Source organism: Centroberyx gerrardi, chromosome 1, assembly GCF_048128805.1.
Source record: "Centroberyx gerrardi isolate f3 chromosome 1, fCenGer3.hap1.cur.20231027, whole genome shotgun sequence".
In the NCBI taxonomy this organism is placed as follows: Eukaryota; Metazoa; Chordata; class Actinopteri; order Beryciformes; family Berycidae; genus Centroberyx; species Centroberyx gerrardi.
In genome coordinates this window covers 3,531,357-3,582,026 of record NC_135997.1, presented here as the reverse complement: position 1 = coordinate 3,582,026, position 50,670 = coordinate 3,531,357, and the positions used below count along the sequence as shown (strand labels likewise).

Sequence of the window (50,670 nt, the reverse complement as noted above, 5' to 3'; positions counted from 1 at the left end):
ACATCAGAAACAAAACTTCAAGGTTCAAAACATTCGTGGCAAATCGGGTGTCAGAGATACTCACATTGTCCAACTCATCTCAATGGAGATATGTAAATACGTCAAATAATCCTGCAGACTTGGCTTCCAGAGGAACTACGGTTGAATCTTTCTTGAAAGCTGACACTTGGGTATTAGGACCTAACTTTCTTGTTGAGTCTGAAATGAAGTGGCCAGCAAACCCTGAAGTCTTCGGAAAGGTTTCCCCTGAAGATCCTGAGATCAAGACAATTGTGTCTGTGAATGCAGTCCAAGCTGATGAGCAGATGGACTCAGTTATGCGTTTCATCAGTCACTTCTCCTCTTGGATCCGTTTGAAAAGGATGGTTGGTTGGCTTCTCAGGTTCAAGAGTTTATTATTGGATCTTGGCCAAAAGAGAAAGCAACTGAAAGCAATTCTCGCTCAGTCTGGTCTGGATGAAGAGCAGCTTGAAGAAAGGCTACAGGAAGGAATGCAGAGTGTCAAGGCTCAGGCTGCAAGAGGTTCTCTTTCAGTTGAAGAGTTTGACAAGGCAGAAACTGCTGTTGTCTGCTTTTGTCAAGGGAAGAGGTTTCCAGATGAGATAACCAGTCTGCAGAAAGGGGAAGGTGTGAAGAGGACTAGTCACCTCTACAAGCTTGACCCCATACTTGAAGAAGGCATTCTAAGAGTTGGGGGTAGGCTTAGTAGAACATCTATGCCAGATGAGGCTAGACATCCTGCTATATTGGCCAAGGATCTTCACGTTTCTGAACTTGTCCTTCATCATATACATCAAGCCACAGGACATGGTGGACGTAATCACATGCTTTCAAAGCTACGCCAGAGATATTGGATTCCAGGTGCCAGCGTTGCTATAAGGAAAACTTTGTCAAAGTGTGTTGTCTGTCGTAGACTACATGCAGCACCGGGACATCAACGGATGGCAGATCTTCCTCGGGACAGAGTTTCTCCTGATGAGCCTCCATTCACCCGAGTTGGAGTGGATTGCTTTGGGCCTTTTGAGGTTAAGCGAGGAAGGGGCACAGTAAAAAGGTATGGAGTTATCTTTACATGTCTGGCAGTAAGAGCTGTACATCTTGAAGTAGTGTCATCTCTAGACACTGATTCCTTTGTTAACGCCCTTAGACGCTTTGTGGCAAGACGTGGTCAGGTGTTGGAGTTGCGTTCAGACAACGGTACGAACTTTGTCAGAGCTGAACGTGAATTGAGGGAGGCAATAGGAAGATGGAATCATGCTCAGATCAATGACACACTCCTTCAGAAGGGAGTCAAGTGGATTTTCAATCCCCCCTCTGGGTCACATCATGGCGGAGTGTGGGAGCGGTTGATAAGGTCTGTACGAAAAGTGATGAACTCCATCCTGAAAACACAGAATCTTGATGAAGATGGTCTCCATACAGTCTTGTGTGAAGCTGAGGCTATCATCAACAGCCGCCCCATAACTAAAGCATCCACCGATCCAAATGACTTAGAAGCATTGACTCCTAACCATCTTCTGCTTCTTAAGTCCAAGCCATCGTTACCACCAGGAGTGTTTCAAAGAGAGGACATATATGCTCGTCGTCGATGGAGACAAGTACAGTATATGTCCGACTTGTTCTGGAAGCGCTGGGTCAAGGAGTACTTGCCTCAACTTCAGGAGCGCCAGAAGTGGCAGAGCACCAGACGGAACTTCGTTCCTGGAGATGTTGTTATCATCGTGGATGACTCTGCACCTCGCAACTCGTGGCTCACTGGAAGGGTTGTGCAAGCAGTTCCTGATAAAAGAGGACTTGTACGTCAGATTCGCATCAAGACGAGGACCAGCTACCTGGACAGGCCCATCACCAAGGTGTGCCTTCTTCAAGAAGCAGAGGAGCCATGAAGACCTGCGTTGATCTCTCGACCCTTTTGCAGATATGGACGTTTTGTATTGACATGGACACTTATACATGTAAACGGACTTGGACTAAAATTTTCCAGGTATGAATGACCCATTTAGGCTAAGTGGCTGAGAGACATTCTTGGGTTATGGGTAGAGAATATTTGAATGTAATGTTGCTATTTTGCTAATATTTTAACTTTTGTCTCCTACATGTTAGCGGTTGTGTAATTATTGCTTTAGAATAATTACAGGCCGGAATGTAGGAGCCATATATGTAAGTCTTTTGCATATTCATGTGCTTGGTTTGTGTGCGCACACTGCATTGGCACCTGGGTGGTGGGAGTGTCATTATGGGTGTGTACTCGGTGGTTACTAGTAATTGCACTCACCTGTTCACCTTTTTTCTGGTTTTGGGCATGGGGTAGGGTGAGCATTGGGAGTGAAATTTTCTGTTGACCGCAACACAGGCACTGGATTGCGTATTGTGAGTTTTACCTGTGTCTTGGCCTCTCTTTTCTTTGCACTGGCGCATGTAAGCAGCTGTTAGGTGGAATCGGTTGTGCAGCGTGGTGATATGGAAATAAAGAGTGGTAAACAGAACCTCAGAAGTGGACGTGAATCTTTTGGTGTGCGCATCATCAGTTTTCTCCCGTGCTTAGCCTCCTGCGGCTTATTGTTTTTATTTTTGGTGTTCACCAGTTAGCCGCAACAAAATGTATAGATTGTGTGTGTTTGTTTTGACTTACCGCGGTCCTTCTGTCCCAAATGCATCAAACCAGCCAGTAAAAACTCCGCAATAAGGCTGCGTTCACACATAGCGTTTTTTCCCCAACCGCCAGCGCCCTTTTCTCAATAAAAGTAATGGCAAGCGGCCGCAAGGCGCACAAAAGGCGGCCGCTCCCGAAAAGCGCGGCAGCGGCGTTTTTTTCGTCAGAGCGGAGCGCTTTCAAAAGTTGAGAAATGTTTAACTTTTCAGAAAAGCGCCGGGTGACGTGAACCGCTTTTTCCAGCCGACCAATTGCAATCACAGAGACGCTGGCCGTTTCCCATAGCAACAACAAATATGGAGAAAGTGAAAGTGCCGGTGGAGAAATTGGACGTTGTAATAAGTGAATTTCCGTTACCGCAACAGCGATCATAAAGGCAGTATAGATTATACTGGACATGTATTGGAAATATCTGGCAAGCCTTTGCTTGTTGCACAACACTGTTCTGTCTGCTAGAAGTGAACCAGCTGATAGTGAGCTAGCAGCTGCTCAGCTAACGTCAGGTGACGTTGCCGTGATCCGCTTCTTATTTCTCCTCGCAAAAAGCGCTCCAGGCAGCGCTTTTTCCACATCAAAAAACGCTATGTGTGAACGCACCTAACAGTCCATACATCCATACTGATCTCGGTTCCAGGGCGAAGAAGCACTTCCAGAAGAAGGTGGTTAGTAAAGGTTTGTAAAATACTCTTTCCTTTGCTTTGTTGACCCTGGAGGACTGAACACAGTTGTTGAACAACCAATTGGTCTGCCTTAATCTCACATTGCTCCGCTTTGAAAGATGATTTCACAGCTGAGAAACATTCAAACAAACTGATACGTAACCATATCAGTGATTTATTGTACCCAATACAGTGCGTTCTAATAGAAACTCTATTTCTCAGATATATTCAAAGTCAGCTGTAAAGAAACCAAAGAAATACACTTTAAATACTTAACACCGACCCATCTAGTTAACTTTGGAGAAGGAGATGTAACAATTGAATGCGTGTGTGTTTCTTTAAGGATGAAATTAAAACGACAGATCATTTGTTTTTCTTCTGTATTTACTTCAGAGTATTCTGGAGTGCATGTATGATGAGTTGGAGACCAAAATATTTCCCCTTGCCTCATTTAATAGAGACAAAGTAATCTTCCGTGTGATGTTAGATGACAGGAAGGCAGAGTGTGTAATGAATAATTTATTACTGTTAGGGAAATTCTTTCCTCTAAAATCTAAATGTATAAAAACCAAACCCCTGTTCTCTGTTTCACAATGAATTACTGTCTAAACATTTCAGATCCTTGAAATCTAGACTGCTTTACCACTCTTTTTTAACTTTTTTTTTTTTACTTTTTCTGTATCCTTATTTACTCACATTTTATGTTGGAATGATATGTTTTGTCATATTGTGCCTTGGTCATTAATATAAATTTGCTCCTTCTGCTTCCTGAGACTGTCCTCCATCTGTTTTGGCATTATCCTTAGAATATATTATGGCAAGACATCTCCATATTCATAATTGTTTAGAAATACTTTCCCCAATTTTGGCAGAAGGCAGTGTTTGTGTTCGCAGATTTTGACAGAGAAAGCGGGGAAACAATTCTATGTGATGAATTTAATTTGATTCTCTCAGCCACATTTTTGAGATTTATGGGACTATTTACATTTATGTATGTGGATACATAAATGTAAATAGTCCCATAAATCTCCTCTATTTATTGTGTTTGTTGAGGAATATGAACAGTACATACAATTGGTTCAAACATCAAAGAACAACAAAGTTGTGAAAACTAGAAATATGCAAACTTTTTAAGGCTTCATAACATTGATTTAGTGTTTATTTGTTGCATGTAGTTGTATACCTCCTGGCATCTCTTTTTGTTTCTTTTCCCTCTCTGCTTTGGTGTTCAGGTTTGATATTGATTTTTTTGTCTTTTGTGCAGCAAAACTGTCAGTGTTAATTTAACTCAGTGTGTAAAAATCAACACCATGCCAGTGTTTCTATCAGTCCACACGCAGCAGAGTTAATTTAATACTTTAGTTTTGAACAGCCGACCCAGAGCCAGATCAGCTCTATGAATGCAAACAACTCCAAGTAACTGTCACTGAAAATACAACACTTATTAACACTGGAAAACTTGCTGCGTGTACATACTGGATATGTATACTTGCTGTAAACTGCTTTTTTGTTTTAATTAAAAAACAAACAAAAAACATGTTGTCCCCCACGAATGATGAATGAATGAACTTTATCTATACAGCACCTTTCATGCACAAAATGCAGCTCAAAGTGCTTTACAATTCAGCAGCAAGTTTAAAAACACACACATACACAAGGAAAAGGAAGAAAATAAAAACAATGGGTGTTAGTTTAATAATATAGCATTTAAAACAATTTTGGTTTTGGAAAGAAAGACAGTGCATACAAAATAGAATCATAAATAAAAAACTCAATCAATGAAATATTAGTTAGAGAAAATAATTAAAAGATTTAAACAGACAACTGCTAGTTATAGGCAATGATGCCGACACCCCTGGGGCCAATCAGTGACAAGATGCATCATGCGTCCAAGTTTCATCAAAATCGGACCAATGGTGTTTGAGTTTAAAATTTTGATATTTCATCAGGTCATTTTGCCAATCAATCTGTAATTTAAAACACTGTGAACACTGCGAAGATTCATCGTCCATCCAAGTTTTGTCAAAATCGTAGCAGCGGTGTCAGAGATATTATGTTATATTATGTAAACAGCAAAGCACAGTGACAAAGTGCATCATCCCTCCAACTTCAGTCAAAATCGAACCACACCTGACTTTTTTCTGTATTATTTTGTATTTTGTATGTATTTGTACTTTTCTTCTGTCTTTATTATACAGTTTATTGTATATTGTGCTCAGCAAACATTATTCACGTTTAACTGTTTATACTGTAGGTAAATGATTGCCTTCTGATTGTATTTACAAAAAAAATAAAAAAAACTCCTTGCTCTAGCCATAGTCCCGCCCCCCGTACACGTCATTACGCAGCGGAGCGTCACGCACGGCGTAGCACGTCATATCTTCCAACTCAACCGCCGCTTCCTGGCCGGCGCAGCGCAGCCAGGCCCCCAGGCCCCGCACCGCCGCACCGCTATCCGCACATTATCACCAGCCACCGGAAAAACCTCCGCCGCTCAGTCAGTGTGGAGTTGTAGCCGTCATGACTGAAAGAAAAGCTTGAATTTACAAATCCAACCAAAAGCCCCGGGACACGCTGCCAGGTAAGTAAATGTTTTCGTTGTTGAGAAATTGAGACTTAAAAAGAAAACAACGGTTCTCTTCACGGGAACCACTTTCGGCGCCGCTGTTGGTTTAGCCGACAGATTTGTGTTTTTTCCCCCTGTGGAATGAATCAGTATGAACTCGTGTCAGTCATTTAATTCTGGTGTCTACATGAAGGAATTATAAATAAAATGGGTAGTTTTCATTATAAGTAAAGACTAGCCCACTTAATGAACGCTCACTTGTGACGGGACCTTTGTTCTGGATGGAGCTGTAGGCTACAGCATTATAAAGCCGCCTAGTTTCATGTCCGTCCACTGCAGCTCCACCTAAAACCCTGACTGCCACTTCCACTGGCATGCTGCTGACCGGCGGCCATTCATTTCCCCAACTCTAATCTTGTTAAAGCTGTGTCAGTGAGTGACATCATTCATTCTTTCTCTCTCTCTCATTCTCTCTCTCTCTCATTCTCTCTCTCTCTTTCATTCTCTCTATCTCTCTCACACACACCACCATCACCAATAACAACAACAACAACCAAACAAACATCTTGTTCTCTGTCCACAGCGTCGGGGCGGGAGCGAGGCGGAGCTGGAGGCGGAGTTGCTGTGGTGATGGTTTTGGACCCAGGTGGAGCCTGTATGGATCGGGTTGAGGGTGAAGGTGCTGGGCGGAGCAGCAGGAACCTGTCGGAGCCAGAACGCAGAGCAGATCCCCCCAAAACTACCGCCGACTCCAGCACGACCCCCCGCCCTCGGCCCAGGAAGAGCAGCGTCGCCAAGAGGGAGCAGGTATCCCACAATGGACTCCCGGTTCAGGCCGAGCCCCCGGACTCCGGCCGGGTGCAGGCGGCGGACAGGAGGTCGTCGAGAGGCGGGGCCACCCCCAGGCCACCGCTCCGCCGGCCCCTCAGCCTGGAGATGACCCCCCAGCGCCTGCGGGGGTCTCAGGATCAGCTGGCGGACAGGCGGATCGTGCAGCCTCCCTGGCGCAGCGGGGCGGCGGCGCCCTCGCCCCCGGCCCGCAGCCTGACCAGCCCCAGCCTGGGCGCCGGCGGCTGGATGCGGCGCAGCGAGAGCACCTGCTCCGTCAACTACTCCCTGGGGTTCCGGGCCAGCAGGGGGCAGATGCGACCCGCCACCTCCCTGCCGCACATCGCCAAGGGGGCGGGGGGCGGGCCGCTGGCGGCGCCCTCCAGGCCCTGTCTGCTGGTGGCCCTCAGGCCGCTCAACCTGGAGCAGGAGAAGCAGGCTTTCTTCCAGTCGGACTACAAGTACGAGCCTCAGTTTGAGTACGCACAGCCTGAGCCAAGCAGCGTGCTGGAGAAATACAAGGAGGGGTCAGGACTCTTCCTCGAACAGGTATGGATGCATCACACTCTCTCTCTCTGTCTCTCTCTCTCTTCTTCTTCGTCCCTTCTCTCTCTCTTTCTCTCTCCTCTCTGCTGTCTTTCCTTTTGTCTCTATCTCCTCTCTGCTGTCTTTCCTTTTGTCTCTCTCTCTCTCTCCTCTTGGCTGTCTTTCCTTTTGTCTCTCTCTCTCTCTCCTCTTGGCTGTCTTTCCTTTTGTCGCTCTCTCCTCTCTCTCTCTCTCCCTCTTTCCCTTCCCAACTGTCCCCTCCTTCCATCTCCTTCTCTCTCTCTGTCTCTCTCTCCTCCTCTCCTCTCTTCCTGTTTTGCAGCTGTCTTGGCCAGGTGTTCCCTTGAAAAACAGATTTCAAATCAAGATGTCAAAAAAAGAAAAGATTTCATTATGCTTTCTGAATCTCAAACCAATGCTTAAACCTACGAGTTAGTCAACCTAATCATGGGTAACGTGTGTCTCTGTCTACTTGCAGGCGGTTGGGATCATGGAGTGCGTCCTGAGGAAGTTTGCCTCCTATGAGAACTTCGAGGAGGTGACGGGCGGCAGCGTTCTCCCAAAGAGTCGAGTCTGGGCATCTGTGCGCAAATACCTGCAGAAAGAGGGCTGTGTAGGAGAGGTGAGTGCAGCGAGTAACATACAGCGAGTAAACGTACAGTGAGTAACATACAGCGAGTAACATACAGCGAGTAACATACAGTGAGTAACGTACAGTGAGTAACATACAGTGAGTAACATACAGTGAGTAACGTACAGTGAGTAACATACAGTGAGTAACATACAGTGAGTAACATATAGTGAGTAACATACAGCATGTATGAAGGTGAGTCACTAGTAAAACAATTCTGAACCTGTGGCATCAGTTTCAAGCATAGGAAGTCTGTCATAACGTGTTTGAAAATTCATTTTCATGAAAATTTGTGTTTATTTTATGTGAATATAAATTCCATAACAGAATTTCTAATTGAACTATCGGCATTCAGGTGATTTGCTATTGATTTACTTTACTAAGATGTATAGATGTTTGTTAGTGTGGTAGTAACCTGGTAATAACCTTGCGAGCCATCTGAATTTTACATACGGTCCTAATTTCGTAAAAAAAAAAGTATCCGGCCAAGGCTCCCATGGATTATTTTGTGATGCAGTATTGTAATTTACTGTTCTGGTGTATCCACTTTTCCTCAACTTGCCCCGTCTACTTCTCCTTAGTGATTTCCTACATTTCCCAGAATGCCTTTTGACAACCTCCAGAGAGGGAGCATGAACTTGTTGCAGTGGCAGTGGTTGAGTTAATAAAGCTGCTGAACTGTCATGGAGAGTACAGCATCTCTAATTTCAGGACATGGCTGACATGTCACTGGTTTACTGCTGGTGGTGATGATGATGATGGTGATGATGTGTGTGTTCGTATGGCTGTGTGTGTTACACGGTTGGGTCCATTCATGAATTGAATTGAGAATGCATGGTAAATTCCAACTCAGTTCCTGGAATTGGAGTTGGGATGTCACCCAGCTCTAAGGAAACAGAACTGGAATTGAATTGGAATGACAGAAAATAGAATTGAATTCCATTAAATTCCATGAAACATTATAAATCAAACATTATGAATCGAATAAAAGACAGTTAAACAAATCAAATACATTCAATCATGATTTTCGTATTACGATTACATGTTCTGCATCAAATACCACCTGAAAGGTTCCTTTATCATTTTATGGTATTCAATATTGATAACATATAACACTATGTGTAATCTCAGATATGTGGGAAGAAAGAACAAAACAAAAAACAGGGAATTTTTACAGAATTAAAATCAACTTCCTGAAATTCCAATTCAATTCTTTAAATTCCAATCCCAATTCCTCAGTTGAATTGTAACTGATGAGTTCACTCAAGCACTGACCCCCACCCTGGTGTGTTTCTGTCCCAGGTGGTGGTGTGTCTGTCTGAAGAGCTGCTGTCCCAGGCGGTGATGATGGTGGAGAGCTGTCGTCCCACTCTGACTATAAACCTGGCTGGAGCTCGACAACACTGGCTGGAGGGGATGCTGAGACATGAGATCGGTACAGACTCTACACCTCACACATTAGTATTCTTACACACTTTGATGTAGGGTAGATCAGATGTTCACACTGTCTCAAAACATCAAATAAGGAAAAATCCACCCTCTGATACTCTTCCACTGTTATATATCATCATTCTGTGATGGTCAACGCATTCCAGGAGTCATTTTGTGATGAAGTGTTGTAATTTACTTTTTTGGTGAACCCGCTTTCCCTCAACCTGCCTCGTCTACTTCTACTTCAGTTAGTGATTTCCTACATTTCCCAGAATGCCTTCTGACAACCCAGAGAGAAGAGGTGTGAACTTGGGTTTTACATGTAGGTGGAGCGACAATGATAGAGCAAGTGAGAGGTTTTCCTGTCCTGAAAAGGCGAGACTCGTGCCCCTTACTCAAAACACAACATGTCTTGATGCTGCATTGCATGGTCTCTCTCCTGCTCCTGTGGGTGGAGAAATTGGTCTCTCTCCTCTTCTAGAGACCAATCCCTATATGATTGAGGAACGTCTCTTGGTGCAAAATGGCGGCTCTAGAAAGAAGCCCTCGCTCTTTGATTCTGAGGGACTGACACCAAAACCTGACGTTTACCGCTGATGTTTTAGATCCTGAAACATTTTCTCATATCAAACTCCATTGTAGCTGCTGGAAATATCTCAATGTAATGTTGTCTACATTTGGAAGGAGAAAGAGGAAGAAGAAAAATAAGGAAGAAAAATTTTGACCCAGAAATGCAAAGTACATTGCCAATAGCTGTTTGTAACAGTGTTTTAGAGTGGATTTTTCCTTCAACTTTTGACTGAATTGGTTCTAAATATTATTCTAGATGTCATGTCAATAACGTTAGCAACGCTCTTCTGTCTTGTCCCCTTTGTCTCCTCAGGCACACACTATCTGCGAGGGGTGAACAACAATCTGCAGCCGTGGGCCACCGCGGCGGGCAGGAAGCAGTTTGGCCTCAAACCGGCCAATCCCACGGAGGAGGGCCTGGCCAGCCTGCATAGCGTGTTGCTACGGAAACAGCCCTACCTTTGGCGCGCAGCTCTGCTCTACTACACAGTGTATCACGCCGCCAGCATGAGCTTCAGCCAGCTCTTCAGTCATATCGCCCGCTTTGTCCAAGACCCGGCCGTGCGCTGGGAGTACTGCCTGCGTGCCAAGCGGGGACAGACGGACACCGCCAAGCCAGGTGACCATGAGCAATGATACAGGATTATACTCAATATGACAGAAATATGAAATCCAATGCAAATGTGAAATATTCATTTGGTCTGTTGTTTATTTTTATTCCTCATATATATTGTGTTGTTCAGGTTGCTTCAGTAAAGATCAGGTTTATCTGGATGGGATCCTCAGGATTCTTCGGTATCGGAGGACCATTGATTTCAAGATGTTGACCTCTTTGGGCAAGGTTGGTCTCAGTGCTTTCATATGAAAACCCCAGTTAGCACTACAATGGCTACGTTTACATGTACTGAAAATCCACTTCTTAAACCGGTAACTCAGGTAACCTGGGGTCAGACTCACAAAGGTGCTCTCAAAGATCTGAAGAAGTTGCCAAAGAATACATTTTAGGAAGTCCTTAAGAAGGCTCTTCCCCCAATTCCCCCCAAATTTACTTCAGATTAGTCTCATCTCTTATGAAATTCTCTTAGTTTCTTACTTATTAACTTCTCAAACAGGGCCGACCTGGCAACCGCAATGTAAACAAGCTTAAAAGGGGGATTTTCCTCCCAAGCTGCAGCCCATAGTGCTTCCATCTAGAAAACAATTTTGAACAATTATTTAGGGCGTATATGCTTATGGTTTACTTAAATCACTAGTTAAATTACTTAAATTTACTTGAGTCACTTTAAGTGCAGGAAAAGGTTCAGACATCGATTACTGTCTTTTGGCTCAAGGCCTATTGAGTGTAACTGACTTTTCATGAGACACGATACATACACCAAATAAAAATAGTGACAAGAGACAGCAAGTGAAACTATTAATACTTCGAAATACCTACTTAATTATTTACAATGTGTGTAAGCTTACCTGTGGAAGGATCTAACCCATTTATTAGCAAGTTTTTTTCTTAGAAAGCAAAATAAAAAGTAAGTTAAGAAAATACTTCAGAACTATTTTGATGAATATGAACCTCTCCTAAGTTTTTTTCTTACTACTAAAGATATGAAAAAATAGCACGTATGACTTTTCTTCCTAAGAAGGTTTTGTGGATCTGGCCCCTGGTATCAAAGGTTTATAAAAATATCTTAGCCTGAGGAAGACCTTAACCGGACTGTGGCCAATAGCCGGCTTACTCACTGATGTCTCTGACCTTCTCCTCGGCCTCCTCAGGTGTCGTACGAAGACGTGGAGAGGCTCCGGCATCTGGCGGTGCTCCGCAAGACCAGAATCCCTCACTTCATGCAGGACCAGGAGCGGTACCTGCAGCACCTCGACCACATCGTCTCCGTCAACGAACTGGACGACGCGCAGCTGCAACACCTGCTGCCCTGAACCCTGCCGACCCCCCCCCCCCCCCCCGCCCGCCTGAGGCCGAACACGAGTAAACCACCTGAAGCTGTGGAAGACGTTGGTGTCTGGATCGTATCGAGCTCATGTATCATTTGGCGCCCTGAATAAGCAACATATAACATATATAACCAATGCTTTATTTGGACAATTTTTAAAACTTGAATAACACGGACTATGGGACATATACACTATCACCTCTATCTACATTTTCACCCGTGTCTGATGCATGTCTCTGTGGCTTTTTCACCGGGCCAAGTACTGTACAAAGGCTCCCCAGTCCCCCTCGCCTTTACTCTCACTATGAAGTTACCTCAATACTGCAACTCTAGGATGTAACCAACATTATATATGTAGACATTTTCGTGCACATACATAATCTCACTGCGTCAAATGCCTGTACAGGGCAATGCTAATGTGTCCCGTACAGTTTTAAACATTCATAATCATATGCTTTATTTATGCAATTATTTATTTGTAAGGTTTTTTGTTGTTTTCTGTCAGAAAACAAACTGAATGTCTATGGTATTAGCTTTATACCTGCCCTTTGTAGAGTACATTGTTTTATGCCTTAGATTGTTCGCATTTGGAAAAGGACACCAAGGACACATCACTTCAAAAAACCCTGGGAAAGTTTCAACTGAGGCCAAGAATCTTTAAAATATCAAGTGCCAATGGACTCAGTCAAGTATTAAAATGTCCCTGGGAAGATTTCACAATGTCTCTCAGTGTTACTAAGAAGATAATCAACCATGTTGTTACTGTCTTAAGAGCGTCCTTGGTGGTCTTTGGATATCAATGCTACTGTGATGTGACCCGTCCCCAGGCTCCCCCTCGCGTGGCAACCAAACTTTCTTTTTGTAACGCTAACATGACAGACGGCTGAAGATAATGTGCCACCACGGCATCTTTAATACGCTGTTGGCCTGTACAACAGACAGCCACACTGGCCAGTCACCATAGCTTCCTCATTCCAACTTGTCAGACATGAGGGTTTATTGGCTGAGGAGAAAGCAGGGGTGTTGTGGGCGTGCCTTTGATGGGTGTACAACTCATCTGCTGTAGCTAGCCATGTATTTGTAGGCTGCTTTTTAATGTGTTTATCACTTATACGTCAGTGAGGGCATTCGTTTAGTGGCTCGGGCCAAGCCGTCTGTGAACAGACTGGAAACCCAGCTCACAGCAAAAAGACGTGGGCGAAGCATAGTGATCCAGTTTTTAACTAAATGAACATTTGTCCAAAATGTGAACTCTACTTCTGTGATATATTTTGAATACTCACATTTGAAATAATTAACATGTAACTGCAAAGTATTTATTCTGCTGTGTTTACAATTTAGCCATTTGGTAAGCAGATATATTTTCAATTTGAGCAGGTTGCCGTCTGCTGACCTCATTGGCTTTGACCAGACAGGTGAAGCCTCAGCCCGGTTTTGCCTAAACGAATGCACCTATTTGTATTGCACGAATGTTGCACAATGTTTTATGTTCTGGAAATCCAGTGTTTCCAGTTTATTTATTAAAAACAAAAGTGCACACTTGATGTAACGACCACGCTGATCTGTTGTCATGATGCACAAAAATCAAGGTAGATGGCCCTTCTATCTCTGCGGAGGTGGACAACCTTCAGTCACTTTGGTAAAACGTTTTTGCTTCACAGCGGACACACTTCCATGTAAATTCAGGTCAGGTGCAGTCAAGCTGCAGCATTAGCTGCCTGGGGATCTACTGTCACCAGCAGCGTTCAGCCTTTTCTCCCTTGCTCTCAATATCAATACTTGGAAAATTACTCCTGGACACAGAATGAAATCTTCTTTTTCCTTGTTTGCAGATGTCAGAATTATTATTTGTTTAGACCAGGTTTTCACAATCAAGTGGTGATGACTAATGCTACATCAGTCCAGCATATCAAAGAGATTAGTGGCAAACATCAGAATGACAACCTTTGATTAACTTGTGGACTGTTAAAACATTTTAGTACAAGTCGTGACAGTGAGCACTCCTTAAAGTGGTAATCTACAACATCCCTGTTTTTTTTATTTAAAGTCGAGATGAAACGGCATTTCGAGAGTATCTAACTTCCGTATCGTGACGTATTTCCGAGTGAAACAGGAAAGACAGGCGGGACATAACGTTGGGAGGAATTTGATTTGAACGTTGAAAAGTGGGCGTGTCATAACACCCGAAGACACACCGAAGTACCATGCTGTTGCTAGCTAGCTAACTAATGAATCTTAGCCTCTTAGCTCTGTGCGCTAAAAGTTGAAGATTGATTGATGGGTGGATGTCATGATATTATTGGTTGAAATTAGTTACGGGCATGCTTACGTAAGCACACGGCATATTTTGTTTTACAGGAAGAAAACATGATTGAATTTTGATATAAGAATACAATGAAATTGATTTTTGGTATTTTTTTTGGCATATATTGTTAAATAGGTGCACAGTATGACCGGGGATGTGATCTAAAAGGGTTAAAAAGGCATTTTTCATTTCATCTCGTCTTTAAAGGCAATCATAAGAACAGGGGAAGATGAATCTAAACCCAAACCCATCCAGAAACCTTTGTTATATTTAAGTTTCCACCATTTCAGAAGTGATAAACAAGTATTTTGATCTTGCTAATTTTTCCAATCTAGAAAGTTAGGCAGCAGTAACTCTACTGCTGAAGTGACGCTTTGCATCTTCAGGTACAGTGAAAGGAAGGCTGACCTGCAGTTGTGATGCTAAACTGCATTTAGGGCTTTTAGACGTTGAAACAAATGACATCGCAGCATAAAAGTTTTGTGATCAAACACCAAGTTTCTAAAATTTGGCCTATCTGACCTGTCACTGAGAGAACTGATCCATCACTGGGGCAAGTCCCAGACTGAGGGTAACTAACGGAGAAACGGTTGAGAGATTTTGAAGTTACTGTACTTGCAGTGACGCAACATGGCTGATTTGACCAGTGGACTAACTGGTTTTATCCTGAAACTCATCTTGAACCATTTGTTGAGTGAAATAAAAGAATTAGAAGCTGGTAATTCAGGAACAGGCCAGACAAACCTGTTGACCTAAACAATATAGCGATTCACCTTTTTTTCCACTTAAATTTGTGTCCAGTACAGATGGACCAATCATAGTCGCTGATTGAAACGTGTCATTCCGTACTGTAGGGATAGTCAACCTACCTAAGAATATAGAAGACCATCTCAGTTGAAACCGTGCTAACTCGCATGGCGTCTTCAGATGCATAGAAAACGCCTCTTCTCAGTGTTCCCCCTGTGGTTTGTCATCAAGAACAACAGTCAAACACACATGTATTTAAATAAAAATGGTTTATTCTCTTTCAATATAGCATTTGTTCTATCCATAGCAGAAAAGAGCCTCCATGCCACTCAGTGCTTTCACCTGGAATTGGATCTCAGGCTCTCACCACAGCGTCTTAATGACGGACACACATCTTACAGCACAACACCGGCTTGATACTGATCCAACAACAGTCACTTTGCTCGTTTTAAAAACAGGTTGAAGGAGGCGTGGGGAGGGAGTCTCGGAGGGGGCGGGGGGCACCTCAAAAAGCTCAGATCGGATTCGTTTGAGACTCGGACCAGGCGGCGCTGATTCCCCCGGGTTTTGTTAGGGGTTAAGTTAATCCGTGTGTGTTTGTGTATGCTGCAAAATTTGACATCTTGCTCCAGTATGGCTGTTGATGTGGAGGCAGAGGATTCTGCCGCGAAAAGGTCACAAGTTGAGGTAACAAAGGTTCTTCCTGAATGGATGGGGGGGAAAAGAAGAATCAGAGCCCGAATACTAAACCATCTTCCGCTTTTCATGATTGGATATGCATCTTGGAAAGGTGATGGGCAAGTTAAATATGGCTTTGAGATCAGTTTTTCTGCAGCCAGCGCCTAAACCAGAGTAAACCTTGATTTCCAGACACAACTGAACTTCGAAACTGCACACATAAAGATCAATTATTTTATCTCATTTAGGCCAACACCTCCGCTCAGAGATTTTGTGGTTATTTCTCTCTTCTTATTTTCATGCTCAACTCAATTCAACAAAATCACTAAGGAAATGAAATTCCTATGCTGATTGTAAAAGTCCAGTTCTCCACAGTGAGAAACAAGCCAAGGAGAATATAACACATCAGGCATACAGCATACTCAACTGGGATTCAGGGAATGCATGTACATCTCATTCACATCAGTGTTTCTATTTATGCATTTTTAAAAAATTAAAATAGTGTGCTTTACCTCCTTTCTGCTTATCATGTTGCATTGGAACTGCTTATTGCCTTTGTGCCATCCGTATTGGTGTTTGTTTGTTCCTTCAGCACAGGATCTGAGGGACAAACACACAACAATCACCATCACTTTATCTGCATCACTTTATTTGCATGGTAGTATAACTGTCATTTTCAAATAATATTCCCTCATTTGTTTCATTTTGTGAGAGATTTTAATGCGTTTGTTTTTTTTTACCATTTAGACAAAAATAATTTTGCATCACAGTAAGTCAATATCTTTATTTCACCAGGATATGATTCTACTGAGAGACACTAAATGATGATTTTGCGTGGCGGGCAGGTGAGCGGTACTAACAGAAGTATGGGTGCTGCATGGCCTCGGCGGCGGTCAGCCTCTGCTGGTGGTCGTAGCGCAGCAGCTTGTCCAGCAGGTCCAGGGCTTCAGGACTCACCAGGTGCTGGTTCTCCGTCTGGACAAACTGCTCCCAGCGCTTCCTGGTTTGTCTGAACACACAGCCAGCGCTTCAGATGACTCAACTCAACACAGTCACTCTCACTTAGTGTAAAGTAGAAAGGTATGGCGACAGCTGCGATGTACGTGTCGACAAGTTTCACATTTTAAACATGTGAGAAATGAGCACAGTGCAGTTATTCCTGCTACTGGAGGTGGAAGTCACAGGAGTAGACTGTTCTCTTTTGTTTCTATTAGCAAAACAAGCACATCTGATAAGCCAGCAAACTGAATGTCTGGTCGCATCTGGCCAACCTGCACTTAGTCACAAGTTAAAAACATAAAACATATGAAAAATAATCTTACTTTTAAGACCATTATTTTTTATATAAATATACCAGCTGCAGAAAAAACAGATATGCTTAGAGGTGAATTTCCTCACTTTTGAGGAATTACACAACTCATTACCCAACACTTGCAGTAATTGTGTGTCTAACAATTTGGTTAGACTTCATACTCCAAGAAGAAAGGCATGTATATATGTATACTTTAAAACTAACGAAAGGATTAATTTACCAAAACACTAATTTAGCTGACATTTGGGTGAACAGCCCTACATCAGAGGTACACCTGTCACTTTCTTCATGTTCAAAAAGTCAAATCTCAAGTTTAATGACTGTGAATACAAGTTAATAGTGCAATTCATTCAATTGAAATATCCCCGCATTTCTCAAAAAAATATAAAGCACAATGAGCAAGCTGCTGTTTCTGCTGGTCCATGCAGTATTGTTACGGTGAACAACAGTGTTTTAGCTCAGTGGAAGGTTTCTGTCAGTTTTGCTTTCAAATCAGAAGTCGGTGTGAGTAAAGCAGCTTGTTCCCTGCAGTCAGAGGATACTTTGTCAACCTGGAGGAGTTTGTAACGCAGTAATACTTTCACCAGGCTGCTCAGTTACAGGCTGCTTTATGGCTTGGCGTTTACAGCAGCAGGCCCTGTTCTGCCTCAGTCAGATTAGCAGCTGACCAACGATGCATGAAGGCGACGCATCACTTCTGAGCGGCAGGAGATTTGAATAATAATTTGAATGAGTTTCCGCTGATTAGGGTTTTGTTTGAACAGAATAGTGGGAGAAAAAAAAGTGACAGCACTCATCAGGGTGTTTCTGTCTGTCAGTCTGACCCTTCACCCCCCCGCTGCTACTCACTGGCCCAGCAGGTCTTTGAAGCGAGTGTCCAGTTCTATGTGATACTTGTGCAGGTAGCCAAACAGCTCATCAGTCCCAAGAACCTTAGCAATGCGGACCAGCTGGAACAAGAATAGTAAAAAAAAATATATATATATAATAAATCAATTAAAATGACATACCTACACATTTAATACATTGTCCATACTGTAGCTACAAATTGTTATTACTATTACAAATTATTATTAGGTATAATAATATGTGTCCAATAATATATCGACAAAGAATATTCATCATTTCTAAGTTCTAAGGAATGACATGTTGTCATTTTTGGTGATGCTACTTGGGGCTGGGCGATAATTCAGTATTATCGTCTGGAATCATATCATGATGATGTGGTGATTTTGGGAAATTGTGACACACAATTCTGCTGTCTAAATTGATAACAAGCAAAATTTGTTTAAAAACAGAAAAATTAGGTATTAAGAAATATTATTTGAAAATTTCGGTTTGGTAATGCTAGGTGTGAGGTCAAACATTTCATCTCAATGGGATGAACATTCATTTGATTTCATTTTGCATACGTGAGCCATATTGTGATATTGATTTCAACCATAATCACCCAGCCCTGACGCTACTTGTTATTTTCCATGACTGGGAGAGTCTGTGGAGTTTCAGACCTCGCAGGACGCACAGGAAGCCTGTTCACCGCTGCATTACCTGGTCATAGTTGTCCTGGCCGTGAAAGAACGGCTCCTTCAGGAAGATCATGCTTGCCAACATGCAGCCTAGACTCCACATGTCCAAACTATAGTCATACATCTGGAAAAAAAACACCAGGAATCACTCAAAAGAAGACAGAATATTGTACAGACTGAACTATACCATTTTGTTGCAATAGCTGCTATAGCGCAAACTAACGTGTTTAGAGCATGATGTACCTGATAGTCCACTAGCAGCTCGGGGCCTTTGAAATAGCGGGAGGCCACCCGGACGTTGTATTCCTGAGCGGGATGGTAGAACTCTGCCAATCCCCAATCTATGAGACGCAACTGTGACACAGGAGGAGACGCACGTTAAGCTGGTCTACATTACAGGGGTAAATGCTGCAGGCTGAGATGATTCCCCAGAAGATATATGAGATTCGTTTTATTCCCTTTTTTCAAGAGTATCAGATTATTTGTCAGCTGGGCTAGGTGACAAAAGAATAATGTTGTTTTATTTAAAGTATTTTGAGTGGAGTCTGGCCTGGACAAGCTCCACTTGGCCCTGATGGATCAAACTGGCTCTCGCATTTAAATTTAACATCATGTACACTTTTGGGGACGTTGAACCCTGATAAGTGAAACACAACATTTTCAACATGATCTTTGGATCAAAGTTTGTTATAGCTAAATACAGTATGTGTTCATGTCTGATATTTAGTATCTAATTGCATTATATACAGCAAATGAGTCAATGTATAGAGCTTGTGTAAAAACATTTACCTGTCCAGAATACTTTTTGACAGGCCAAAATAATTAATATTAATTTTTAATAGAAATATGTCACCCTGCCTGTTTTCAGTGCTATTTTAAGTATAGAATCAGGTACTGTGTGTTAATTTAAAGCTTGCTCACTCACTCATACAATGGATTAAGTTTGTAATTCATCATGATGTGCAACAGAGCTCAATATAACCGAGGAATTCCAATGTTATTATCTCTAAACGTGTTGTGGCTGGTGAGTCTTACTGATTTATCTGCCAAAAACAAATATTACCGATATTTTAATTACAAATTTCTCACCCTGGATGGAGCACTTCTAAAAAAATAATCAATCTGAAATAAAATAATGTTCTTGTAGGGTGTTAAGACAATGAAAGCGGTCCAAGTGGGCTGTACCTTTCTCAGCTGGTGGTCGATCATCACGTTGTGGGGCTTCACGTCCCGGTGCATGATCCCCATACTGTGGCAGTAGTCCAGAGCCTGGGAGGAGAGACACACTCAGTACTGCACCAGTCAATAAGCATTGTGTTTTTTCTGTAAGTTAGAGCCAGCGGTCCAGGTTCCTCTCTGGTTCTGCACACAGTCAGCATAGTTGGAGATATCAGCGCTCGTTTTCCTCCTCCATTCATTCTTGTACAGAATGAAAAACAAACTTCCACAGAGCGAGAGAATCCATCACAGGAAACATGAAGCCATGATTTGGTTTGGTCAAACTTTCTGTTTTGTTTTTTTCTGTTTTTCTCTTATGCTCTGCTTACTGAAGATAAAAAGATGAAAGCCACACACACATTTGCTCCATGGAATAATTTTTAATTATCAAACACTTGCGTTTTGGCTTGCGACTTTTTCAGTAAGTAACTCACACTCCGCTTCCTGTCAATCAGCTGACACCCACAGGAAGAAATGGAAGACTCCTCCAGGAAATAATCCCTCAAAAACATGTCGCCTTACGATTTTACTGTCACATCCATGTCTTTTTATTTGGGGCGTCTTTGTTAGCCGGGACAGCGGTTTATTTCAAGCTAGGTTTGACACCGTAAAGTTGGTATTTTAAAACGTTTAAAAAAACATCAAATTACATATTGCATGCAAATAATTGTAGGGAATATAAACTACACATAGACATAAGTAAATGGGCTATACTGGTATTCTCCTTTAAATAATCAAGATGATCTTACCTTGAGAAGCTCATACATGTAGTAACGAATATCAAAGTCTGTCAACTTCTGATAAAGCTCCTATGAAACAGATGGAGGATATCCATGCATAAAATGTTTAGAGAAATTATCAGTTACATGATGTCAGTAATTCAACTGACTTCTACACATTTCAAACAATAACTTGAAGGTTATGCGCGTTATTAATAATGGATATCAGTGCCTTTACATGGATGGTAAAACCTGCTAGTAGTTTCACATGTATGATGTCGGCCAAACAAACATAAGTACCTTAAAATCTGTGTTATTGATGCACTCAAAGACAAGCGCTGGTGTTCGGGACTGCAAAGAGAGGATAACAGAATGCTTAGCTTATGGAAACAGCAGGTGGGTGGAGGCAGTCTCGCTGCCCGGCACACACAGTCACAAGCATGACTCTACTGCCACTGCTAGCACCGCAGCATGCAGAGTGACTGGAAGGCGTGAACTCACCACTGGGTCTTTGACGGTGTCAACCAGGCGGATGATGTTGGTTCCTCCGCGCAGGTTTTCTAGAATTTTGATTTCCCGTTTGATCTTCTTCTTCTTGACAGGCTACAACAGAAAACAACTAGTTCAAACTAAGGACATTTTTGAATAGTTTTTCTGTTTTTATTTTTAACTATGTAAAGTCTCCTTGAGTCTGAGAACAGTGCTCTTAAATTGAATATTATTATTATCATTATTATTATTATTATGGAATATGGATCCACAATACTTCAATACAACCAAAGTACTGCAGTACCAAACTTTGTATACCTGTAACACATCAGATCCAGGAGTATCATACATACGGTCTATCGACATTTTGTTGCTTCTCAAATGAGGGAATTTCTATTTTGTTTGAGGGCCACATTTTTTATTTCACCCCCAATATCCTTAGGAGCAGAATCTCAAGTGCATAGGCCATTTTATCAAACACAGGCACGTCACCCCTTGAAACACTTAAGACTGGTATGGGAACGAGACCTTGATCTTGTTTTGATGGAGACAGCTAGGCTTTTTTTATGTGTGCCCTCTATTTTCGTGTATTTTATCTGCTTACGAAATCCACATGGGTAACTTGCCTGCAACTACGTGCTATACAGTCTATGTTTTTAGATTTTTTTATTTCATCATTCTCAAGTTTTGTTTTTTCATGTGCACAGTGTTGTAAACCTGTCTACTGAGAAACCCAAATAAAAATTTAATTTAAAAAATAAATATGGTCCATATGGCACTGCAGCTTGCATTAGTATCATTAATGGATAAAAAGAGGCCTAGAAAGGTCTGATGACAGTGACACAGGGAGGTAAGGGGCTCACCTTGAGGATTTTCACCACCACTTTCTCATTGTTGCTCACGTTGATGGCTTCAAATACTTCACTGTACTTCCCTCTCCCCAGTTTACGCACCAACTGATAGTTGTCTTGATTGCTAGAGAGAAGGGGTGGAAACATTTAGTGGGGCTAAAACCAGGAAATCAACTGTGGACACAGGAAGTATTGATCACGATCACAATTGCACAGGCAAAGCTGCAAATTCAAGTTTCTCTTTCCAAGACGACCATCATCAAATAAAGAAGACAAACTCACCCTCCAGGATTTGTTATGATTGGGGTTTTTAATGGCTTTTAATGCTTAAAGGGGACACAGATCCAAATAGCATGTGCTCTTCACACAGCATCTGACCTACTCCCTGGTTGGATGATGGTGTTTTTTGCAGGTACAGCAGGAATGAGCCCCAGTCTCTTGCTAAGCCTAAACTGTCAGCTCAGATAAACAGAGGGATGCCTCTGGTTGAGATAGTATGGCTGGATGGCTGCTCTCCAATATCTAAGGTTTCTTCCCCTATACATCAAAGTTGATACTGTATGCATAGGCCTACCACTCCTGGTTTAAAGTATAACATCCAACTGTACCTCCAGCTTGGCACATGTGCATCATAGTCCCAGTATTCCCTGCTCTTCTGCGTGTTGACATCGGTGTACACCCGAGCTTTACTGCTGGCCGTGGATCCGGGCATTGCGAGCTTGGCGGCTCGGTGTCGAAGACCGTCACCTTCCGCTGTAGTCTTCTTGACGCGGTACTGGAAGGCGATACACCGACTCTCGAGAATATGTGGCTCTATGACCCCTGTGTTGAGCTTAACATTGGTTTGGGCTGCGTTTGCCCTCAGATGGCAGGCGTCTACCGCCAAACCACGCCGGTCACAAGCACTTGCTGTGCGGATGGACAGCGCTACAATGAACGAGTGTGTGAGCCCCCTAAGCAGCCTGGTGGGCAGGATGTGATGGTGGCCCGCCAGCTTCGGGAAGACAGAGGAGAGGGGGGGAAAGGGGCTGAGGTAGAGCAGAGAAATGCAAATAAAATATGTAATAACGGTCAGTTTGACAGTATTTGATGGCTGTAGAGGGCCTTGTGCACCAGCCACCAGCAATTTACATCAACATAGGAGATGAGCCGCGGGAGCAATGCTAGTTAGCAGCAAGCTAGCTTAATCGACATAATGACAGAAGCCCCTCTCAGGGATGGCTACCGTTAGTTACACTTAACCTAGCTACCATTAGTTACGTTAACTTAACCTAGCTAGCGTTAGTTACGTTAACTTAACCTAGCTAGCGTTAGCTAACGGTAGTTTGAAATAACTCATACAAGCCGAGATCCTATTGAATTTAAGCCTCGAGTGAAGCGAAACGACAGAAATATGCAAAGCGTGAATTCATAACATCTTGTACAGTATTTGTAAAATTTATTCCATCTGTTAAAACCGCTACTATGGATATGCGAAATCAATAAAGGAGCTAGCTAGCTAACGCTACCTCGTCGTAGAAATGTTGCAATATCCGAGCTCAGAGGAAGTCCACCCGACATGAAGCTAGTTGCTAGTAGTAACTCGGAAATACGTTGCTTGTTTTCCACTGTTGTGGTCTCACTAGGCACTCAGTTATTGATAATGTATGTAAAATCTGCAATATAAATAATTTAATAATTGTCTCAGATGATGGTACAACTAGCAGGGGTTTCTTAGCAGAGCCTAGCCACTGACGATCGTCCCTGTTGCGGTAAACATCACCCGGAAGTAAATCAAGCGAACGGAGGCTCACTGACCTGAAAATCTAAAATTGTCGGTGACATTGCAGGCTAAAATAAACACGGTGCTTTGTAAGTGGAGGAGTACAAATTGTGATAAATTGCCCGGTTTATTAGTCTAACTATTCTGTGCAATATAAAAAATGTATGTTGTACTGGGAAGCATACATTTAATCAACGCACAGTCACAATGCACAGAACAGCAGAATTAGCTGTGATTACAACAAATGTAACTTACACCTTAATTTTCTTAAGGGTGGTTTATTTTAATTGCTGTCTGTATACAGTATGAACATGATGTACTCTATATTGATATCCATACATGTGTATATTCAAAGCTTTAATACACACTCTCCCGCAGGAGGGAGTGCTGAAGCAGATGCACCGGGACTTCAGCTCCTTCAGTGCCCAGCTGTCCCATCAGGTTCCCTTTCTGTCAATCACTTTTTAATTCCGAAAACTTTATTTTAAATATACTGCAGAGATTGTATAGAATATAGAAATCCACACAGTAAACTAAAATACACACATTTGTACTTTTATCCCCGGCATAAACCAACACAAAAGTCGCAACTTTGAGGCTACTGAGAATAAAATGCTAAACTTCTGGTCTGGACCAAAAGGAGGCTGGAATCGTGTGAGGATATTACAACAAGGCCAATTCTTCAAAAGGAAAATAACATTACTTATGTTAGATCTATCGCACAGTAACTAATGCCGCTAAGTTGGTGGCAAGTGAGCAAAATAATGCTTTGAAGTTTGTCATATACTCTTGTGATCATCCATTTGGAATTGAAACTAATGTGCTTGCAAAATATAGCAAGCTCATTCATAGTGAATACAAAAGCAGGTAACATAAGCACTATACATTTTCTCAATGTTTACATAAGCGTATACACACAATCTATAATATAACAGAGTAGACTATGCCATGATTCAGTAGTCATAAATATTACATTGTGCATGTTCTATTGCACATGTCAAGTGTCTGTATGACATGATAGGTATGGGTTAGTTTACCTAGATGTCATTTATTTTAATACAAAGATGCAACAACACAGAGTTTCATAGGACACAGGCTATACATTTTCACAAATCCACTTGTTTTTTTTTTCTTCTTAGGATGTTTTCCTAAATAAACCAAACCTATAATACAACAGTGATATTAAAGTATGATAAATATTCATGCACAAACAGATGATATTATCTAGGTCTATGTGAAAGGATATTGTTGCACAAGCCAGCCACTGTGTATGGATGGGGTTTTCGGCTATATTGGGCATGAAATGAAAGTGTTAATTAACTGAATACAAAGTGATTGATCAGTAAAAGGCACATGGAATTCAGAGGAGTTTATAAATGAGCAGACACTGCTGACTACCGTCTGAAACGCTCTTGCTTTCTTACTCAATAACAGAATCACTGATTACAAAACAGACAATCACATGCAACCACAGAATAAAGGTCCCACGCTCGATTCTAAAAAACAGAACAAAAAAAAAATAATTTCAAGATCTTCCTGCATTTTACATTACATGCCATTTTCATCCTGTTGTTCTTTTCAAGTTTTTTCCATGAGTTCCAAATAAAGGGAGGGATATGGCCAAGATGTCAGTAATCTGCCCCGTGGATCGAGGGTGTTGTGCCATTTTCTCACTGAAGGTTGAGGATGTACGGAGTCTTTTAACATTACAGGTGACACTAAATATCATTAAATGTAAATAATGGGTGCATGTTATAGGCTACAAATGGGGTAGCAGAGGCTGGCACACCTTGCCTTGCAGGTGACTTTTCATGTTACTGCCCCGGGCTGAAGAGCAACGCTGTTCACGGGATGCAGGGAGCTGCGGGGAAACTCTCTCCCTCAGCGGTGTGCTGGACTGTGTGCTCCTGCAGCGCTGTCAGATCGACAAAACGCTCCCCGCACCACACACACTTGAACTGGGTTTCCCGTGAGTGCACGCTCTGGTGCTTGGCCAGGTGTTCGCGCTGCTTGAAGCTCTTATCGCAGCTGGCACACTTGAAAGGTTTCTCCCCGGTGTGAACACGGCGATGGCGCTGCAGCTCGGAGGAGTACTTGAAGCGCTTTTCACAGTCGGGGCATTTCAGTGGCTTCTCGCGGGTCGGGTCACAGCGGTGCTGAACGAACTCGGAGGACGATACGAACCGCCTGTCACATAGCGAGCATTTGAGTGGCTTCTCTGTACAGTGAGAGTTCTGATGGCGCTGCAGCGTCGAATTCTTTTTGTATCCCTTGCCGCACACATCACACTTGTAGGGCTTCTCTACTTCGCCACCACATTTGTGCCTCAGCAGTTCTCCTGATTGGCTGAAAGACTTCTGGCAGGACGCACATTTAAACAGACTTTCCATACCATGGACCTGCTGGTGGTAAAGCAGGTGGGATGGCTGTAGAAAGCCCTTATCGCAGAGGTTACACTTGAAGGGGCGATCAGCAGGATTCTTGTGTGTGCGTCGGTGGCGCACAAGGGCATACTGCTGTTTGAAGCTCATCTGGCACTCCTCGCACTGGAAAGGTCGCTCTTCTGAGTGGGTGCGTTCATGCTGCCGCAAGTCGGACGGCCGCTTGAAGCTTTTTCCGCAAGATCCGCAGCGGAAGGGCCTTTCCCCTATTGGCTGGCATTGGTGGTGCAGGAGCTCGGACGACTCCTTAAAATGCATCTCACACAAATTGCACTTGAAAAGGTGCTCGCCCGAATGGGCGTACATGTGGCGCACAAGGTGAGAACGGTGCTTAAAGCTCTTCTCACAGACGGCGCACTTGTACGGCCGTTCAGAACTGTGAGTGCGCTGGTGGTGGGCCAGGTGAGAAGACTGGCTGAAGCTTTTATCACACGTGTCACATTTGTATGGCTTTTCACCCGTGTGTACTCTTTCATGGCGGGTCAGCTCAGACAAATGTCGGAACGCCTTATGGCACACTGAGCACTTATAGGGCCTGTCTGGTGAAGAAGCCTCAAACGATGGCGGAGACGAGGCACTAATCGCTGCACCGCCACCGGACGTCTCACCAGTGGAAGGCTGCTGAGGGTTGGCAGCTGAGGAGGTGGGAGTGGCGTTTCCAGAACCTGGCCGGTAGGTCTTCTCACAGATGGAGCACTTCATTGGGTTGTTTCCATTACCGTGTGAATTGTGATGCTGGGCCAAGGAGGTGAGTAGCGAGAAGCCCATCTTACACACACCACACACAAAGGGCTTCTGCTCCACCTGCACACACTGGTGCTCCAGAAGATCGGTGGCCTGGCTGAAGATTTTCATGCACTGAGTGCACTGGAAGGAACGGTCTTGGCTCACCATGCACTGGTGCTCATGAGGGTTGGCCAGGTGAGATATGTCATGGCCACAGGCTCCACACTTGTGCCCTCTCTCGCCCCCTACTTGTAAGGAGGGCTGCTGGGCTGGCACAGCGTGCTGCTGGCCATGCTGGCTGTGCTGGGGCTGCTGCAGGGCAGACTCTGGCTGCAGGACGACTCCATACACAGCACAGCCCAGAGGGTTGTCAGTGGCCTGGGGGAGCGTGTGCACTACAGAGGGTGGAGCCACTGCATGCTGCTGCTGCCACGCCTCCGTCATCCTTCCACTTCGCATGTAGGGATTCAGTTTTCAGCAGATGATGGGGAATTTTAGTGCCAGGCCAAGAGGGTGGATGAGGTTTAAGAGATGTAATCACAAAATTGGGAGAAGCTGAGTGCTATATTTCTGATTACAAACTTCCTGTGAAATTAGTGGGAGAACCTGGAAGAAAACAAAATGACAAAACAAAATAACTGTTAAGTTATTATTGTAGTGAATAAAACATAATCCAGTTTTAGGCTCATTAAGCACTGTTCCTGGCTTCTACTAATGGACATGCAGAGCAAAAGGATGATAAACTATGATATTGTTTCCAGAATGATGCATGAGAGGCTGTAAATGGCGATGAAGGGGACAACAAAACTTCAAGGTTTACCTTTTCCAGATACATTTCAATCAGGAAAGATGCATTCTTGTAACATTATTATTTGTTTTAGTGTTTCTTGCTGGAATACCTACTGCAATCTCAGGTATTGTGTGATGTAAAACCAAAACAAACCATCCAGCCTGGGCCTAAAACTCGTTCATCGATTAATAAAGGCCTGACATGAAAACTATTATATAAGTATTGTTATCTGTAAAGGATATTTGGGTGGGTGTGCATGTCCACTACCTAGCCATTTTCGCTATAACGCTAGGAAGACCCACAAAAATGGCTAACAGTTTGAGCTACATAAAGAACAGATTTGGGCTCCGTGTATTTACTGAAACGCAGCTTGGTCACCAAATGACTGAATTTCTCTATTCAAATTCGATGCGTATTTGTTGTGTTGTACGTTGCACACTGTTTGAGATGCATAGCTTGTGAAAATATGAACTCTTGTCTCGCTGGAGGGAAATGATTGTCTCTACGGAGCGTTCACTGGAAAGGTTTCTGTTCCAGTATCAGGATGTAGTCTGCGGTAGCGTAGCTAACAGCTAACGGCTAGGTTGGGTTAGCTGGTACGACTGCTACGACTAAACATTTGGTCTAGCTTCGCGATTATCACCGGCTAGTATGGAAAAAATGTCAAACGTTATTGCCGTGTAATAAATTACACGTCCTAAACTACTGTATGACCAAAAGCGACAGAAGCGAAGTAGCCAGCAAGCTAACGTCGCTTTGCTTGTAACGTCGCTATATGAAGCGGCGAAGGGCCACAATAACTGGTCTGATACGAGCCTGAACAGACGACGGACCCCGAATCTAACTAGGCCTCCCCAGAGCTGCAGGGGAAATTCACCTCCTGCAGCCAAGCCTAACACATCTGCAAACACATATTTTGCAAACCAGTTATTAAAAATCAGTTATAAGAACTTACACGAGCGGCTTATGGGCGGTTTTCGTTCCCCTCTGTAGTCTGGAGTCGACAACCTTCGAGATTTATGAGGCTCCGAGGACCGGCGGTGGGAGAGATGCGGTTGAAGCCGGACGCCATCCTCCTCAGACGGACACCGGAAACCGCCACGCAGTCTGCTGCCGTGCTGCTACAGCCGCTCCATACTGTATTTACACCGAGGATCCCGCAAGACGAGGAGGACAGAGGCGGCCTAATGTGCGATGGCAGAGCATTAAAACAACCATAAAGGCAAATGTGAGCTTGTAAGATACAGCATTTTTTTTATAACGATAGGGGGGAGGGAGCAGCAGGCATGCGCGCGACATACAAACTCAATATAAACAAACTATGTCTCGTTTGAAACGTTATTTTCGTTGCTGATTGATAGACAATGAAGCACTGGTATAAACCGCACATTATAAGTATAAATAGTGTTAAAGTATAAATCAAACAAAGCAAAACTATAGAAATATAAGTTTCCACTTGTATTTGGGCTAACGTTAAATTACCTCAGGGCAAACACTCATTCAACATTTTATATGCACAAACCTCCTTTTCATGTTGCAATAGGCTAAGGGGTTTTGAACTATATTTTCCTTTCAAAAAGGTATTCAGTTATTTTTTCTTGCCACGGAAGCCTTCACACATCTTAATGTGATGTTAAATTAAAGGGTGAATTCTCCATTAGAATAATCAAGCACAGCATGGGATCTGTGAATGAAATGTGAGTAGCTTCTGAGGTTTCACATATACAGCCGACCTTCTCAGTGCATAGGAAAATAAAAAGGGGGCAGTTTTATTGCAGTTTAGTTTTATTGTGGAAGTCAATACAGAAACGTGTTTTCACATGAATGTATCAGTAGGGTTTGTTTTTTTTCTTTTGCCAATATCCAGAAATCAAATAATCATGTTGTCCCCCGCAGGCACCCAATGGGCCAATCAGTAACAGGGAAACAAATGTTGTAGCGCCCCCCTAAGGCCAATCAGTATCATTTGAAAATGCCAGAAAGGAGCAATGATATGCATCATTCCCCTTTCAGCAAAGTTTCAGCAAAAATCCTGGAGTGCTCGAGTACTCTGATGTAAAATCCACCAAACACTCCTTCGTTTTCATCACACTGCATACAGAAACCTTTAAAAAAATCCTCAAAATAAAAATTCCTTCAAAATTCAGCCTTTGACATTTCCTAATTTTTTCTTGAAAGATCTGCTTTCCAATAGATTTAAAGGTCCCATATTGTGGAAAACGGGATTTCCCTTGCGTCTTTGATTATAAAGGAGTTGGATGTGCTATTCATTATCATTTTTGTAAGAAATAATAGACTAACAAAGTGTTTTTTTCAAAGCGGTTGAGCGGTTGTCATTGTTTATTACCAGAGAGTTTTCCCTACCTGCAGCTGCCCGCGCTGTGGTGCCTCACATTTCACTCTTGAAACGGTTAGCCAATCAGAACAGAGGGGTCGTAATATTAATGAGCCTTAAAGACACAGTGACAGAAACAGCCTGTTCTTGGTGAGGCTCAGAGAGATGCTGGAAAATGAACGTGTAAAAATGGATTGAGAGGGGGACCTTTAAAACGAATGATTAGCTATGGCATAGCCTACTGTCAATGCTTATATCAATAGTAGGTGACTGTAATTTATTTGAGACTGCGGAATGTCTCAAATGAAGTTTAGAAATCATATCCCATTGTCGGTCGGTGGATGAAAGTGTGCCGCAGGGAGTTAGACTGCAGAATCTATGGGAGACTCAAGTTCAATTCCCTGCAGGGACATACAGCAAAATTCAACGTTGCGGGGCTGTTAGACGCTTAGTCTTGTTTCTTATGTGGCAGGGATACATTTTTCTTATATATGGGTCAATGATTTTTTCCCAACATTACTTTGAAGTAGTAGATTAAAATCACAATCAGTTTCTCAAAAGTCACCAGAAAAAACATTTTAAAGGCAGTTTCAGTCCCCCATAAGGGGAACGCATTAAGTGGAACGGTGCCCTTTCTCAGAGTTTTGCCCCTGACCCTTAAAGAGTCTGTGCACGCCACTGCAAACACACACAGCTGTTGCAGTAACATGGACTCACTTCAGCACATACAAAACTGTCTTAAAAAACCTACACTGACCGTTGAATGTTTCATGATCAACCTATTGTGGTTATTTTATCTAGGAAAAGGCTGTAACAGTGTATACAGGTTAAAAACTGAGCGGCGTCTCTCCATCAGCTGAATATTACTGACAGCTTTGATAAACATAAGAGAATCCCATTTCCACCTTCGGCAGCAGCAAGCAGCCTGTCATATCGGTGTGTGTCTGTGTAGTCAGGGTCAGCGGCGTTTGTTGTGATCCTCCCAGCTCACCTGAACCTTCTGCTTCACTCACCTTGTTCCTGTTCTGCTTTTATTTTAGTTTAGATGCTGCAAGAGTGGAATCGGTGAATGCGGTGGGTTGACTTGTTGTGAACAATTAACAGATAATAACAGGTCTGTGCCCGCTTGAATTGTTGGCCTGTTTGATTCATGTTAGCTCATCCTGCTGCATGGAAAGAGTGATTGACATCTTCCAGTCCTCCTGGCCCGTCCCACAGTGCAACGCTCCCCGAACGTTGGCTCTGCTTTTTCCTCTTTTAGCAGACGGCATTTGTACGTTGTGGGAGGGTTATGAAAAGGGTAAAAACGTCAAACCAGGAGGTCACAGTCTTGACGCATAAGGTTCACTGTTGATAAAACTAATGCACTTCAGGAAAGTAGGTGATATGATGTATTACCTCTCATACTTACCCACTGTTTACATATTCATGAATCATGTGGAACCCAGGAATAGTTGTTCCCTTGGCAACAACTAATGGGCATCCAAATAAACAATATTGCCGAAATGAAAGTGTTAACCTTTATGAAGTTGAAATATCTGATTGAATATTTCAGGCAGCAGTAATAACCACACCAAGCTCATTAATTTCAAACATTTCATTATTTTCTCCACATTAACTTCGAAACAACCTCATAAACCAAAGAGTAAGAAAGAGCATGCTTGGGCATGCAATGATGTCACAACATGATGATGTCACCGGGTGCGAAGTATAAAACATACAGTAGCAGAGAGTTTCTTTTTATATCATTCATAAACTCAGGACATTTCAGTATCCACTGAGAGTTAAAAGCTAGCGTTTATTTTACACTGCTCTCCATGTCTCATGTAGCCTTGTGTTGCTGGATAAAGAGACGAGAGGCAGAAACTCACAAACTGACACCAGATTGAGCAGGCTAAACAAACATGCTGAAAAAAATCTCATCCGGCCCAGAGTGTCTGGAAATGACACTGTAGAAACCCCATTTTCCCTTTTTGACTGGTTCAAAAGGGGGACTGGGAGAGAGACAAAACAGTGCATGCCATTTCAGGGGGTGTTGGTGTGTGGGGTGGGGTGGGGGGGTGGGGGGTGGGGGGGTGGGCGGAGTGAGGGGGTAGGGTGAGAGGTGGGGTGGGGTGGGGTTAGGGTTAGGGTTACCTTTCTTAATGTTGAAGGTTAATCATCTCCCCTTAGCCTGCCCACTAGGGGTGTTTTATCAAGGGTCGGGGGTTTAGGGTTAAATAAAGTTGAGACAAAAAATGAATAAATACGAGGCACTCAGCATTCTCTCTGTCTTGCAAACTGCAAAAAGTAACAAACTTGAATAATAATGACACATACACATATATATTAGAATTAGTGGTTATAACATAACAGTCTCAAAGCTGTACAAAGGGGCAAGGCTGAATCCTCCTCAATATGTCAGTAGTTAAATGTGTATTATGTGTTTGTGTGTGTGTGTGTGTGCGTGTGTGTGTCACTGAGACTGGATGTGTGCTGACGTGTAAGTGGTAGGGTTGACATAAATTCCACTTCATTTACAATAAATTCAGGAAGTTACTCAAGATTTGATTCATGGATCCGAGCCAATAGAGAGTGTTGTGGCTGATATTCAATTCATGAATCAAATGTGAATCCGATACGGTCGGATTCTGTGATTTGGTTTGGATGTGAAATGGCGCTGATCCCAAATCTCTGCCGACAGGCGCAGTGACCAGAACTGATCATCTGGGTGGAGTGTGTACAAATGAAGACAGAACAGTGATGTTAAAGGGATAGAAAATGCACTTTTTAAACTCTACACAGCCTCATGCAATGGTTGTGTGTGTTTGTGTATTTCATGGTGAAAAAGAAAAGAATAATGACGGAGCCCTTTAAAATGGATCTACTCTTGCAGCATAGTTCTGTAGCGCATAGTGCTAATAGGGATTGAGAGTGGTGGATGGGGCCGAAGGGAAAAGGGGTAAAAGGCAAAAAGGGGGGTATTGTCTGTGGGGTTTAGGATGGAGTGTGTGTGCCATGCTCTTGGCTAGCATGTTCAATGTTTGTCATGATAAATGAAACATAGGGGTCGCTGTATTGTCGTCTAGAGTGGAAAAATGGGCAAAACTGCCTGTGCCATCCCCAGTCCATTTTACAGTAGGTGATGAACACCCATGCATGTGTGTCCTACTATACCACACTATTTTAAAGCTGCGCTCTTTGCTTTCTTATGACACTTATCGAATACCTTTCGCTATGGTTGCAAGCTCAAAATAGGCATTTCAAAAGGAACGGTGTTGTCATAGAAACTCAAACGGGCTTCAACAAAGGTGAAAAGACCAGTAGCAACAATAGAAAGGCTTTGCTGTGTCCGTCACTTGGGCTGTGGGCTCCAGTCGAATAGGCAGAATGTCCGTCTCAGTAAGTAATAATATAATATACTGTAGGTATCAATAAGTCTTAGTAGATCATACCTGTATAAGCTTAAATAAAGAAGTGAATGAAAAGAATGGCTACTCCAATATTGAGTAAAATGACCATAACCACCAGAATAGAGCTGGAGCCCTAGGAGAAAAGAGAAGAGAAAAGAGGAAATTAGTTCAGTTCTCACACTAATTCACTCAATGGTAACAGTAGACTCAGTAGAAAAACATGCATTTATATTCCCCCCAAAAAAACCCAGGAAATGGAAATCAGAGCCAAAGACTCAACAGTGGTGACTGACTACACAGTATCTGAGCAGTTGGCAGTAAAAAACAGAGAGGCAGTGATCAAACATGACTGTAGTAAACAGATTTCATCACAATACTTGCTGAAACTTAATTGGATTACTGTGCCTTTTTGTAATCGCTAGCATGCTACAGACTAACAGAACGTGTTATTTTGGAAACATTCACCGAATGCAGCACCTCGACCTTGCTAAGAGATGTCATTCAAAATGTTACACCCATGGGTTCAGGTTAAGTAAGCTACCTTTCACAGAGTGTTTACAGGAAGAGTGGAGAACATGATTCGGGACTGTTTGAGTGCAAATCTCTTGTAGGTATGAGTATATTTTGGCCTGTGTCATCTCCTCAAAACTACCTTATGGTTAGGTACATTTCTCACACATGTACTCACTTTTTTAATTCATGGGGTCTTTAAATGAAATGTGGCTCTAAACCAGGAGTCTGAAACCATGTGCCATTGAGGGCCGAGATTGTGCAGGTTTTCATTCCAACCATTCACTAACTGATTTCATGAATTAGCACAGCTTCAACCAGAGAAGAAACTGAAATCACCTGATGTAGAGTTTGGTTGGAGTGAAAACCTGCAGACTCTCTGCAGAAAACAGAAAACCAAACAGACCCTAACCCATCAGTTAAACATAACTGTAATGACTCACTGAGTTTGATTTGAGGGTGAGATGCTCTCCTTCCTGCTCCAGTGTGATGGGCTGAGACTTAAGGGGTGGCGAGAGGGTGAGGTCCCTGTGCAGCGGCCATTCCTCCAGCTCCGCCCCCACATTCAGGTTGTCCAGCATCTGTACAGAGTCCATGGATCCCTCCCTTACCGGCCGCAGGCCGCGGGACCGCAGCCTGTTGCTTTTGGGGCACGGAGACTCCTGGCCCAGCCCCCGGGAGTCCGGAGACTGAAGCCTCATATCAACCGTATAGTCACTCATCCTCTCCTCGTCCTGCTCCGTGAGGCGCGAGTGGGCGGGGCTCCACCTAAGGGTGCTTTCAGCAGTCCAGCCCCCGGTGAGGCCGTCAAGCCTTTGGTCGACCAAAGCATGCTCGCTAAGCTTGTGGTTGGAGGGCATGTGCTGCTTTGGATGGTGGTTGGAGTAGACATGCTCTCGAGGGTTGTAGCTAGAAGAGACGTGGTCCTTTGCATTGTGATTAGAGGAGATATAATCTTGGGACTTGTGATTGGAAGAAGCATGCTCAGAAGTCTTGTGATTGGACATGTTATGCTCCAAGGCCTTGTGATTAGATAAAATGTGCACCTGCGGCTTGTAATTGGAAGAGGCATGCTCGCAGGCCTTGTGATTGGTGGAAGAATGATCCCATGTTTTGTGATTGGAGGAGGAGTACTCCCTCGACTTGTGATTGGAAGAGGCATGCTTGGAGGGCTTTTGGTTGGACAAGGAGTGCTCCCAGGCTCTGTAGGAGGAAGAGTGCTCCCGGGACTTGTGATTGGACAAGGATTTCTCCCGTGGTTTGTGATTGGACAAAGGGGCTTGCTCGTGGCCGTTAATTTGGCCCTCTTGCTCCTCCAGGAGGGAAGGTGTGGTGGAGCGGCTGCTGCCTCCTCGATCTGGATACATGTCATCTGTCCAAGTGTTAGCCCCGCCCCTAGGCAGATCTATGCCCCGCCCCTCCACCAGCACCTGGATCTCAGCCCCGCCCTGGTCATCCACGGCACTCTGGCGCATGAAGCAAGCATTTCTGGGACGATGGGCGTGCTTGGGCGGGCTGCGGGGGGGCGAGGCGGGGACGCTCAGCACGGGGCTGAGATCAGGTGTTATTACAGGCGGCGTGGTGTCCGGAGTGCACAGCTCCGGACTGTCTGTTCCCGTGGAGATGACCTCATGGTCTTTGTCCTTGGCGTCCTGGTGCTTGGGCCGCTGACATTCGAGCCCTAGGAACACAGTTGGAGAATAGCACCAGTGAAGTGACTTGGCACCAATCCACAGCAAGTACATCAGACATACGCTGCGTGTTGCAGTGTTGTTAGCATGCAGGGGCACAGAAGAAGAAGAGTGAGGACGCTACAGTCTGAATCTTGGGAAGACAATCACAGTTGGCTTAAGTCTGTTTTAGAGAGGATTAAGGAAGTCAACACACTTGAATTCTTGAATTCTTAAAGGCTTATTCTGTGTAGTTTGGGGTTTATTGTGAGAGCAGAAATACATGGGTAATATGTATGGAATTACTCATCACAGCATATTAAATGTTCAAGTAACTGTTCAATGCTGTAAATGTTCAAGTAGACACAGTACTTGTACATTCTTTTATTTATTTGAAATGAAGGTAATGAGTACAGTTCCATCATTTTCAAAATGTGTTGCCTTTTGATTTAGTAATGACTTTTTAATGAAAGCCTAATACTTAAGTACTTCTGCCAAATATACAGTATTTTTGAATGTAAGCTGATTCTACTTGAATTTCCTTATCATAAGCATAACAGACACTGCATTACAGCAGATGACCTTTAGTATAAAGGTAACACTTTTGTATTGGAGAGTTATATCTTTTAATTTTCACATATGTATATTCTAAAGGAAATACTAGAGGAAATACTGAATACTTGTCATTTTCTGGAATGGAAATCGTCAAATTTGTCGGTATGGGCCTTCAAAAATCCATATCGGTCAAACCCTAGTATAGAATTCAATTTATCCTGAAAATGAGATACTTCTATATCATATCACAGATAAGAACAAACTTCTCTCGTTCAGTAGTGAATATTCTCAATATAATACCAACTGAACTGTCATATGATACAAGAATAATAGGTGAATGCTGAAATTTAGACTAGTATTACACTATACAGTTCTTCTCCTGTTGTCAACTCACCATTCCCGTAGATGTGGAAGGAGGGAGAGAGCTCCTTGGCAGCGATCCGGGCCAGTCGACACTCTTCCATGGCCTTCTGCGCCACGCCTTCCGCTGCCTCCGCCTTCCCACGGGCGTGGCTCATCCTGAACGGACAGGTAGAAACACAGCAGTCAAACAGGCTGCAAACTCTTCATCATAAAGGTTATCATTCATTATGTACGTTTGGTGAATAGTTGTGCTTTGTCTGGCCTCACTTGATCCAAGATTGCTATACACTATGCCAGAGGTTGGGACTCGAGACTCAGACTCAAGTCACAATTTTATTTGCTGCATGAAGAGAAGACTTGAGACTTGACTTGGGTTCTGCTGACTTGGGACTCGACTTTGACTTGTACTTTGATGACTTGAAAAGGTTTCTAAAGTCTTGACTTGAGATCTTGTGTTTGTGTAAATTACTTGGATTGAAAGTGATGAGATTTGTTCCAGCAGACGACTGAATTTAAATTGTTTTCTGAATTTGTATGGAATGATTGAATTTATTGAAGTTGAAACTGGTTATAGAAATCAAACTCATGATGCTCTTACCAAGTTTGTATCCTATTAAAACCATATAGCATTGAAAAGTCCTAGATAGTTTTCTTTAAGATATTAAATTGATACTGGACTCTTGATTTGTTCTGACTTGACTTGCTGTTCTACATTCAGACTTGGGACTTAACATTAATAACATGGACTTGACTTGGTAATCTACACTTTGACTTGGGACTTGACTTGAGACTTGTGCCTCAAGACTTGAGACTGACTTGGGACTTGGATGAAGTTGACTTGGTCACACCTGGCTCACTTCTGACTCTGAACCATGACACAGAACAGCACTTACAAACAGCCAATGTCATTATGCATATGTTTGATTTTCTGAAGTAAAGCCTATTTTCAAAGACATTGCATCATGTGAAAGTTGATTCCAGACGCTGAAACCAACTATCCAGAACCCAAATGTGCCTCTCCACATCATCCACTACTTCTTACTTTCTTACCTAGACATGGCAATCTCAGCTTTCTGCTTGGCGATGTCTGCAGCCTTCTCTGCAGCCTCTACAGCCCGGTCCACCTTCTCTCTGATCTTGCTCGCCCTCAGCGGGATCAGGTTCTTGCGCTTGCCGCTCACCAGCGCGTTCTGCTTGTACTTGCCTTCCTCCTTGGTGCCATCGGGGAAGGTGGTGCATCCATACCCGTGCCTCTTGTTCGCCGCCCATTCACCCTCATAGTGCAGGCCGTCCGAGCGTCGGCTCACACCCCAGCCGGCCCTCTGGTCGCTCCGCCACTCGCCGGCGTAGGTTTCGGTGACGGTGGCGTCCACGGGCGCGCCCTGCTCGCTCTCACTGGCGTTGGAGTGGATGTCGGATGCGGCGGAGCTGACGGTGCTCATGCCGGCCTCGCTGCAGAAGGAGCTCTGCTTGCTGAGCTGACTGGCCAGGGAGCTTTTGGACTCTGAGCGCCGCAGTTTCAGTCCGCTCAGGATGGACTGGCGGAAGCGGCCCTTCCTCTTCCTCTGACGCTCGGCCTCGCTCGGAGCCGTCAGGGCGAACCCGCCGCGCCCCACCGGGCTCCCGGCCAGCCCGGCCACCACCCCGTCAGCGGGCGCGGTGGCGGTGCCGTCCTCTAGCGCAGTGGGGGGGCCGTGGCTGTGCTCGGAGCGGAGGGAGTTTATGGATGTGCGCAGCGGGAAGAGGATGACGGCCGCCATGCCGTACGGCACGCTCTGCCGCACGCCGTAACCATGACGCATCCCACCCAGCCACTGGCCTTGGTAGGTTCCTGACAGAGAGACAGACACAAAGAGAGTCAGGGGAAGAAATGTGACAAGTTTTTCCTTGTTGTCATTGAGGGTCTAAAGGTAGGGGGTGTTGTTAGGGTCAGGGTTAGGTTTAAGGTTTCATAATGTGGCCATTGTGAGGCTCTTTGAGACTGCGAGTGTGATTAAGGGCTATAATAAACTTGACTTCAGCACACTGTATGATGGTAAGATGATAAGTTTGGCAACATCACTCACAATTATCATTTCGCTTCCATTCAGCAAAAGGTACACAAAACAAGGTTTTGGTGTGACCATGACACATCAAGGACTGTGGCTTTACAGGAGATTTGACAAATCTCCTGAGATTTGACAAATTATGTGTCTTCTTACAGGCTAAACAAATGAGGTAAACTCTACTCTGAACACAGTGGAGGATCCGTTCACTGCTGGTAAAACAACAGAGGTATGGTGAAGTCTGGACACCAGGATGAGCAGAGGACAGAAGCCAGTTCAGATCCAGTAGCAGGGGGTTGAGATGTTGGATGTCTTGAGAACCCTGAATAACTCCAGACCTGAGGCCCTTACATCTCTATTGAGCATGTGCAGGGAGGAGGGGGTCTGTGGTGAACTCACCTGTTTTTAGGGACGACGGGTTAACCTTTCTCTAGTTTTATGGATTTAACTCTAACTTGCACCCTGATTTCCCCTTAAATTTCCCCTGAAGTAGCTTCAAAGTTAGAAAAAACATGCTTTTCCATTCTGTACAACAATGTCACATCAGCTCGTTCCAGCGCTTCACTGAAGCTGTATCTGCTTATACTGAGTGAAATATTCAAAACCAAGATGCCATTTTGTTATGGCTGTGCCATTACATCAAAGGAAAAATACGCCTTATGCTTCATTTGATATACATTTCCCTGTAATCCAGCATGACATGTTTGGTATCTTTGGAAACCTTGGGATCTTGACTAGAATTTAAAATAAAGTTCTGTGGGTTTGAACAAAGCTTTGCCGCACAACATGCGTTTGTAGTGATGGACCCACCGGTGGGACTGGCAGGGCTGCAGGCCACATACAGTGGTGCACAGTTTTATTTTTGAGGCAGTGCCAGGTGCTGGAACCTGAAACAACTTCAAGCTTGATTTCACAACCTTTATTAAGCTTCAATAAGCATGGGGTTGGTACAACTGAAAAGCTGTGGCCTTTGGTGTAATTTAATTTTTGACTCTGTCGGCTGATCACAGCGGTCAGTGGAGCTCTTCGCACTGACACCCTTCTGCAGTTTGCACCAGGGTTTGCCATGTTATTCTATTTTTGCGACGCCTCTTGTTCTTTCAGGACTCACTGACATCCATAAATGTCACAGACAGAAAACGCAAGCAGTGGAATACTGCCAAGACCATTAGGTGTCAGACTATAAATGACCGTGTCCTAATGCTCTGCAGCACTCTTTTATCATGTGACAACACAATATGTGCCACATAGAGTGTATCACTGGACGCATAATAAGTGTCTGAACATTATCTAAGGTGTCTCCAGGGTCTTGTCTGCAGGTTTATCAGGATTTTATATATGAATTCAGACATTTCTTTGTCTTAATTCAGTAAAAATTAGCATGCAACTCATTTGCTTTCGTCTATCAGCCTGAAAGTGTCAACAATTTCTCAACACACGATGTACTGAAAAGAAAGACACGGATGAATATTCACAAAATATTCCATTGCTTGAGACATGCTGTTCTGTGACAGGCAGCTGATAGGCCAAATGTATTCAGTCCTCCTAGTTGTGTGTAAAGGTTTATGTGGTAGCTGCAGAGAAGCTGCCAGGAATCTGCCAGATCTTAAGAATATTTTGATGCCAAACACAGGCCACAACATCATACAGCTGTGAAATTAAATCATTAAAGGAACAAACCCTTAAGAAAACCCTAAAGAAAAAAGATATATGCCATGTGACATTTCTTAAACTGCAGAAAAGTAGGCCTACATACTTTATGTATTTTCTTGGAATTGGCCAAGCTCTGGTATTAATCAAGTGGTTCTGATGTCATCATGAGTTGGTGAGGTTTGGCAGGTCAGCATGGAAGACGAACCAACATACTATAGGAAGTGGAATAGAGGCCTGCTCTCTGTGTGATGTGCTGAAGTGTGAGCCAACAATTTGACAGTTTCAGTATTTGCAAAATGTCAGAGCGGGGCTGCTCTAAAATCCCCCACTGTGAACGCTCTCTAAACGTTTGAAAAATGATTATTAGATATTAATACCTCCTCTTTTCCATACAAAGAGGTTAAATCCAGCAGCCTAGTTTTAACCACAGGGCTTCCCACAGGGCCGAGTCCTCTCCCCCTTCCTCTTCTCCATCTACAACCAAATAACATAAACGGCGGTTGACACCCAGACCTGCTGGAGGCAGCCGAGCTCCCTGGAGCTCCACATCTCAAAAACAAAGCAGCTCTGCTGTAGGGAGAGGAGAATACCTCACACCCTCCATCCTCTCTGCAAATCCCCAAGGTGGAAAGAACAAGAGGTGAAGCAGATCCAGAGTCTCATATTTCTGGGCAGGGAACTCAGCAGCCTGCTCTTCACCTCGCAGCATGTCAGCTTCATTTACAGGAGGGATCAGCAGCTAACAGAGCTGCAGCCGTCTGCAGCTGCTTCATGGAGTCCAACCTCACCTTCAGTATCATCCTGCTTCAACTCCCTCAGTGTCAAAAGCAAAAGAAATCTCACAAGACTCATCGATCAAGCAAATCAACCCACACTGCCACTTCAAGATACAGTCAACCAAAAGAAAGATCAGACATCTTTCATCTTTCATACCCATAAAGAGTGTGAAAACATCAAACTATAAACACTCTAAACAGGCAATAATGTTCAATATTTGCACAGCTGCTTTTTACATATGTATAAAAATGTGGGATTGTGTATTGAGCAAATGTTTAAAGACCCCATGAAATGGCATCTTTACTTCCTCAATGTGATGTATTTCCTGTTAAAACAGGATGTTGGGGGTGGGACATAATGCAGACTAAACCAATGGAATATGAGTCAGGGAGAGAAAGGCAGTTTTATTTGATGGGAGGGGCGGAGGGGAGGGACTGTTCAAAAAGCTGTGATGGTTTTATTGGTTGGAATTTATATTTACACCTATTAGTACAGCATGAGGTCACCAGTAAAGATACTCTGTTTTCCAGGAAGTAAAAGTAATGGGAGTTAATTTCTGTGGCAATGTTTTTCTGAATCAGATTTTTTCATTTCTGCACCTTGACAGAGCCTCACATACACTTTGAGTTTGTCACGTATAGCCTACAGTGATCTGAAAGAATCTGTTTCTATAAATTTATATGTTTTCATTACATGTTGTGGCCCCTTTTTCATGCCATATGTCTGTCTGGTGTTCGCCCAAATTGCCCTCAAAAAGATTTTGTCACAATCATTTTGTCTCTTTCAGTTTATCAGTGCATGACTTGAGTCATTATCATATCTAAACTTCATGTGCCATATTTTGAACAGCCATGGTTTTGGCCTTATATTTCCACTTTCAAATATTTCAGTTTTCTAAATCATTTACATTCCCTGGTCCAGATAAAGGCTGTTTTATTGAGATATTAACCAGACAAATAAAATGACATGTAAAGACTAGCCAAGACAGCAGCAAATTACCCTCAGTAGAATTAGAGCTGATGTCTAACACCAATTTAGAATTGTCATCTCTGCCTTAATCTGATATTCATGGATCTTACAGGCTGCTCAGGTCCTCAGTGAGCTGTTATAGACAACAGGCAGCTAAACACAGAGTTTACAGTGTTTATCTGAAGGAAACTAAGTCATCTAGCTAGCTAACATTTTTACAATCCGAGTGTTAGCTAAGTTCATTCAAACAAACTATTTAAACACTGCTGTATTTATATTTCATCATGTAAAACTGAGCTTGAATTTAAATTGCTAGCAGCCTGGCATACACAATATTTCTCAGATTGTGCCTTTATAGCCTGTTTTCCAGACAGTTGTATTAGACAGTTGTATTAGCATATAGCTCCCTCCTGAACAATCTTTAGGTAGCAGCCCAGCAAAATGCTTAAAGTGGTGTCTTGCAACATGTTTGTCTTGTAAACAAGTTAATGCCAAACGTCCAACCAATACCTAGACAGCAGCGAGGCTTTGAACATATGAGGTGACTGGGTGGGGTGGGGGGGATTTGTTTGAAATGCCCAGAAACAATTGTTGGTTTCAACAAAGTAAAATGACTGCTCTCCAGTAAAGGCCTGATCAGTGTGTGATGTGAGATGCTTCCTGCCTCTGCCTCGCCCCGAGGCAAACTGCCTCTGTGCCGCTCGTCCTGCTGCCGGCACGCTGCGCCCCCAATTACATTACACATGACTGTAAATTACATTACAGATGCATGCAATAGCTCTGCTGAAAACTGCTGTCTGCAGGAAGGGAACACCCAGCTTTGCAATGGCATAATCAAAGTATAATGACAATTATGAATTAATGTGATGATTACTTTCAGGGAAATGACAGTACTTTGGATGCTGCCTCCCTCATCCTGGTAAGCAAGCAGCAACAGTGAAATAAAATCACAAATGCGTCGTCGGTGTCAAAATGTGCTGACCTTCACATGAGCAGCAGATACAGCGTACAATCTGTTTTGGTTGATAACACTGACATTGTTTTGGAGAATGAAATGGATAGCTATCTGCTTAAATGATCAAATAGTCCACTGATGCCAAGAGTAAGCAACCTGAGTGATGGTGAGGCTGCTGCCTGCTAGGTCACAGCTGTTAGGGGATTAGAAAACTCCTCCATTACTAGGTCATTACAAGGGTTTGTGCTATTTGCTGGAGGAGTGACCTGACATTTACAGTGCATAAGACTCTCATGTTCAGGGTCCTCAGTTACTGAGGAATCACAGGCAAAACGTTTAATCCTTTCAAAGCTAATGAAGCCATACTCTATATATTTTGGCTAAAGTTGCTTTTTTCTGTTGGTAAGCCTTTGTGTAAGTGGAATAATTGACCCACTGATTCATGACGTGTCAAAAAAGACCAATTCCTGTGGTTATTTCACAATATTTCCACAATAAAAGCATGCTATCAATTTATATTCCTTCCTCGCAAATAGCTTTACACTTTAATATGAAAATAAACTGTTGGGAGATTACTCCTTCAAAGTTACATGAAAGGGGTAAAAACAACCCCTATCTTATTAATATAAAACACAAGTTAATCATTTCAATAGTGTCTTCCATGGACACAAGTCTATCCTTGTTTGTCTTTGTGCAAAGTTTCATGTCTTTTGGACTTTGCATCACTGAGACAGAAACAGTGAATTCAGTATTTGTTTTTTGTTTGTGGATTCATTGATTTGTATGTGAAACACTTGCAGCTGCACTTTGTACAATAATATAATTACATCTGATCATTCAACCATGACCATATAGATGCCATCGTTTACACATCGAATGATTAACATGGTCCAGATGTTTGCATTGTGTTTGCTTCAAGGGGAAAATAAGTTGAATCTCGGGTCTGAATTCAGAATGTGAAATAAACAGCGAAATGTTTCTTTATGGGCAAGCTGCAAAGCCAGAACTCATCACATTTATCACTTAAAAAGTTGATTAACCCTTACCTTAACACTAATAACATTACTGGAGACTTTTTGCTTATACCATACCTTAAATAACAACGAAAAACATTCTTACGATCATTGATTTTCGAGAAGATTACAATTTTTGACTTTGTGGTTTGGTGGATATCTTCCTGATATTGAGCTGTAGTCCCTTTTGCACAATCCACATCTCAACTGTCTCAAAGCTTAAAAATCTTCTCTTTATCTCCATCTCCTGCTTTGTGATTGGTAGAGATTTAATAAGGGAAATCAATAAGTGATAAACTTGGATTCACCTCACCAGTGTACTTCCTGAAAAAAGAAAACAGCATATATAAGTAAAAGAAAACCTATTTATTTAACCTATTTCAACTCAATAAATCGTTGTTTAGTATCATAGTTTTTCCCCAGAATCAGAAAATTTTAACGGCCTAAAAATCCATACAAATATTAGTCTACCGATAAGCCAATTTTGTTTCTGAATAACTCAAGTTTGGGAAAAAGCCATTTCACCACAGGCTGTGGTTCATCTCTCCAGTGGGCTGGAGGAAGACGACCCTTTTAGTCAAAAGATGAAAAAAGCTGTAAATCGCAAAATAGTTTTTTTTTTCCCCTGAAAGACATGCTGTGTAATTTTTTTGTGACATGTAGTTTAAATACAAATCTCAACTCTTAATCCACATCTCAGATCTGCTCTCCAAAGTGTGTAGGAAGCACAAATCCTTCACAGTGGGGCTTCTTCCATATTTTGGAGCGAGATACAGGAAATCTGTGGGCTTTTAAATGAAAATACATATTTGGGAAAAATGTCAGGCTATTCAAAATTCAAACAAAGCAAATTCTAATCAGTAGCATCTCTACAAAAGGATATCTGACATTGTTTTTCAAGTGCTATAAAAGAGATAATGTTGAATGAGCAATGTCTAGATGCTTTGAAACTGATATGTTATGACAAAAAAAAAAAAAAAAATTCTCAACATTATTTTTGGAATATTGTGCAGTCCAGGACTCAGTATTTCCAGGCAGAGTTCAGCAGCGCGAGGAGCTGTCCGCGGTGCTGAAACCCGGACTGTCTCGTGCTCGGCGGGGCTGATTGTGAGGCGGCTGCCTTTTAATCGCTGTTGTGTTTTTATTTTTTTAATGAACACGCGCTCTATTGACAGGCCTGCCAGCACGTCTCCCGTGCGTTTGACAGAGACAACTGCACATTTATTGGGTTGTGGAAAATGTGTCAGCTCGTGCGTGCTATATTCATCTGTCGGCGGTCTTCCACGTGAGCGACCGGAGGAGAGCTGTCGCGTGACGCAGTCGTTTTTTTTCTCGGTTAATTTTGTCAGAGTGATAGCATTTCCGCTAATTCATAAACCAAACAGTAGGGAGGGATGTAAACGCTCGCGCTGGGAGCCGTTTAAACCTCTGGTAAACAACCTCCACCTCCAATGCAGCACCGACACACACCGTGTTTTCATGCCCCCCCCCACCTGCATCACTTATTGACCTCGCTCTCCATCCCTCATCCGGGTCCTGCGCGGTGGAGGCAGGCAGGCGGTGGAAGCTGCGTCGGTTATCAAACGGCCTAGATTAGCGCCCAAGTCAGGGAAACGTGACTGACGGCGCCCGAGAGCCAATCAGAGAGCAGAGCCGGATCGGGTCTCTAGTGACACGCTGACCCGCTGTCTGCGCGTTACCATGGCGATTTACAGTACAGAGGCGTCCGTGCTGCGATGCAGAGGGAGGGGGTGGGGGCAACCTGTGTGTGTGTGTGTGTGTGAAAACAGAGGAGGTGAGGTTTTAGGATGCCTAATATTAGACATCGGCCCTGCCTTAACGTCCACAGCAGGTTTCTCTACTGTGACTTTACTGTAGGCTCTAATAATAAAGAGTAATAAAGGCCGGTCAGTGGGCTAAAGTGAAGGTGATCCGTCCCTGCTGCTGCCGTGACAACACAACCCTTCTAACATTTGCATCTGGATGTGACCTACATGTTATTTATGTAGCCTAAATCAGAGATGTGATGTGTTACAGAGGGTTTTTTGCAGCAGTCTAAACACGCAGCTCTTCTTGCAGCTTAGCAGAGTTTCCAGCACTGAAATTCAGCTGAGGGAATAGAGATAGAGAGTAGAGAGCCTAAATCTGATCTGCAGCCTGGGGTTTGGTGTGGTAACAAAAGCGGGGGAAGTTACAGGGGTATAGATGTACAGAGGAGGTGCTGTGATGGGATTTCGTTCATCAAACAGGAGCAAACAGAAGTGAGAATATTGTTTTGTGTGTGTTTCCAGGTAGGAAGCTGGGAGTCGGCCTCTTACCTCCATCGGAGTAGGTTTCGGTGCCGTATCCGTCCTGCAGGCCGTTGCTCCAGGTTCCCTCGTACCGGGCGCCGCTGACCGTGCTCTCCAGCTGCCCATAGCGGCCCTTGAACCCCTGCGTCCACTCGCCTCTGTACTCCCAGCGGCCCTTGCTCTCCACTCCCACGCCGTGCCGCTTGCCCTGCGCCCAGGTGCCCTGGTAGCTGTTCCCGCTGGGCCAGGTGTAGACGCCCAGGACCTCGAAGCCGTGGCTCCAGGCCCCGGCGTACTCGCCCTGGCCCTGCGGCCCCGTGCAGACCCCCCGGCCATGGGCCTTGCCCTGCTCCCACCCCCCGCAGTACGACCCCCCGTCATCAAAGTCAAACCTGCCTCCAGTGGACATGCATGAAACAGGTTTAGGCAAATCCTCAGAACGTCAAGAAAAAAAACGGGCCTGGTTTACACAGAAGGAGCAGAGAGGGAGGAGGCCTTGTTTGGATGTAGCATGGAGGTGCAGGGCCCCGACTCTCCCTCTGCTGTTTAGGATGAAAAACACCGGCTGCCGGTCTTGAAAAGAGCAGGACTCAGCCCGAAGAGCATCACCTTACGATGGAGAAGCGACCTAAGCCTCGGCGTCGGGTCTGGCGTGACGAAGGCAACCGTTGGGCATGCTGCTTCCCATGGGCATGCGGGCTCAGAGTGCTTCTCCTTCTCGTTCTCCTCCTCCTCTTCCTCCACCTTCCCGCTCGGCGCAGCCTCGCGGCCCGGCGGCTCCCCGGCCCGTCGCCTCGACCGTGCGGCGGGGCGCTCCAGACGAGCGAGGCCTAGGCTTTTCCAGGAGTCCCAGAGGCCCACACACAGGCGGCAGCAGCGACCGCGCTCAGCTCAATCAGACATTACAGCATCGCTACATCCGTGCCGCACCGGCACCCAGGGACGGAGAGAGAGGGAGACGGGATGGGGATGGCACTGCACCGGTACGCCATGAAAAAAAAACACACCAAAAAAACTGAGTAGCAGAGAAGTTGAGGCTATTTCTCTATAGCATGGCCTGGAAACAAGCAATCCAGGCTACCTTCGAACACACACATCCATAACCACACACACATACACACACACACACACACACACACACACAGTCGCCCTCACACACACACCTCGGAAGACATAACAGAGTGTGAATATCCCCGTCGCTCCTCTTATTTCTTCTCTTTTTCCTCCTCTCGCTGCTCTGCTGTGATCTAAAGATGAGGCTCTCTCCTGAAGATGAGGATGCAGGGAGAAGAAGAAGAAGAAGAAGAAGAAGAAGAAGACGGGAAAAAAAAGCCCCCAAAAAAACAACACAATTATTCCCTTCCTCTTCCCTTTGTCCTCTCCATTTCAGGTCTCACCTAGATCTGGATTGGTAATGTATCCCAATTCCACCAAGTCATATGTGCTCTCTCGTTTTTCGGCCTCTCTCTCGCTCTGTCTTTCTCTCTCTCTCTCTCTCGCTCTCTTTCTCTCTCTCTCTCTCCCTCTCTCTCTCTAAAATCTGCTCATTACAGGACTGTTCCACCCCAGCCAATACCCCTCCCCCACACACACACACACACACTCCTTCTCTCGGCTCTTAAAGAGATAGAGACGGAGGGACGGTGGGAATAGCAGCATGCATGGCGCTCGCTGCTCTTTCCCTTTGGGGATACAGCCTGCTTTTCCTAATTATCCAGCCTCATTTCTCTCTCTCTCTCTCTCTCTCTCTCTCTCTATTTCACTCCTCCTCCCAGACAGAAATCTGGGTAGTCAGCAATCTGTTTCTTGATAACCGGTGGTTTGTGTGCTTATTGATCCCGAGGCGTACGCTCCTCAGCTAATTGTTGTTAGTCTTTCCGCTGTTGTCTCACAGGCAAAGCGATGGACTGTAGCTGTCACTTGACTAATCTTTAGTGGAGTCCAGAGAGACCCACACAGTAGACGTTCGAGTAAAGTGGCCAAAAAACCCACATAGAACTTTCCATTTGTGTTTTTATCCCAGTCTGCCCATATGGTGCCACAATATGGGAGCTGCATTACAATCTGACAATCCAACACATCACCGTTATCTAGAGCAGTCCATGTGGTGTCCATGGTAAATAAATGATATTTTCTAATCAATGGACAGTTTAATCGATGGACAGAGAGAGAGAGAAAGAGAGAGAGAGAGAGAGAGAGAGGAATGATGGTATTGGAAATCTTTCTGACCATCTGCTGGATTTAATGGTGACCAGAAAATAGTCACAAAGTAGACGTGACAGCGGTCCGATGAGACACACGTAGGTCTGCTGTGTTTATATGAAGTTAAAGCCTTAGTTTAGGTTCGGGAGCGAGGACCAAGCCTCAGCTACACCTCTAATTACCTGTCCAACCCATCCAACCGTCCCACACACCCTCCCCCACTCCAACATCTTTACCTCTTCCCTCTCCATCCCTCCATCCTTTCATCCCCCTCTCCATCCTTCCCTTCCTCCATCTACTTATTCGTATGTCTCCTCCGTTTCTCTTCTCTTCCTCAGTAACCGTCAGGCTCGGCAGAGTCTTGGACAACTGCTACTATCTACTATTGTTTATTCTTTATTTGGATCCCCATTAGTTGTTACCACGGCAACAACTACTCTTCCTGAGGTCCATGCTAAAAACATATAAGTATACTCATGCTTTCACATATACATACATAAATACATAATAGAATTACAGAAATACTCCCCCTTCCCAATTAAAACAATATGAACATTACAAAAACCAAATACAATTACAAAAGATCCCCCCCATTAAAAACTATACATATATATATATATAAAAACAAAGTCATCAGTGTAGTACCTATTGTAACAATGACTATAATCAACTTTTATTCTCATTAAACCGTTAATTGTTAACTTGTGGTGTGGTCTTTGCTAGTGAAACAGTGTATAATAACAATCTAGTTAAAATAATAATGCTTAACAGTAGAGCTGTATAAGGTGACAGGAAACCACAAGTCAACAAATAAATAAACTGAACTTTACTATTACAGCATCTTTATTAGGAACAGTGTTTCGGCACTGGATATGTTTACAGAAATGAGAACCGTCTTCTACATGTTAGTTTGACCCACAAGAGCCAATCAGGTGACGCCTGGTCGACACCAATTGTTAAATCGAGCATAACAATATATACAAAACACATAACAGGCCTGCAAGTGATTTTCTGTTCTATCCGTCAACAATGCAACCATAAGAAAAATAAATATATAAATACATAATCCAAATTTGGATGATGCCTGAAAAATCCTTTCACTGAGAATTTTCCCCTAAACAGGAGGGAAAAGACAGAATTAGAGGCAGATCATACAAGCAGGCAAACACAATAGGAATAGTAAAAATACAAAATTATCAATAGAAATATGGCAAAAAATTTCATTACATCACATTAAAATTAAGGTAATCATTAAGACCTGCTGGAGACAAGTTTGTAAGGTAAAGATCCAAAAGGGTTCTTTTTTTTTTAACAGTCATTAAGAGTCTCCAAAGTGGCCACAACTCAAGCTTGTAAGCAATAATGGATTTAAGCATTCTTTATCTTTTTCAAATATTCTGTGTCTGACAGTAACATGAAACTGGGTCTTTTTTTATCAGTGCATTTTACAAAGATGTATCAAGCATTCCAAACAACAAATGTGCTGCATCATCAAAAATACTTAATCCTAATAAAATGAGGATTCATTTCAAGTGAATAACACAATTTATCAGTATCCATCCATAATACCCCTAACTGTAATACCCAGGGTGTCCACAGGTCCTTCAAAAGTCTGAAAAAGTCTTCTCATCTAAATTTCAGGCTCAATTTTATTACAGTAGTAAGAAATAAGTATTAATATGTCTTTGAGGACATATGAGGATGGATTTGAGGTCTTAATCTTACATTTTTGTCATCATGCAGTTTGTGCTGCATGTTCATTATTAGATTAATACAGAGCAGAATATGGATCCATCTGCTTTACCAAACACAGCTGGACTTCATGTCTCTTAATTCATGTTGCCCTTTTTCTTATACTCCAATTTCACAGTTCCCATTTGCTATGTTCAGTCAGAGATAGGCGTGTTCAGCTTTGTCTCTGCATTTTGATTTTTAAATTGGTCTTAAATTCAATTCCAGGTTGCATTAAAAAAAATCTTTAAAAGTCTTATTTGGCTTTCTGTATACACTGAACCAAAAAATTTTAAATGATTAACAGACTCACCAGATGTTTTACTTGTGGCAGCTCTATAATAGGTTCTTTAAGATTTTAATAGAGAAAAAGAGACATCATATATCACTCAATATAGAAACTATGGTTGAAGCCTGCTGATACCTTTGAATTCACTATGAAAACAACACTTAGCATGCTTGGAAATAACCCAGCAGAAGTGAATTAACACCTCTGTTTGACATCTCCTCTGTCAAGACGGAGGAGTATTTTTAGCACCTTGTGTCCCTTCAAATAGGCCTTTTTTTCTTCTTTTTTTTACTTTTTTTTTTGTGATTATCAAATTTCAAAAATCTATGTCAAAGCATTATCACATTCATGCCAGAAAGCAGGAGATTGCCACTAGCACCGCAGAACACATCAGTGCTGGATGTGAGTGTGATGTCAGTGAGAGATGTGGAACAAATGAATGAGCCGCACAGAGGAGAGGAGACTGTCTGGATTCAGTTTGTCACGATTGTTTGCTTTTTTCTGCCCGATAGCTTTTCTTTTACTTGAA

At 43.4% G+C, this 50,670-nt stretch overlaps 4 protein-coding genes across 5 annotated transcripts; 1 reads left to right on the top strand and 3 right to left on the bottom strand.

The window, feature by feature from the left end:
* The first annotated feature begins 5,793 nt into the window (after positions 1-5,793).
* Positions 5,794-11,896, top strand: kiaa0895l. Its single transcript, XM_071921173.2, has 7 exons — positions 5,794-5,893; positions 6,462-7,255; positions 7,731-7,874; positions 9,186-9,318; positions 10,198-10,503; positions 10,628-10,725; positions 11,652-11,896. Exons 2-7 carry the CDS (start codon positions 6,509-6,511, stop codon positions 11,811-11,813), a joined length of 1,590 nt encoding a protein of 529 aa, XP_071777274.1. The 5' UTR covers positions 5,794-5,893; positions 6,462-6,508; the 3' UTR covers positions 11,814-11,896.
* Positions 11,897-15,131: 3,235 nt separating this feature from the next.
* On the bottom strand, positions 15,132-22,800 carry LOC139928564 (casein kinase II subunit alpha'). The gene is made up of 12 exons (XM_071921168.2): positions 22,281-22,800; positions 21,685-21,796; positions 20,834-20,935; positions 20,633-20,683; positions 20,363-20,422; positions 19,581-19,664; positions 18,639-18,749; positions 18,418-18,519; positions 17,719-17,819; positions 16,418-16,566; positions 16,070-16,157; positions 15,132-15,582 (listed from the first exon to the last, which is right to left on the bottom strand). Exons 1-11 carry the CDS (start codon positions 22,382-22,384, stop codon positions 16,084-16,086), a joined length of 1,050 nt encoding a protein of 349 aa, XP_071777269.1. The 5' UTR covers positions 22,385-22,800; the 3' UTR covers positions 15,132-15,582; positions 16,070-16,083.
* Positions 22,801-23,702: 902 nt separating this feature from the next.
* znf319a (zinc finger protein 319a) lies at positions 23,703-28,547 on the bottom strand. The gene is made up of 2 exons (XM_071921162.2): positions 28,347-28,547; positions 23,703-27,207 (listed from the first exon to the last, which is right to left on the bottom strand). The coding sequence occupies exon 2, from the start codon at positions 27,058-27,060 to the stop codon at positions 25,279-25,281; it is 1,782 nt and encodes a 593-aa protein (XP_071777263.1). The 5' UTR covers positions 27,061-27,207; positions 28,347-28,547; the 3' UTR covers positions 23,703-25,278.
* Positions 28,548-33,170: 4,623 nt separating this feature from the next.
* On the bottom strand, positions 33,171-46,328 carry jph3a (junctophilin 3a). 2 transcript variants are annotated; one of them, XM_071921159.1, is made up of 5 exons: positions 45,947-46,328; positions 37,267-38,047; positions 36,238-36,372; positions 34,072-35,311; positions 33,171-33,251 (listed from the first exon to the last, which is right to left on the bottom strand). In XM_071921159.1, exons 1-5 carry the CDS (start codon positions 46,326-46,328, stop codon positions 33,171-33,173), a joined length of 2,619 nt encoding a protein of 872 aa, XP_071777260.1. The 2 variants fall into 2 exon arrangements, with proteins under 2 accessions (XP_071777260.1, XP_071777261.1); XM_071921160.1 differs by having other exon boundaries at positions 34,072-35,309; positions 36,248-36,372.
* Between the last annotated feature and the right edge of the window lie 4,342 nt (positions 46,329-50,670).

What these genes read in the sequence shown, in the direction of transcription:
- kiaa0895l (XM_071921173.2), top strand. Translation starts at nt 6,509, where the DNA reads ATGGTTTTGGACCCAGGTGGAGCCTGTATGGATCGGGTTGAGGGTGAA. An exon ending in AAGAGGGCTGTGTAGGAGAG is followed by an intron (nt 7,875 to 9,185) that starts GTGAGTGCAGCG and finishes TTTCTGTCCCAG; the next exon opens with GTGGTGGTGTGTCTGTCTGA. An exon ending in GACGGACACCGCCAAGCCAG is followed by an intron (nt 10,504 to 10,627) that starts GTGACCATGAGC and finishes TGTGTTGTTCAG; the next exon opens with GTTGCTTCAGTAAAGATCAG.
- LOC139928564 (XM_071921168.2), bottom strand. Translation starts at nt 22,384, where the DNA reads ATGCCCGGATCCACGGCCAGCAGTAAAGCTCGGGTGTACACCGATGTC. An exon ending in AGCTGCTAGTGGACTATCAG is followed by an intron (nt 18,520 to 18,638) that starts GTACATCATGCT and finishes TTTTTTTTCCAG; the next exon opens with ATGTATGACTATAGTTTGGA. An exon ending in TTCAAAGACCTGCTGGGCCA is followed by an intron (nt 16,567 to 17,718) that starts GTGAGTAGCAGC and finishes CTGTGTGTTCAG; the next exon opens with ACAAACCAGGAAGCGCTGGG.
- znf319a (XM_071921162.2), bottom strand. Translation starts at nt 27,060, where the DNA reads ATGCGAAGTGGAAGGATGACGGAGGCGTGGCAGCAGCAGCATGCAGTG.
- jph3a (XM_071921159.1), bottom strand. Translation starts at nt 46,328, where the DNA reads ATGTCCACTGGAGGCAGGTTTGACTTTGATGACGGGGGGTCGTACTGC. An exon ending in GCTGAGATTGCCATGTCTAG is followed by an intron (nt 36,373 to 37,266) that starts GTAAGAAAGTAA and finishes CTGTCCGTTCAG; the next exon opens with GATGAGCCACGCCCGTGGGA. An exon ending in TCACCCTCAAATCAAACTCA is followed by an intron (nt 33,252 to 34,071) that starts GTGAGTCATTAC and finishes CTTTTCTCCTAG; the next exon opens with GGCTCCAGCTCTATTCTGGT.